General features: G+C 38.3%; 1 protein-coding gene across 3 annotated transcripts; it reads right to left on the bottom strand.

The window, feature by feature from the left end:
- Positions 1-4,933: 4,933 nt before the first annotated feature.
- HSF2 (heat shock transcription factor 2) lies at positions 4,934-44,732 on the bottom strand. Of its 3 annotated transcripts, none has more exons than XM_061427438.1 (13): positions 44,534-44,732; positions 25,346-25,454; positions 25,054-25,181; positions 24,085-24,209; positions 21,804-21,879; positions 18,358-18,419; positions 17,345-17,432; positions 15,464-15,612; positions 14,799-15,038; positions 14,042-14,147; positions 9,874-9,927; positions 6,387-6,468; positions 4,934-5,960 (listed from the first exon to the last, which is right to left on the bottom strand). In XM_061427438.1, exons 1-13 carry the CDS (start codon positions 44,624-44,626, stop codon positions 5,668-5,670), a joined length of 1,605 nt encoding a protein of 534 aa, XP_061283422.1. In that variant the 5' UTR covers positions 44,627-44,732; the 3' UTR covers positions 4,934-5,667. The 3 variants fall into 3 exon arrangements, with proteins under 3 accessions (XP_061283422.1, XP_061283424.1, XP_061283423.1); XM_061427440.1 differs by lacking the exon at positions 44,534-44,732 and adding an exon at positions 43,977-44,309; XM_061427439.1 differs by lacking the exon at positions 9,874-9,927 and having other exon boundaries at positions 44,534-44,731.
- Positions 44,733-72,089: the final 27,357 nt, after the last annotated feature.

Here is a 72,089-nt window from a genome sequence, read left to right on the forward strand (position 1 = left end):
TGTGACCTAATTAAAGTTTTTGCACAGCAAAGCAAACAATAAGCAAAAGACAAACTACAAAATGGGAGAAGATACTTGTAAATGATGCTACCGATGAGATTAATTTCCAAGTAATACAGCTCATGCAGCTTAATATTTTTAAAAAAAGACATTTTGTCACCATTTGGCCAGTGTCGCACCCTTTTTAGTTCTGTCCTGTGACAGTAATAATTGTTCAGTCAGTCATGTCTAACTGCAATCCCATGGACTATATATATATATATATATATATATATATATATATATACACATATACATATATAGCATGCCACACTTCCCTGTCCTTCCCCATCTTCCGGAACTTGTTCACACTCATGTCTGTTGAATCAGTGATGCCATCCAACCATCTTGTCCTTCGTCATCCCCTTCTCCTACCCTCAGTCTTCCCTAGCATCAGGGTCTTTTCCATTGAATATTCAGGGTTGATTTCCTTTAGGATTGACTGGTTCGATCTTGTAGTCCAAGGGACTATCGAGAGTCTTCTCCAGCTAAGCCTTCTTTATGGTCCAACTCTCAAATCCATACATGACTACTGCAAAAACCATAGCTTTTTGACATGTGGACATTTATCAGCAAAGTGATGTCTCTGCTTTTTAATACTGTCTAGGTTTGTCATTGCTTTTCTTCCAAGGAGCATCTTAATTCCATAGCTGCAGTCACTATCAGCAGTGATTTTGCAGCCCAAGAAAATAGTCTGTCAGTTTCCATTGTTTCCCCATCTATTTGCCATGAAGTGATGGGACCAGATGCCATGATCTTAGTTTTTTGAATGTTGAGTTTTAAGCCAGCTTCATTCTCTTTTACCTTCACCAAGAGGCTCTTTAGTGCCTCTTCGCTTGCCATAAGGGTGGTGTGTCATCTGCATATCTGATGTTATTGATATTTCTCCCAGCAATCTTTGATTCCAGTTTGTGTTTCATCCAGCCCAGCCTTTCTCATGATGTGTACTCTGCATATAAGTTATATAAGCAGGGTGGCAATATACAGCCATAACGTTCCTTTTTCCAATTTTGAACCAGTCTGTTGGTCCATGTCCAGTTTTAACTGTTGCTTCCTGACCTGCGTACAGGTTTCTCAGGAGGCAGGTAAATTGATCTGGTAGTCCCATCTTCTAAGAATTTTCCAGTTTGTTGTAATCCACACAGCCAAAGGCTTTAGTTTTTCTGGAATTCTCTAGCTTTTTCTGTGATCCAATGAATGCTGGCAATTTCATCTCTGGTTCCTCTGACTTTTCGAAATCTAGCTTGTACATATGGAAATGTGTGTCTATTTATAATACACATTTATGTGGAATTGGCTCACCAATTACAGAGGCTGACGAATCCAAAATTGGGCTGCTTGGGTTGGTTTTGAGACTGTGGTAGATATTCCAGAAGTTTGGGGCTCAGTCTAAGTCATAGTATCAACAATCAGGTTGATAGCATGCACCTTTCATATACTGAAAATGGCACTTAACCTGATCTTCTCATAATCCCATCTAATTATGGGAAGAAACAAAGTGACCCCAAATTGAGGGACACTGCAAAGTATCAAGCCAGTACTCCTCAAAATTGTCAAGGTCTAGCTTATGTGTAGTTTGCCTGAAACCAATTTCTTGAAATTTACTTTATGACCTAATCTGCAATTGATTCTCAAAGTATTTTTACCTTTGCTTGTTATTTCATGTAGGTGCTAACTCTCAATTGTAGCATTTTATGTATGTTTATTTTGAGTGTCATCTGGTCATCTTCCCAGCCTGTGGATCTGTGTTCTCACACTTCAGCTTCTAAACTGAGTATACCAAACCCTATGAAGCACATAGTGAAAGTCACTCAGTCGTGTTTGACTCTTTCTGACCCCATGGACTATGTAGTCCATGGAATTCTCCAGGCCAGAATACTGGAGTCCATGGAATTCTCCAGGCCAGAATACTGGAGTGGGTAGCTGTTCCCTTCTCCAGGGGATCTTCCCAACCCAGGGATCGAAGCCAGCATTGCAGGGGGATTCTTTACCAACTGAGCTATCAGGGGAGCCGGAAGCACATAGTGAAACACCCTAAAAGAACATTTATCTCTAAGTCACTAGCTCCCTTATGGGCTTACTTGTATCCCAACTCAGGCAAAAGAAACTGGGAGGTGGTATGAAGATGAGGGGTACATACCTGTAAACCATACTGTGCTGTTTTCCACATAACACACAGAGACTTTTTGCAATAAACACAAGTTTGTTATTTTTAAAGGAAGCGGTTTCCAGGTCTTCAATTTCCATGTGTACATTTTCCTAAAGTGATGTACTTGAAAAGATGTCTCAGGACAAGGCATCATCCCTTTTAACAATTACTCTCTTCACACTTGAAACAAATCAAATAATTACTCCTCGTAATTCATCCTGAATCTTAATACCAAGGCACTTCGGATAAACTTGCTAAATACCCACAAGTAGAGACAATTTTAAATACTGGTAAGAGAATGACACGTTTAAAAAATCCTTTGCAATTCAGCTGATTTATATTTCTTTTCTTTCACTGAAATAATCAGGATGATCTAATTAAATTACCAGCTAATAAAATTTTTTAAATACTTGAGTGAAATCTGAAGGATTTCATATTTGGTGACATTGCTGTAACAAAATTCCTTCTATGTTCATCTCTTTTTTTGTGTTAAAGTTTCTTAGGACTTGATAAAAACAAATTGACGCTCTTAATATATTGATATTATAAACTTACCCCCAGATAATAAAACATTTGGGGGAAAAAATCCCTGAGATCTGTTCACCCCACAAAAAGATGTATTTCTGATAAAATTTTACTTTTTATGTTACAGTTCAAAATTTAAACTATCTTAGTGAACAGTGAAATCTCTTAACAGATCAATCCCCCAAAATTCAGAGGCAGAACATAATAAAGGTTTGCTCCCCCCTCACCTGCAATCTAAAGGAATATCCAGGATTGATGGGTGGCTCTCCTCTAAGCGGTGATCCAGGAAGCCAAGTTTCCTCCTCCTTGTGTATATACTCAGAAGCCACATACTCCTCTGCATCAAGCTAGCAGATGAGTAAAAGGTGAGCAGGGTTGCATGGGGTAAATTTTCAGACCAGACCTGTAAGTTCTGAACATTGCTTTTCCTGATTTATTAGAATTCAGTTCCATAGCTACCCTGTTTACAAAGATGGATGTAATGTAACTGCATGATATGAAATGGTTCAGCAATTAACAGTCTCTGCCACATACCTTTATACTGTTTTGATCAACTGTGTATTTATAATTGGAGACAAACTTTAATGCCTGGAATTTTAAAGTTACAGAAAGTAATTTCAAATTTAGTTGCAGAGAAGTGCAACAGTTACCGTCAATGTATGACTATCATGCATAATAAAAGTAGTATAAAATTCTTTGGAGAAAGTGGAATGGATAATGATGAACACCAAATCACTATGGTATTTAGATATACATTTTAGATATACATTTAAAAGCATGTTAGAGAAGGCAATGGCACCCCACTCCAGTACTCTTGCCTGGAAAATCCCATGGACGGAGGAGCCTGGAAGGCTGCAGTCCATGGGGTTGCTAAGAGTCGGGCACGACACAGCGGCTTCACTTTCACTTTTCACTTTCATGCATTGGAGAAAGAAATAGCAACCCACTCCAGTGTTCTTGCCTGGAGAATCCCAGAGACGGGGAGCCTGGTGGGCTGCCGTCTATGGGGTTGCACAGAGTTGGATGCGACTGAAGTGACTTAGCAGCAGCAGCAGCAACTTTTTAAAAATGGCAGTATTAATAGTATTCTAAATTCCCCCTGGCTACTTAAGATGAAAGTGAAAAAATGAAGGTGAAGTCGCTCAGTCGTATCCGACTCTTTGTGACCCCATGGACTGTAACCTACCACGCTCCTCCATTCATGGGATTTTCCAGGCAAGAATACTGGACTGGGTTGCCATTTCCTTCTCCAGGGGATGTTCCCAACCCAGGGATCAAACCCAGGTCTCCCGCACTGTAGGCAGACGCTTTACCATACTTAGGATGAAAAAGTTTAAATGTCACCTTAAAAAATACTAGGAGATACAAGGTTTTCAAAATTATTTTTAAAATACTTCTAGAGTTATCCTTAAAGGAGAAGAAACTTAATCATATCCCCCAGTGAAGAAAGGAAGGGAAAAAGAAAAAGTCTCTGAAGCTATCTCTCCTCTCTAACTCTTGGCACTTCTATGCAGAACACTGTTTTGAGTTCTTGAATTTGTTCACCAAGATCCCACTGTCAGAGCCAAGTATTTTAGGATCTGCTAAGGAAGGGTTTCTTACCCTTCTGTGCTAGGCTTTATTTGAATTTTCATATCATAGTAAGAGAAATTCCAAGATACTAAGAGAGAGTCTATAGCCAATAAGGAAAGCCATCTCTGTAATTTCTCATCAAACAGCCCTATTTTAAAAAGCATTCAGATACTAGCTCACTGCTTCCAGTTCTCTGCTCGAAGGTAGAATTCTTCAGGTGATGGTTCTCTGTCCTTGCATTAAGTCTCTCTAATCCTTCTGAGCAAATGTTTCAAAGTGATTTAACTGGTTCTCTTTTCTCTCAAGGTGAAAATTAAAGGCACTTTGCATCCAGTGATAATGTTCATACCTAATTTGGACAACTGGAAGCATTCTTTTCTCAATTCTTTATTAGAAACATAGAAAGTAAGCCAGTATAATTTTTAAACAAAGAACTTAAAACACATTAAATTTGGAGTCATTATATTTTCCTCCTTGTTGCAATACAACCTATCCTCTGAGATGAGGCACAAAGAGCTTGGTATGATTCATGTTTAGAATAATGGACAACAGACAAAGTTCACAGTTTACATCTACCTACTTCATATGAAAAGGAAAGACTGTCACATGTGGATGTCACTCCAAAGAAGACACATAACAGACACTAGATACGCAACATTCATTATATTTATTTTACTAAATAGTATGCTTCAAAAAAACACAAAACAAGCCAGAAAACTTTTACTTAAAACTAGTCCAGTGAGCTGGATGGGTTGACACCATCCCATCCCCTTCTGTCTATAATATATGCAGCTGAAACTGTATCAGACAGCAAGCACTCAAGTATATGTTGCCTTCCTTTTGAACATGAATGAACTTCTCTGAACCAAGAGAGACAAATGAAGTTTTACAAGATACAGGCACTTTATGTTCCCAGTTTTATAAAGAAGTCATGTGAAAATACTCAATAAAAGCAACTGGAACAGAGAAAGCTTTAGGAGTTCTACCATTAGTTATAGTGACTTACACTCAAGGCAAACAAGACAGCATCAAACAAGTAAAACAAACAAACGAAAAGTTTAACTGGGGTTAATGAACATATATGTAAAAAAGAAATCCAATTTAGTGTAACTGGAGAAAACGGCCATTTGAATCCAACTTAAAGATATGCCAATAATGTGATTTAACACATCAAATCTTTATGTACCTACGTAATTGAGTAACACCTGAAAGCTTTGCAAGAGTGGGTGGTTAGTGAGAAAAGCAAAAGGTGCTTTTGATTCCACAGTTATCTGATAAAATGAAACAAAGAAATTTACAAAAAAAAGTACCAAATGATACTTTAAAATAAATAGTTCATCATTTTGATGAATATATACACGTAGCGTCCACTTCTTGGGGATTTAGCTATCTAAAAGTGGCATGTCACTATCCAGAGGTGCAGGAGCGAGTTCACATAAATAAAACAGTGTGGCTTCACTAGCTTCAGCTTCAGTCAATGGCTCCAGGCGAACAAGCTTACTTTGGGTTGGTTCTGGGTCCAAGCTGCTATCCAGAAGCTCATCAACTTCTATGGGTTTATCTACAGAGGACATAACTTCTGACGATGTGGTACTCCCCTGTTCAACAGAAGAAGCAGGGTTCCCATCGAGGAATGCAAGAAGTGGAAAAGCAGTGTACTGGATAAGCTGCTTATCTATAATGAAGATAAGAAAAATGCTCTTTTACCATCAGCTTATACAGAATTCAAGCTGAAAGTGGAAAAAACAGAAGTAGATGTGCGTATGCGCAATCATTACCCTTATATACAGTCAAACATGATACTTTGTGTCAGTAAATTTAAAAATATGTAAGTCAGAAAATGTAGTCTTATATTCACTAATTAAGAAATGAGGGTTCTTTCGGTTCTTCTGAAGTTAAATAGGGCGGGAAATTACAAACTTTAAGAACTATCACTACACCAATTTCCTTTATATGCTGGAACCTTGATATGTTATGAATACAATGAAGACTAATACATATCCATGTTCAATCATTAAGCATGGCAAAACCTTCCTTTGCTCACATTAGTTTCTACATAGAAACCTTAATTTTAAAAAATGAATACTACATTTATACCTACCTGTTTTGGGCTTAGATTTTCTTCCCTCTTCTGAAACTGGCTGAACTACATTGTTCTTGGTTTCTAATCCTTTATTCTCAGACTAAAAGAGAAAAAATAGTATAAAAATCCTTGTCTCATATTTTTTATGTTCCTGAAAAACAGCAAAACATTTAAAATTGGTACAGTATATGAATACTGGTATGTTCTCTGAAATACATGGGAAAGGGGAGCTTCAGGAGAGATGAACTAGAGAGAGAGAGAGAGAGAGAGAGAGAGAGAGAGATTTGAGTAGATGTAATCAAATTGGCTAAGAAAACTACTGCTGTCACCAAGTGGATGAAACAAAGAACTTGAACTAGGATGCCAGTAAGTACAAAAAAGGAGGGGCATTTCAACAGCAGAATAGACAGAATCTGTCAAGAGTAGAAGATGGTAATGTATCAAAGATGGCTAGTTTCAAATTGCTAATGAGCTAATTCTTTAAACAATTTTAAACAGTTTTGGCTTAAAATGTATTACACATTTTGCTCACAAACAGAATATTTAGCGTAAATAAACATATTTACAGTAGCCCAGGATGACATGATGACATCCTTAAAACTATTTATATTTGGAAGCCTCAAATGTGAGGTGGTATTTCTTCATTTCCTTTTTGTGGCTCTTTCAGTTCTTTTCTGTCATTTAAATTACTTCTTTTGACACTGTCTTCTCTCCTTACACCTGACTGTAAGGGAATTAAATCTTTAACATTAAGTTCTTCAGTGCTTTTTTCAATGATGTTCAAACTGAAGTGCTGAGGTTCAAAATTTTTCCTGAATAGCTGTTAAGTCCCAGATATCTGCATGCTTGTAAATTATATATGGTGTTAACATACTAATTCCTATAATTTCCCTGATATCAACACAAAATTAAACAGTACAAATTTCCAGAATTCACAGATAATACTGACTTCATGACATAATAAAAACTAAACTTCCCCCCAAATTATTTCTCATTTAGCATTCACAATTAAAAAAAGCATTAATGCAGTAATATTTTCTTTGTGTTTCTACTTCCTGTGCTAACTTGCCTCAGTTGTGTCTGACTCTTTGCAACCCTATGGACTGCAGCCCGCCAAGCTCCTCTGTCAATGGGATTCTTCGGCAAGAATACTGGAGTGGGTTGCCATTTCCTCCTCCAGGGGATCTTCCTGACCCAGGGATCAAACCCAGGTCTCTTATGTCTCCTGCACTGGCAGGTGGGTTCTTTACCACTAGCGCCACCTGGGAAGCCCTAAATATGTATTTTTCAAGGATGCCACTGTTGTTATTCTAATATGAGAACCAGGAAAACAAGCGGGTTTCATCTCCCAAGCAAATTTTTGCTTATTCCTAGCAGCCACTGAGACTGCTATACTGCATACTGATTCATTAGGAAAAAGTGCTTTAATACACATCGTACAATACTTGTCACCGGCAACGGAATGAAAGCTGATGTGCCAATTATTTAAAATTAATCGAAATTCTAAAACATGATAAAAAATCACTCTCAATTTTAATTTTTCTGTAGTATTGTAGAATACTATAGAATTTGGGCTTCCCAAGTGGCTCAATGGTAAAGAATCTACCTGCCAATGCAGGAGACATGGTTCGATCCCTGGGTCAGGAAGATCCCTGGAGAAGGAAATGGCAACCCTCTCCAGTATTCTTGCCTGGAAAACCACATGGACAGAAGAGTCTGGTGGGCTATGGTCCATAGGGTTTCAAAAAGAGTCATACATGACTCAGCAACTAAACAAACAGTATTGTAGAGAATATGCAAACTTGCCATTTAACTGTTATTTCTGAAAGCTTTTGGGAACAAGAAGATGATCCAAGAACAGAGAATGCCTTCATGTCTAACAATAAACAAACAGTGCAGCACATTCACTATATATATGCATGATCCTTGTTCACTCAACCTAAGGTCTGCTGCTGCTGCTAAGTAGCTTCCGTCATGTCCGACTCTATGTGACCCCATAGACAGCAGCCCACCAGGCTCCCCTGTCCCTGGGATTCTCCAAGCAAGAACACTGGAGTGGGTTGCCATTTCCTTCTCCAATGCAGGAAAGTGAAAAGTGAAAGTGAAGTCGCTCAGTCGTGTCCAACTCTTCGAGACCCCATGGACTGCAGCCTACCAGGCTCCTCTGTCCATGGGATTTTCCAGGCAAGAGTACTGGAGTGGGGTGCCATTGCCTTCTCCAACCTAAAGTCTAACATTCAGTAATACTGTATTACTAAAACACAATCGGACTGTGGTCCATAAATTCTTATAATGTAAACCTAGGCAAACTATAATCCACATGCCAAATTCAGCGTTCTACCTGTTTCTTAAAAAGTTTTACAGAAGCACAACCACACTTATTCTCTTATGTATTATCTATGGTTGATTTTGCAGACCTGAGTAGTTGTGAAAGAGAATATCTGGCTTCCTGCAAAGCCCAAAATATTTAGTCTTCAGAGAAAAAGTATGCCAACCCCTGATATAAACCATCCAAATACCAAATATATAACCAACTTCCTAGTTCAAAAATTCACAAGTACCTTCAACTTTTAAGTTACCCAAGCTATAACTTTGAAAATGTGGTGAGGCTATCCTCACTGAACATGACAATAGTTAGAAAAATTCCACCTCCTCACTCTAATACCTCATATTTATTAGATATATGTTCATTTTTTATTAAAAAATATAAATTAAATTTTGATTCTACTGAAGAATTTGTACAAATTTCAGGGGAAATGATTTACCTTTTTATTCAATGAAAAACAGGAATTATGAAATGATTTGGTATAAATACAAGATAAATGAAGTATACACCTACTCAAGACAATAAGCCATACAATGTAACAGACTGATTTCTAAATGTCCGCTCTAATAACTTGATATCCTTATTACTCACTGAAAACCAGTTCTAAAGAATCTGTTAACTCATGCTAATCCCAACTATAGTTACTATGTTTAAGAAAATAAAAACTCCCCTTAAAAAAGTCCCAAATCCATACTTCACTGATTGAACTCACCTTCCCTACAAATAATACAAATTCCTGTGCTTTTACTATATGCTAATAAAATGAAGGAACTCATTTTCAATATGAATACCCTCAAATTTCAACAAAAATGCTGAGGTGTTATTTATAGATGGAGTAAGAATGTAAAATGAAGACATCAGAACATGAAGAAATAATATTTTAATAATTTCTTTCAGCGACATACCTAAGTATGCCTAATTTAGTCAGTTTATCTTCCAGCACGTTGAATGCTAATTCCACATTCACATTTAACAGCACAAGGCACAGAAGAATTGGGCAATGATCACCCCATAACCAAAAGCTAATTTTTCATTTAGAATTTTATTATCTTGATTACATGTATTAGGTAAGGGTATAAAATGCTTTTTGTAACTGGGAGTGATACTGCTCTCTACTTGGACTTTTTTTTTTCAAATTCTTACAGCTATGGGTCCTGAGCAACATGAATTAAAACTTACTTTTGTATTATTGATGTAATCTGTGGGATTCATCTGCACAGAACTAGTGAAAAGCTGAAAGACCAAACAAGAAAGATGATAAGTTTAAAAAATATTTTAAAAAATTTAACTGTGTGTTCAAAATTTTATACAGCTATGTAGGGTGAAGAGATGTAGTTCCTGCACTACAAATTTTCCATATAGTAAAACAAGTTTGGAAGAGAAAAGCAAGAAAGCAGAAAGAAAAGCAAACAAAAGCAGAGCAAGCTAGCCCATGCATTAGATGTTTTAAGAATTTCTACCCTATAATAATAGTAGGGTAAATCACTTGAAACAAATGGTGGTTTTCCCATCTCCCCTCTCCTTCATTTAGTTTTTCCTCCCTAAATGCCTTCAGCCTTAAATGGCAACCAGGGCTGAATTCCTTGCCCTTACAATGATCCTTCACTGACTGACTACCTGCTAATTATGCGATAATTGTACAGAATCTGCTCTATGAGAATGGTTCCTAAATTACACCTCAGGTGGAGTCCTCTGATCAAATGGTATAACTCCACATTGATTATTTCACATAGCAAGGGAAGCCACATAGCAAGGGAAGCCACAGATGCTAAGACCACTGCTTACTGCACTCCTGAGACCAGCCACTTTACAAACATAATTTTTGTTTATGTCATAAGCTTCAAAGTCATCCCTTCCACAGGGATTTACTGAGCATCTAAGAAATAATTGACATCATGAAGAATACAAGATGACACTATACCTGCTCTCCAGGAGCTTACAATCTAAAAGGCAAGATAAGAACAAAATCAAATAGCAACATATGATCAGATACAATCCAGTATAATAATAATTAATGGATGGTGGGGCTCAAAAGTACTAAGGAGCTAAGAGAAAGAGAAAGGAAAACACAGACACACAGGATGAGACAAAATAAACTATGTGACATGTATCCGTTCCTGGAAAATGGTTAGGACCTAAAAAGGAGAGGATGTCATAGCATTAGCAACAATAGAGAGGAAATGGTTGTGAAGTAAGTTCTACAAATGAAATGACTGGTCCAAAGGACACAGAAGTTCTGACCTGAATAGTTAAGTTGTATATGTGAGGTTTTTAAAAATAAGGCAAGGCCAATGAATGGACAGGACATTCTGTCCACAATGAGCATCTTGGGAGTGGCCTGAGTAATGAAATATACTGACTAAAGCATTTTAAGAGAATGAGCACACCAAATGGTTTGCAGGACAGAATGAAATGCAGAGGCTCCTTCACCCTCTAGACACTCATTTCTCTCCTTTAAAGTTCCACATTCACCGTAGCCCTAAAAATATCCTCAGCTCTTCCTTTCCTTTTCCTACTTTTATACCACCTACTGTTCCAGGAAAAAGAAGAAACTCGGTTTCTTAACTATAGGTAGGTAACTATACACATCACTGCCAATCTCTACCAGTTCAGCTTACACGTGCCTTGGAGGCCTGACCAGATTTTGTCCCTACTGAGAGTAGCATCTGAGGAGGACCTGCAGTATAAACTGCTCTCTCCTCCTTTGCCCCAACCCCCCATACGCTGACTAGGGACACCTTCATGTATTCCTAGCAGACGCATGGTCTCAAGTAGGAAAAAGTAGATCATGTATGAGGAACTGACACGGTTCAATTCCAAGGTCAAGTCTCTCCTACTGATTCCACATTGTGTCACTTAGTACTGAACTCTGCAGCAAGAACCCATGAACTTCTCAGCATACTTATTCACACATATACTTATTTTTTCCATTCAGAAAACAATGCAGCTTATGAGTAATTTTTCATTTATAACAATACTGCATAATTCAAGAATGAAACAATGAAGGTCTTAGATGAGAAAGGCAACAGTGGAAACAGAAAGGAGGCGCGATTTGTGAATGCTATTTTGGAAAATACACAGCACTTGGTAAATGGGGAGATAAAGAAACCAAGATGACGATGATTAGTATCCTGTGTCAGTAAAGAGAAGTCTGATACCACTACAGAAAATAAAACTAAAAGGTAGCTACTTTAGAGAATAAACAAAAGTTTGGTGTTAAACACAAATAATTTAAGGCAAGATCTAACTGATGATCCCAAAGGCATGGAATTGGAATTCAAGCCAAGTTTACTTTAAAAAATATTAAGAGCTGGAGATACACTTTTGAGAGCAATCCTACAAGCCAAAATCCCTTGAGAGGCAAGACAGGAAAAAGAAGAGGCAGGAAAAAAATAGGATAAAAGACTGGGTACTTTGGGGAGTAACCACAAGTGTAAGACAGCAAGACAAAGAAAAGCTCTTAGAAGAAACAGAATGGTTAGGGACACAGGAAGAGAACAAAGAGGTCCAGTGCCTTTAAAATCAACATAAAAAGTTCTATGGAAGAAAATCATTAGTGTTAATAATAGTGTCAATTATTTATAATCTTTACAAAAGCCCTTCATGTCAGGCATTAGCCATATTTAATAGATGGGGAAACTGAGCAAGGGAGGTTAATTTTTCCAATATTAATAACATAGCTAGTAATTAACATGAGCCAAAAATGGAACCCAAATCTGTCTGATTCAAAACAAACCTTCTTCCACTAGCCCAGTGGCCTAATTTAGGGAGAAAAAAGTTGCAGTCTATTTACAATAGGTAAACCAAGGCAGCATAGGATTTGAGTAAATAAAGGTATTTACTGTCAGATTTACTTGACAGATACATATCTGTCAAGATAATCCAGAACTTCAAAAGAAAATATGGAATAAAAAAAATAACAAACACAGCCACTCATTTCTACAGTTTTGGAGTATAAGGATTAGAGAAGCAGAATGGTAAACAAGCAGAGCAATACATCAAAATGTTTTATAAGATGGAGATTACCTGTACCTACTGAAGGCAGCTGGGAAAGATCAAGGCTAGAGATAGAAAAATAAGAGCGGCAGAGGGCAGGTGTACAAACTGTCTTGAAAGAGCAAACAGGTACTTACTTTCTAAGAAGAAAGTATATGAGACTGTACAACTGATGAGAGGACCGATGGTGAATTATGGTGAATTATGCTCTGTGAATAGGGAAGAATTGGCTAGATAAGGTCGTGAGGACAAAAGAATGTGCTAACTGTTCCAAAGTTAAATGACCTAGTTGAAGACAGAGGATTTGTAGACAGTAAGAATTACAGGATTTTATTTCCTTCTATGTGATGTAAGGGACAGATACTCTAAAAGGTCTCTAAATTCAGACTGGGAACAAAGACTGCAGAATCAAGAAGGGCTGTCAAGTTATTGTTAACAAGTCGAAGTAGGTCATTAGTATGGATGTTAAATTTACTAGAGAGCAACATGGAAAGGGAATCTTCTAAGAAGGTGAAATCCATCCTGTGAGGCACTAATGATTTAGGAAGAATAATAGCCATCTAACACTGACAAGGCTTTCCAGGTAGCTCAGAGGTACAGAATCTTCTGATGTGAAAGAAGCTGCATTTTAAGGGGAAAACATACCAAAAAAAAAAAAAAAAGGAACAAAAGTTTTCAAGAAAAAAACACAACAGAAAATGGAAATAGAGGAAAGAACAAGATTCTTCTGAATAAGACCAGGCCACATAGGAAGCTTTAGCTAAGGGAGACAGGAATGGTAGGAACAAGAGAAAAGAAAGCAAGGAAGGTGGTTAGTGCCAAAAATGATAGACAAGGATTCAAAGTCCAGACAACACTGGAATCAAGTTCATACAGGTGCTGGTGAGGACTGGAATAGGGGAATCTTGGGACTCAAAATATAAAAAATGTTTAAAAACAGCAAATATGACAACATATAGTACATGTGACTGAAAAATTAATTCCCAAATATTGAGAAGTGTCTCCATGATCTTTTTTACAAACTTCTACTAATTTCTATTCAATGACAATTTATTCCAGAGCAAAATGTAACACAGCAACAAGTCCAGACAAGACCTGGATTTAACAGTACTTTTGAAAAGAGTTGATATGTTGTTGCAGAGGGATTAACTGAACTTCTACTCAGAGACAAATAGTGATCACCCTCCTTCACTGTCCTGAAACCATCTGTCCATTCTAACAAAACCATTTCATTTAAAATAAATGAAATGCAAAAACAGTGTAGAATTCAATAAAATGATGCACTGATTTATAAACAATATTCACATATACACAAACTGGTAGTACAACAAAGAATATTCAAAGTACCTACATCAACCAGGAGATCTGGGTCTATGCTAAACTGTCTTCCTGACAGCATGGCTTGGAAGTCCTCTAAACTGCAATCAATACTGTCAAGATAATCCAACAGCTCAACCCTAAGGAAAAAAGATATTAAAAAAAAAATCAAATATAGGTTTCCTGGCTTTTATGTTTATAATCACACTGCAAACTTGCTAGGCAAAATATTCCTAGCAACTGCTGAATCCTTACCAATTTTTAACCTTAAGAGATCCTATTTAGAACTTAGGATTCAAAAATTCAGTTACTTGAGAACCTACAGCCTTTATATAAAACTTTAGTTTTTAAAGAAAAAAATTCTGCAATAACACAGTCTGACTTTATCTTTTTCCTCTGTATTATAAATTATAAATGTTTCACCTCTTATTACTGGTCTTTGCTACTAACTTCATGTTTTCTTATACTATAAATAAGCTCCTTAATAGAGATTGTGTTATTCTGTAGTCCTGACAAAAACATAAATACACAAACACACACACACTTTGAAGACATTCAAAAACAAGTATTTCATTAAATAAATCTAAGGAAATGACAAGAAAATCCCAAGACTGCTCTTGGAATAATCAAAGCTTTCTCAAAATAACATTTGCAGAGTTCAGTCCGGACCAAAATAGAAGGTTGACTACCTGGGTTCATAACCTGAAAGTAAAATCATTCACAGAGAAAAAGAACATGTGAAGTAAAAAAGAATGCAAATAAATTTAAACAGCATCCAGATGAGTACTCACTTTCCTAAAAGATTGATGTTATCATTTAAAATGGAATCCATCATGGTCACGGGATCTTCTGTGGTCAGACTAGATGAGCCATTCAGCTGGACGGCACTAGACATGAGAGGGCTGGAGCCGTCACTGCCTGAACTCAGGGATTCTCTGGCTGGTTCACTCTGATCTCCACTTTGGATGACAGGTGCATATTCATCTTCATTGTCATCTTCAACAATGACAATATCAGGGTACTGGCTACAGCTAGATTAGCAATGTGAGAAATAACCAATTACATTTTCAGACTAAGTTAATAAATTCACCCTATCCAGTCATTCTCCAGGGAAACTGTCCCCCTGTCCCCCGCAAAGCACCTGACAAAACGTTTAATTTTCTTGTGTGAGGTTTAATGACAAATATGATACTTCATACAATGTAAGAGAACAAAGACCCAATTAAAGGTCTTAAACTCCAAACCTTAAAAATGAGAATTAATTCTCATTGCTTTTTGCTGAGAGTCTTTTCACTGGAAGGAGGGAGGTATTTGGTTGAATAATTTGGCTTAATTTTTCAGTTCAACAATTAAAATATGGGTGAGATATTAGTTCATCAATGAATAAAGTAGCTTTAAATTTAGATCTGTTAAGAAAAGCATTATTTTCATAAATGTTACTTCATAATCTCCTTACTTGGAGGGATCAGATATAACATCCTCATTAGTTTCTGGAATAACTGGGATATTTTCTTCATCTGCATTATCATCAGTAACATCATAAATAATGATGTCATCTGAAATCCGCTCCCTTGACTTTAAACCTTCAGTCCTACTGTGTGGAACCTAAAAAAATCAGGTAGAAAATGTTATCAGAAAACAAATTATTTTGACTACCAAACAACATAGCATTTAAAAAATGGTAACTGGGCTTTGAGATACAATGGTAAGCAAAACATATTTTCTCTGCCCTTATGGGACTTATACACTAAACTGGTATTAGAAGTACCAATTCACAAAGGTATAAGGTGTATTATCTGCATGCTACTTAACTATTTCTTTCACTGTAAGGGACCGTAAAGATGACATACCTCAGAATGTTTTAAAGTATTTCTTATACCCAAAGAGTTAAAAAGCTTAGGACTTCAGAAATCTCAAGCATAACCAGACGGCCACTAGGCTGGTGGAGATTATTTCAACTTCAGCTACTCTTGTTAGACACGTTTTATTCTGACTCATTAGATGGTTTCTTTAACAGGGGGGAAAAAAAAAACACTTCAACTATTCTACACTAGATGTCAGTTTGGCTTTTTAGCAATGATTTTTTTGTTTTAAATTCAGCTATAAATATATTCAGACCATAGGTACATTAATAAAAAAGCATTCTTCAGAGCAAACTTCAGTAATTATTACAATGCAAAATTATATCAATTTCAACACTAGATAATATAGAAGCATAAGACAGAAATCAAATTAAATTATGAAATCTTCACCATTTACATGAATCTTCAATCCTAAAAACAGATATCATTGACTGTTTAGAAACGCTGGGAAAAGAAACCAGATGTTTGGGTGACTCTAACTTGCCTGAGAACAAAAATCTCAACACCCTAATAATAAATCTAAAACAGTATTCAGAATTCTAGGACTTTAAAGTTACTTTTTAAAGTAACTTTACTTTACTTTAAAGTTATGATAATCAGATATTAATAAGTCTGGATTCAACTAATCTTCAACTGGGTATAAGTTTGACAATTTATCCAGAGAGCTTGTAATAAAAATTAAAGTAAACAAAAATATTTTTTGCAGTTGCTATACTACAGGAGTCTAGTCTGTGTACATTTATAGTAAAAGCTGGAAAAAACTTAATCAATGGACAAGTACATAATTGCATTATCATAATATTCAATTAACCCCACAGAGTAGTTAAGATGAACTAAATCTCTATGTTTAATAAATCACAAAAGACCAAGTGAAAAAAGCCACACTGCAAATGGATATGTACAAAATAATATTTGTATAAAGTTTAGACATATACAGGCTTTCCTTGGTGGCTCAGATGGTAAAGAATATGCCTGCAACTACAATGTAGGAGACTCAGGTTTGGTCCCCGGGTCAGGAAGATCCCCTGGAGAAGGAAATGGCAACGTATGCCAGTATTCTTGTCTGGGACAGAGGAGCCTAGAGAACTACAGTCCACTGGGTCATGAGAGTTGGACACGACTGAGCAGACTTTCACAACAGAGGTATACAAAGTAATACCAAATACTGTTCATGGATTCACACATCAAATAGTCATGGGAATAAATACTAATTCAAGATAGTGATTTATCTCTGGATGAGAGGTGAGAGTGAGAGGGAAAGAAAAACGAACTTGGAAACAGCCAACTGAGACAACTGTATGTGTAATAGTTTATTTCTTAAAATAATCTAAATTAAATAATAAAAAAGTCACGATTTTTAAAAGCAGGAGGATGAGCAGTTAAGATTATTCAGTAAACTTTTTTAAATGCATGAGAGACAGCTGTATAAAATTTAGTTTGAGATAATAAATAGAAAACACAATTTGAAAAATTACTTTATGATGGTGATTATCAGCTGGTTCTTTTACTATGTGCTGAAACAAATTCTTCTTTTGGGCTCCATTAGTGTTCAGAAGTAGAGGCCTGAAAATCAGAGGATATATATGAAGTTTGGTGAAGCAAACATACAAGGAGTTTAGGTTGCTTCTAATAATTTACCCACATATAAACACACTCACTTTAACAATGAATAAAACATGTCAGTAAGGGTCAAAGAAACTCTTAAAAAAGATTACATCTTAGGAATAGAAACTGGGGGATGAGTGTGTCTAAGACTTTTATTTCTCCATTCTTCTGTACTATCTGTTCTAATAAACATAATAAATTATTCTCCCCAAATACAGTTTATTGTGATTGAACTATATAACTCTTTATGGTACTTACATAGTTTAAAAAAAAAAAAATGTAGTATCACAAAGAATTAGTAGAAGCAGAGTTATTTTCACAGCATAAGCTGTAAGGATAAACAAGGTCTGCTAAAATCCTCAGCCTTACAAGATAATCTTTTTAATCTTTTTCTCCTTCTCCTATTCCTTTGTCACTGTTTTTCTTGTTTTAATTGTGACAAACGTAGTTATTCACATTTATGGGTATTACAACCCATCGTCAATACACAGGTTTTTAAAGAACCTTATGAATGGATTAAATATGAGATAAAAATTTAAACAAGTAAAAATTTTTTGTTTTCTTCAGCATGTATCCTCTTTTAACAGTTTCTCTCATAAGGTCTTCTAATACCACAATAATTTGCTAATGTAAATGAAAAATGAATTCTTTATCAACCATATGTATGTAAAATGACCATTCAGGCTATACTGATCTCTCAAAAACAGCAAGATGACAACGGTAGAAACAATACCACTCTTGAAATGTTGGAAGATAATAAACAAGGGAGGACCGTTCATCTGGGACAACAGGCATATTAAGCAAATGAAGGCCATTCATGATTAAACTCTAACATGTTTGGTTGTCTACAGATAGGTGAAAATGAATTATCATAAAAACTTACCTTTTACGTTTTAAACTCACAAGTTGGTTATTCTGAACCAATGTAACAATAAACTGGACAATCTAAAAGGAAAATACAGGAAATATCCCATCATAGATTCCTAATTCTTCCGTCTACAAGTCTTATAAAATTAATTCAGGTACTATATGTCCTCTATTCTTAGTCACATAAGCTTTCACATTTAATAACACTTTAAATTTGGATGCATCTTATAATATTTAAAAAAACATACCAGCTTCCAGGCAGAATAACCTGTGATAAAGTTGCTGCTACTTAAAATATAGAGGTACCCCTGGTGGCTCAGATGGTAAAGCATCTGCCTACAATGCGGGAGACCAGGGTTCAGTCTCTGGGTCGGGAAGATCTCCTGGAGAAGGAAATGGCAACCCACTCCAGTATTCTTGCCTGGAAAATCCCATGGACGGAAGGGCCTGGTAGGATACAGTCCATGGGGTCACTAAGAGTCGGACACGACTGAGCGAGTTCACTATCACTTTTAGGACATCCATCTTCCCATATATCTATATCTAGCTTCCTCCCCTGCCATCCACCTATTTATCTCTCCAATATTCAATTCAATTATTTGTCTTGGTGTGATAAATATATCACCTGGATATAGATCCTTGGCCTGGATATAGATCCTTACTTTTAAAATTATTTCAAGAAGATTATGATGCAAAAAAGAAAACTGATGTTTGACAAATATTTTTTTTATACCAGGAACATAATTAGAAACAAAAGAGATTGCCAACTCTCTCAGATCATAATGTTTTCAAATTATAAAAGTTATTGGCTAATTCTAGAAAATTATTGAGACACTGAACATCTGTCAAAGCTTCCAGATGACAATCACAGGAAGCTGATTTTCAATCTCATTAAATTTAGAAAAAACTATTAAACAGATCCAGATATGCAATCAATTCTTTATATTTTATGACAGTGTTTCTTAAAATATGGTCCATGGACCAGCAGTATTGGCCTAAGAGCTTTTTAGACATTCAAATTATCTACCCCACTCCAGAAATGCTCTAACATTCTGAGGATAGGGTCCAGCAAAGTGTGCTGTTCACTAGCAAGAGCTCCAGGTGATACTGATGTGAATGTGAGAATCACTGGTTCAGGGTATGCCTTGAAATTGTACTGCCTAAAGGAGTTAAAGAAGTAAACTATGAAAATCAGTATATCACTGAGATGCTATGAACAAAGGCCAAGTGACTGACAACTATCTAGAATCTTTGCAGAAGAGTTCCTTGCACAAGCTTATAAAATATAATTACATAAATAAAGAGAATTGACAACTGAAAATACATAATGTATAGCTTTACTATTGAACACTCTCCCCCAAATGAGGCTACTAAATGGCTTGCCTTACAATCAATATTAACTTTTCCACAGAGAAAATAAAAATATTTTAATTGAAGAGTTAGACAGCATTAGTGTATGATGCTTTTGAACCGTGGTGTCTACAGATAAGTCAAAATGAGTATTTATTGGAAGGACCGATGCTGAAGCTAAAGCTCCAATACTCTAGCCACCTGATGTGAAGAGCAGTCTCAATGGAAAGGCTCTGACACTGGGAAAGATTGAAGGCAGGAAGAGAAGGGGGCGACAGAGGATGAGACGGTTGGACAGCATCACCAATTCAATGGACACGAACCTGGGTAAATTCCGGGAGACAGTGAGGCACAGGGGGGCCTGGCATGATGTCCCCCTGGCATGGGGGTCACGAAGAATGGGACACGACTTAGTAGCGAAACAAGAGTCTATGCAAAGGAGGTTAGCCACTAAATTTACTTGTTTAAAAGGAAATGCTGACAGCTGATGAAAAGACAACATTTAACCTTAAAGATATGTATGAAACAGTTTAATTATTTTTGTTAATTTATAAAAAACTGTTAGGGAAAATTCTAAAAACATTAGTTAGCAGAATTTATAAGAACATGAAATGCTGGTTAAATTTCTCCTGAAATCTGTTGCAAGCTTCAGCTCTCTTTTGACACTTTGGCACTATGTTGTACAGAGTCTGTTTCCTGAAGATGAGGCATTTAACATTTATATCACTGGACTTCTGTACCTGAAAAGTTCTCTAACAGATACCTCCAATATATTATTCCAGTTAATCCAAGGCCAAAGAGGAAATGGCAGAGTTAGAAACAAATTCCAGGAATAGGGAAAAAATTATCAGCAATCTATCATGCATTATGGAAACTTCCTAACTCTACTAAAACACATAGGTTCAAACTCAAATTTGAGGAGACAGAACGTTCGCTTTCATGAAAAAAATGAAATATTAAGTATTTTACCAACTATCCTTGCTTTCAAGGAAAAGACAACAACAAATTATGAAGTATTATGAGTTAACATTTAACCAAAACATTGTTTTGCATTGTGTATCTGAAAAAGATACACAAATTTTTTAAAAATAAAGCACAGGTTAAGATACATCTATCATTTAAAATTAGGTATTCCTAAACAGGACTTCAGGTTGGAATCAACTATGGAAATTTAAAAAATACATATACTTGGACTAAACAATAAAAACTGAATCTTACATTCAACCTTCCCCTGAAACTTATTTTTAAAAAAATCAGTGTATCTGTTTTGACTATAGGCCAAAGGGTACAGCTACCATTCATCTCTGTATTCTAAACCTCTCCACTACATCCAGATCCTTTCAGTCATACTCCTATTTTTAGCTAATGGCCTCTGAATAGGAACAAACTGAAGCTCTCCCACCCTCCCTCCCCCTATAAAACCTGTTGCTTAAACTTAAGAGTACAGTTTACTCATGAGCAAAAAATAGCTGCCTTAATTACTTTTATGTTTCACCTCTTATTAACATATGAAAGCTGATATGAGAAGATTAAATCACAAGGACACAATGCAGCAAGGAGATTTTCAGTTCCCCCAGTAATTTTCAGCTCAGATACTAATTTAGGATTTATAGTACACCACTTCCTTAACTGCCTTTCTGCACAGGCTAATAATGACACACTTTGATAACTAATTTTTTTGTTTAGTTGCTTTCAAAATATTAGTCATTTATCTTTCATGACCATATCTTTGCCTTTTAGAGTAAAAAACAGTAAAACAAAATCAAAAAATTTGACTCAGTATAAATGTCTTTTACATGTTAAAAAATTAGTAGTGTATTAACTATGTTCCTAAGAATGAAGCATATTAAAGCTGTTATATCAGGCAAAAGATCTTACTAAAAGCTAAAGAAACATTAGCTGGAAGTATAGTATGATGATATTTAGCTAATGAGAAATTTTTTTTATTCAAAAGAATATGTAACACTTGGCTTGATTTCACATTTTTACTTCTGTGTACCCAATATATATAAGAAACTAAGATCAATCACTGACTATTCAACAGAGGTTTTTTTGAGGGTCACAAATGATACTCATTAAATTCAGATTACAGTCATAGAGAAAAAAACTCACCTTTCGAATCACTTGTTGCTGTTGTGCATGTTTTGCTCGTAATTCAGACACCTCCTTCCAAAGGGACTCATTCTCACTGTTATTTATCAAAAATAAAAATTTTAAAAATTCAGTCAGAAAAGCCAGATCTCAATATCTTTAATTAAGAACACCAGAGAAATAAACTAGTTTTTACTATATATCTTCATGAGAATAGAAAATTTTGGTTCAATTACACAGAAGGGCAACTAACCTTGACACAACGCAGAATCTTTACTTCGTTAACTGTAGTACCCTGTACTCATGGCAATACATATATTCAAAAACTAAGACACACACCTACATCCATAAAATAGTAGGCCATTTACTCCTCTGACAATCTGGTTCATTATTTCTTGTTTAAAAAATTAACTTTTCAAATATGGTTACCATGTGAATTCTGGACTTGTGCTTAGAAAACAATTCTTAAAACAAAGTGACATTTACTCAACACTTGTTATGCCAGGCACTATTCTAAACATTTTATGTGTATTACTTAAACTTTTCTAAAATCTGTCAAGAAAAGAATCATCTCTTTTTTTTTATAGATGAGAAGATTGAGACTCAGATAATTGAGAAGACTTACTCAAGATCATACAGACAATTTGGTAAGTGGTGATGCAGAACTAAAGACTATCAAGACTATAAAACAGTCTAAAGATCTGTCTCAAATACAATCATATAAATGTCTGGGTTTTTTTAAAGCATATTAAAAATGTGTTCTGTTTTGTTTTAAGGCATACCCGAATACATGACAGGGACTTTTCAGGTGGCGCTGTGGTAAAGCATCTGCCTGCAATCCAGGAGACGCAAGAGACAGAGGTTCAATCCCTGGGTCAGGAAGATCCCCAGGAGAAGGAAATGGCAACCCACTCCAGTATTCTTGCTTGGAAAATTCCATGGACAGAGGAGCCTGGTGGGCTACTCCCAGGGGGTTGCAAAGTGTCAGATACAATCAAGCACACACACAAACACACAAATACATGACAAACCAATTACATGTCCAGTAGCAATAGCTTTATTTTTCCCCTCACTCATCATCTTCTATGGAAACTGCAGTTATTAAATGTTAATAGCAACGATAATTTTGAGTAAGACATGAAAGAATTCATCTATTAAATGCTTTAATTTTTGTTCTTTTGTTAATTAACTTCCACAAAAGCTATCTTCCTCAATCCAAACTACTGAATTTAAATACAGAAGTATAGAAAATAAGATTTTAATACTTACTGAATAATAACTGTACTTTCTCTCAAAAATATAAATATACTGTCATTTGCCTACTAAAGATAAGTAGGAGAATGGTTACCATGAAGATTTACAGGATAAATTTGGGATCCCAAGCCTTAAAAGCTAAACCTGAGATTCAAGGAACTGGGTCAAAGGACACTTCAGTAGACACAAGATACACACAGTAAACCAACATAAGAGTTTAAATAAAACATGCAGAATGAGTAAGCTTAAAATTAATGCTTATTCACAAAGGGACTCAAAGTTCAAGGTTACTCTCAATGAAAATACTTAAGAATAACTAAACTAATGACCTATGTTACAAATGGGAGAGACAATACATAAAATAACTGCCCTTTAAGACCTTGGTGCCTATTTACATTGAGAAGAATTCTAGCTACTTACTAAGAACAGAAATATAGGTCTACTTTATATACAAGTTAATGTGGCATTAGAATAATGGTGCCAAAAATTCCAGTTTAAAAAAAACACATTTTTCTGTAGATAAGAAGTATGACTATGACCTTCTCAAGTCTTTGTAAAGTACCAAGTAGGGCAAGTCTCTTGTGACCTTTTTCCCCTATTTTTTGTGTCCTACTTTTTCCTAAAAGATAGGCCACATAGAAAATGTCTTAAGAAATTTCTATAGAAGAAAAGGACAGGTGACATATGTAGTTTTTATGGCTTGTGGTCCTCACATGTGTGTGAACAAATCAAAGTCAACCTAAACAGAGTCATAATTTCCGACACCAACTTAATGATCTATCATCAGTAAGACTGTGCATCAAATTGTTTTGATTGCCCAAGTTTACATATATTCTTTTCACCACCATCATGAAAACATAATATTGGGGTAAAGTCTATGGCTACCAATAAAAATAGAGGGAATTAATACTTTAAAAAAATGGTTTTTGATCTTGGCTCCAACATAATCTAGTTACCTAAAGCACCAACCTCCAAACCTCAACACAGACACACACACACACTCAAACACCAACCCCTGTTATGATGATTATATTTGGAAATACTTTACCTTTTTAATTCAGAAAGCCTGGACTCAATTGTTTCTTGTTTTATTTGAACCTTTTGAGCACTACTTATAATTTTTGTTAAATCTTCCTGACGAATTTTATTTTCTTCTGGTTTTGAAGATGAAACCTTTCAAAAAGTAAATGTAGGAAATTAAACAAATACTAAACACCGTAGTTATAACTCAAAGTTTTCTTGTTATAAATGGTTTTGTAGCCTGTCAAGAAGGTAAGATCCAGTTCCAAAAGCCCAGGAAAATAACAGCATTCATGGCTCAAAGAGAGGATGAGGAATAATCTATTTATTTATTTTCACTGTGGAAAAGTTTCCACGAACAGAAGCAACTTAAGGGCTTTTTTAAATTTCCTTCTGCCAAATTTCCTGTAATTCCCCCAAGCCTCTTTATTATCACATTCCACTTTTAATTAAATTTATACAGAATAGCTGCACACTAAGGCCATGTTCTGTCATGGTTCACTACCCTTTTATCCCCACCTCCCTTTGTGGACTTAGTCAAAATAGCTCATTTCAGCAAAAGATATCATACGTTCAAAAATGTTATTATTAAATACCTACTATATATATGGGACTTAACCTTGGGCACAGGATATTCAGCAGTGAATTACAGAAACAGGCCCTCTAAGCAGCTGACTTTCTAGTAGGAGCGTATGTTTTTTAAGCTAAGTTATAAGGAGTGAGCCATCATAATACAGTTGACTCCTTATCCTAAGTCAGAATGTAAATATTTCCTTCCCTCTAAAAAAGTATTTAAAGACTGAGCCCTGTACAGCTGAACACAGAGGAAAAATCAGAAAATCCATAGAGGGCAATACTTAAAGCATTATTAGTCTAAATTGTCCCCAGCAAAATCTGTCTATTTCAGTACATTTTTACTTTCAACAAATGAAATATGTCTTGACCCAAGTATACTACATGTTAATGCCCTAATTAAATCATGTTAACAATAACTCACCTTCCTTTTAATGTTCTCAAGTAAATCATCCTGGCCTTGTTTGAAGTAAGGATGTTGAAATTCAACAGGACCATCTCGTTCCTGCTTCACAATTCCAGAATCAATATGTACTACTTTACGAAAACCATCTGAAACACATTCAAAATTCAAGTAAGTTAAATAGACAAAGTAAAAAACTTAAAAATTAATGGTGCTTCTATGAATATATTTTCCTTTATCATCCTAATGGGAGGAAAATGGTTTAATCAGTGACTGATGACAGTACTCCAATTAAACTGTTGTTCTTACTTACACATATTCAATTGCCTCACAAAGCTTGCCATGTTATTGTGCTTGAAGTATTTGGGAAGAATTTCTTTTGCAAATCTTTGTTCATCCAAAACCAGAAAACTCTGGCCATTCTGAAAAAAATGGAAAATATCAGTGTTAAGATCCTCCAACAGCAGGTGACACATATGAACCTCAAAACTTGGCAGTCCTTCCGTAATACCTCAGACCATTTTGTTCCTGTTAATAGCAAGAGAAACAAAATGAAATTAAGTTCTAAATTTCAATTAAGCTCCAAACTGCAATCAAGCATTTTGATGTCAATCTCAAAAGTTAGAAGTATATCTCAAAACAAAAAATGCATCAGACTCTATGGCTAAATATTAAAAAGACTTCCCATTAAAAGTTAAAATTTGGTGTTTTTGATGCATAAAGTTAACGAAGAATTAAAATCTGCATTTTTAAAGAAGTCACAAATACAATTTCTAAAGAGAAGAAATTACCATAGAATAATGAGTAAAACATATGAGCAGGCGATTTAGAGAAGAGAAAATACAGTTAACAGATACAAGAAGGGAGTTGCCTGGCAATCCAGGGGTTAGGACTCCAGCTTTCACTGCTGTGGGCCTGGGTTCAGTTCGGGTCAGGGAACTAAGATTCCACAAGCTGTGTGGTGTGGCCATAAATAAATAAATTTGTTTTATACAGAAGAAGAATACTTAAACTCACCAGTAACAAAGGAATTAAAACTAAACAATAGTGAATAGTTATTTCACAGTTATCATATCGCAAAAGTTTGCAAATAAGTGTCAGCAATAAAAGGGAGCAAAGGGAGCTATCACATATGGTAGTTAATTACTGCTGCTGCTGCTAAGTTGCTTCAGTCATGTCCGACTGTGTGTGACCCCATAGATGGCAGCCCAACAGGCTCCCCTGTCCCTGGGATTCTCCAGGCAAGAACACTGGAGTGGGTTGCTATTTCCTTCTCCAATGCATGAAAGTGAAAAGTGAAGTCACTCAGTCGTGTCCGACTCTTAGCGACCCCATGGACCGCAGCCTACCAGGCTCCTCCATCCATGGGATTTTCCAGGCAAGAGTACTGGAATACCAAATTTTAACTTTTAATGGGGTCAAATTTATCAACATTTTCCTTATTATTATTATTTTTTTTTTTTTGGTGTGTGGGAAATCATAAAGATTTCTTGTGTTGCCTTCTAAAAGCTTAACCTCTTTGATTTTACACATTTAGAATTGATTGTTTTGTGTGGAGAATAAAGTGTATCTATTTTCCAAATGATATCACCTTTTGTTAGGTCTTCATTCAGGTGGCCTAATGCCACCTCCAGGTCTTTATTTGTTAGGTGGCCTAATGCCACCTCCATTGTATATTGAGTTTCCTAGGTTGTATGAGTCTGTTTTTGGACTCTCTAAACGGACAACTATCTGTGTGTATACACTTGTGAGTGTGTGTAATCCTAAGGCAATATTTCTTTTAATTACTATAGATTTGTATTTATTTATTTGTGATCCTCTGTTCATTATATAAACTTAACATCTGCTTATCAAATTCACAAAAAATTGTATTAGAATATTGACTGAAATTATATTCAATTTATAGATTTGGGTAGAATTAACATCTTGATAATATTGTCTTTTGTCCATGAACTTGGCATTTATTTCTTAGTGTTTATTATATCCTTTCTTAATGTTTCATGATTTTCCAATAAATGTGTCTTATACAAAAAAAAAAAAAAAGACTTCCTCCATCTACACAAAAACAAAAAGAAATACATTATGTAGCCAGTATAATTACTTAACACTGTTTTAAAGTCAATGGAATTAAGACAAAAATGAGATAAATTTGAAAAGAAGCCATATTTTATTGATTAAACATAATTATATCTTTGTACAATCAAATGAAAAACCAAAGGAGAATTCAGCAGGATATCTGGCTACTAATTAATACATTAACAAAAAAAAGGGTCAGATGAGAAATTATAGAAACAATCTCATTCACCTTTGTATCAAAAAGAATTAAACATCAAGGAATGAATTTATCTAAGGAAACAAAAAGCCTGCACTCCAAAAGCTGTAAGACAATGATGAAAGAAATTGAAGATGGCACAGATGAGAAGATATACCACGTTCTTGGATTCAAAGAATCAATACTGTCAAAATGACCATAGGATTCAAGGCAATCTACAGAGTCAATGCAATCCCTATCTAATCACCAATGGTGTCAGTCACAGAATCAAAACAAAATCTTAAATTATATGGAGACACTGAAGACCCTGAAAGCCAAAGCAATACTGAGAAAGAAAAACAGAGCTAGAGGACATCAGGCTCTCTGATTTCAGGCCATATTACAAAGCTATAGTCATCAAAACAGCATGGTACTGGCACAAAACAGAAATATAGATCAATGGACAAAATAAAAACCCCAGAAATAAACCCATGAACCTACAGTCAATTAATCTACAACACAGGAAGCAAGATTATACAGTAGAGAAAAGACGGTTTCTTCAATGATGCTGGAAAAACTGGACAGCTACATGTAAAAAAATCAAACATTCTTTAATATCATACACAGAATAAATTCAAAATGGATTATAGACATAAATATAAGGCTGGATACTATACAACTCTTTGACATAAATCACAACAATATATTTTTTGAGCCCTCTCCTAGAGTAATGGAAATATTAAGTTGATGAAAAAGCTAACTGCAGTTTCAGACTATGAATTTTAAATCATTATAACGAGACTCAAACATATCTTTAATCAAAATATTAACCATTACAACATTAAAATCAACACATTTTTGCCAACAAGAAATAAGTTTATTCCTGTAGCATAAAAAAATCATGCTTCACAACTGGCATTTTTTGCCTCCTGCTGGCTGTGGAAGCGTTTTCCCAGCAAAAAGTTGTTGAGATGCTTGAAGAAGTAATAGTCAGTTGGCAAGAGGTCAGGTAAATATGGAGGATGAGGCAAAACTTCGTAACCCAATTTGTCAACTCTGAAGTGCTGGTTGTGCGACGTGTGGTCAGGTGTGGTCCTGGAGAAGAACTGGGCCCATTCTGTTGACCAATGCCAGCTGCAGGCATTGCAGTGTTCCATGATTGCATCAATTTTCTGAGCACACTTCTCAGATGTAATGGTTTCGCCAGGATCCAAAAAGCTGTAGTGGATTAGATGGGCAGTAGACCACCAAACAGTAACCATGACCTTTTTTAGGGGCAAGTTTGGCTTTGGGAAAGACTTTGGAGCTTCTTCTCAGTCCAACCACTGAGCTGGTCATCACTGGTTGTTGTATAAAAACCACTTTTTGTTGCACCTCATAATCTGATCAAGAAATGGTTCACTGCTGTTGCTTAGGATAAAAGAAAACAATACTTTAAAATGATGATTTTTTTGATTTGTGGTCAGCTCATGAAGCACCCACTTATCAAGCTTTCTCACTGTTCCAATTTGCTTCAAATGCCGAACGACCACACAGATGATCCTGTGTGGAGTCCTTTGACAATTTCTTGTGTGGCTGTAAGAGGATCAACTTTGATGATGTTTCTCAATTGGTCACTGTCAACTTCGAATGGCCAGCCACTACGCTCCTCACCTTCAAAGCTCTCGTCTCCTTTACAAAAGTTCTTGAACCACCACTGCACTGTATGTTCGTGTGTGTTAGCTGCTTAGCCATGTCCGATTCTGCAACCCCACAGACCACAGCCCATCAGGCCCCTCAGTCCATGGGATTCTCCAGGCAAGAACACTGGAGTGGGCTGCCATTTCCTTCTCCAAAAGAACTATATAAAGAAAGTGAAGTCGCTCAGTCATGTCCGACTCTTTGCAACCCCATCGACTGTAGCCTACCAGGTTCCCCCTTCCATGGAATTTTCCAGGCAAGAGTACTGGAGTGGGATGCCATTTCCTTTGTTAGCAGTGCCCAGGCCAAATGTGTTGTTGAGTTGCAAGCTGTCTCTGCTGCTTTATGACCCATTCTGAACTTGAATAAAAAAATAGCTCATATTTGCTTTTTGTCTAACAGCATTTCTAGAGTCTAAAATAAACATAAAATAAACAGCAAGTAATATTCACTGCAGCACTATTTACAATAGCTAAGATATGGAAACAACCTAAATGTCCATAACAAATGAATGGATAAAGATGTGGTACCTATATAAAATGGCTGTTACTTAGCCATTGAAACAATGAGATAAGACCATTTGCGGCAACCTGGATGGACCTGGAGATTACTATACTAAGTCAGACAAGGAAAGACAAATACTATATGATACCACTTATATGAGGAATCTAAAAAAAAAATGGTACAATGAACTTACTTTTAAAACAGAAGCAAACTCACAGACTTAAGAGAATGAATTTACGGTTAAGGGGTAAGGGGGGCGCAGATTGGGATTTGGTGATTGACATGTACACACTACTATATTTAAAATAGATAACCAACAAGAACTTACTGTATAGTGCAGGGAACTATACTCAATATTACATTACAACCTAAATGGGAAAAGAATCTGAAGAAGAATGCATGTGTGTGCTTAGTTGATCAGTTGTGTCCAACTTTTTGAAACCCCATAGACTGTAGCCCACCAGGCTCCCCTGTCCATGGCATTCTCCAGGCAAGAATCCTGGAGTGGGTTGCCATTCCCTTCTCCAAAGGATCTTCCCCACCCAGGGATCAAATGCGGGTCTTTATGCACTGCAGGCAGATCTTTACCATCTGAGTCAATGCAACAATCTAAATGGGAAAAAAATCTGAACAATAAATACGTGTATGACTGAATCACTTTCTGTACACCTGAAACTAACAGGACATTGTTAATCAACTATGTTCTAATTTAAAATAAAAATTAAAAAAATAAAATCACTAGTATTTTTCTATACAAAAATAAACAATTTGAAGCTTGCTCCTCAATAACCAAAAACAGTATGGTACTGGCATAAAGAGAGACTGACCAATGAAAGAGAATAAAGAGCCTAGAAATAAACCCTCATATATACAGCCCAAGAATTTCTGACAAGGGTGCCAAGATAATTCAACAGAGAAAGAACAGCCTTTTCAACAAACAACATCAGTAAAACTAGATCCTCACATGCAAAACAATGAAGCTGACACCTTATACCACATATAGAAATCAACTCAAAACAGATCAAAGGCTTAAACACGACAGCTAAAACTACAAAAATCTTAAGAAAAAACACAAGAGAACACAAGAGGGAAAAGCTTCATGACAATGTATCTGGCAATAATTTCTTAGGTAACACCAAAAGCACAGGGACCAAAAGCAAAAACAGACAGATGGGGCTATTTCAAACATACAAACTTCTACGTAAAGAACACTATTGAGAGAGTGAAAGGACAACCCACAAAATCAGAAAAATGATTTGCAGATCATATATCTGACAAGGGTTTAATATCCGTAACAATTACTTTTTTAAAACTCCTATAACTCAACAACAAAAAATAAACTACCTGATTAGGAATGGGCAAGGACTTGAATGGGCTTCCCTGGTGGCTCAGTGGTAAAGAAGCCATCTGCCAATGCAAGAGACTTGGGTTTGATCCTTGAGTCAGGAAGACCCCCTGGAGAAGGAAATGCAATCCACTCCAATATTTCTGCCTGGGAAATCCCATGAACCAGAAGAGCCTGGTGGGCTATAGTCCATAGACACGACGAGTTGGACATGACTTAGCCACTAAACAACAACAAATGACTTGAATATACACTGTTCCCCAAAAATATATACAAATGGCCAATAAACACAGAAAAGATGCCTCGTATCACTAATCATCAGGGAAATACAAACCAAAGCCACAATGAAATACCATTTCACTCATCAGAATGGCTCTTAAAAAAAAAAAAAAAATACAAAAACCTAGAAAATAATTGTTGGTAAGGATGTGGAGAAACTGGAACCCTTGTGTACTTCTAGTGGGAATATAAAATAGTACACCCACTGTGGAAAACAGTATGGTGGTTCCTCAAAAAAATTAAACATTTTTTGTTGGTATTGGTAATGACCAATATATCCAAAAGAACTGAAAGCAGGGACTCAAAAAAGGTACACATATGTTTATAGTAGCATTATTCACAATGGTCAAAAGGTGGAAGAAACTCAAATGTCCACTGAGAGACGAACAGATTAACAAAATGTGGTACACACATACATTGTACAATTGACTATTATTCATCTTTAAAAAGGAAGGACACATGCCACAGTATGAATGAACCTTGAAGACATTATGCTGAGTTAAACTGGTCACAAGAGGACAAATACTGTATCATTCCATTTACCTTAGGTATCTGGAGTACTCAATTTCATAGAGACAGAAAGAAGAATGGTTACCAGGGGCTAAGAAGGAGGGTATTGGAAATTATTATCCAATGAGTACAAAGTTTCATTCTGGGAAAACGAAAAACATTCTGGAAATGGATAGTAGTGATGATCACATAACCAGTGAATGTACTTAATGTCATTGAACTGTACATTTAAAAATGGTTAAAATGGTAAAAATGGTTAATTTTAAACTAAAATGGAATAAAGATTCCAATAGTATAAAAATTCAAGAATTTAAAAATAAATTATAAAAATACACAAGATTGGGACTTCTGCGGTGGTCCAGTGATTAGGAATTCACCTTGCGATTCAGGGGATGGATCCCAAGACAGGGACCTAAGATCCCACATGCCAAGGAGCAACTAAGCCCGCATGTGTCAACTACTGGGCCCTCATGCCACAACTACAGAATCTGTACCACAAAGAGAGATCCCAAGGCTGCAACTAAGACCCAACACAGCCAAATAAATAAATACTTCAAAAAAAAAAAAAAAAGGACCTTTAAGAAAAAATTACAGAGGTTCAAATAGTGTTATAAAGATGTCAAGTCTCCTTAAGTTAACCAATATATTAAATTCTGTCTCAATTTAAAAAAAAGTTTTGGAGACAAGATGAAGAGGTGCTACCATGACCAAATACTAGGCACTAAAGTTCATTTCATAAAGACAATTATGTAACAAATAGGCAAGAAAATACTGAAAACAATGGAGAGAGAGATGTTAATCCTATCCTTTACAGGTAATAGAATTATAGTGTTTACAAAATTTGATACTAAAGATGGATACTAAAGTTGGAATAGCTGAATGGACAGACTAGAGAGAACAGAAGCAGCAACAAATCTATCTGAGAATTTGATAAGTAATAATTAAGGGTAGCATTCAAACCATGAGGAAAAGGATTAGTTAATAAACTTTCCATTTGGAAGGAAAAAACAGAAGCTCACTGATAACTGAAAGCCACCTCACTTTTTATAACCAAGCTTCTGAAAGCACCATAAAAAAAAAAAAGAAAAAGAAGTCATAAAGGTAAAAATTAAAAAATTTATTCACGGGGACTGCTAGCTGCCTACCCTATCTTCAGATTTCTCTACTTTCTTATTTTTAAAACTAAAATTGTATATATTTAAGGTGTACATCAGTGGGCTTCCCTGGTGGCTCAATGGAAAAGAATCCACCTGCCAATGCAGGAGACATGGGTTAAATCCCTGGGTTAGGAACATCCCCTGAAGTAGGAAATGGCAACCAACTCCAGTACTCTTGCCTGGAGAATCCCATGGATAGAGAAGCCTGGCAGGCTATACTCCACGGGATCGCAAAAGAGTCAGGCATGATTTAGCAACTAAACAACAAGGTGTATATGATGATTTGACATATATTCTCACACACTGTGAAATAACTATTACAGCCAAGCTAATTCACCAACCTAAAAAGCTTCTGCACAGCAAAGAATAATCAACAGAATATGATGGCAACTTAATGGAATGAGTGGAAATATTTACAAGTACCGCTACTTCAGTTGTGTCCGACTCTGTGCGACCCCAGAGATGGCAGCCTACCAGGCTCCCCCGTCCCTGGGATTCTCCAAGCAAGAACACTGGAGTGGGTTGCCATTTCCTTCTCCAATGCATCAAAGTGAAAAGTGAAAGTCAAGTCACTCAGTCATGTCTGACTCTTATCGACCCCATGGACTGCAGCCCACCAGGCTCCTCCGTCCATGGGATTTTCCAGGCAAGAGTACTGGAGTGGGGTGCCATTGTACAAATATTTACAAATACAAATACATTGATAAAAGGATAATATATAAAACATAAAAAAGAACTCTCGCAACGCTAAAAAGACACACCCAATTAAAAAACAGGCAAAGATTTTGATCATACATTTTCCTAAAGAAGACATACAAAAGAGCAGCAAGTATGTGGGATACTCAAAATCACTGATGAGCAGGCTCCCCAGGTTAGTGGTAAAGAACCCACCTGCCAATGCAGGAGATATAAGTAACATGGGTTTGATCCCTGGGACAGGGAAATCCCCTGGAGGAGGGTATGACAACCCACTCCAGTATTCTTGCCTAGAGAATCCCATGGACAGAGAAGCCTGATGGGTTACAGTCCACAGACTCACAAAGAGTCGGACATGACCGAAGCGACTTAGCATGCACTGATTATCAGGGAAATGCAAATCAAAACCACAATGAGGTATTATCCTATACTTCTCAGGATTGTTGTTGTTGATGTTGTTCAGTCGCTCAGTCACGTCCAACTCTTTGCAACCCCATGGACTGCAGCATGCCAGGCCTCCCTGTACATCACCATCTCCCAGAGCTTGCTCAAACTCATGTCCAATGAGTCAGTGACACCATCCAACCACCTCATCTTCTGTCACCCCCTTATCCTCCCGCCCTCAATCTTTCTCAGCAGCAGCGTCTTTTCCAGTGAGTTGGCCCTTCTCATCAGACAGTCAAACTAGCGGAGCTTCAGCATCAGTCCTTCCAGTGAATATTCAGGGTTGATTTCCTTTAGGACTAACTGGTTTGATCTCCTTGCAGTCCAAGGGACTCTCCAGAGTCTTCTCCAGAACCACAGTCTGAAGGCATCAATTCTTCAGCGCTCAGCCTTTTTCACTGTCGAGCACTCACACCCATACATGACTACCGGAAAAACCATAGCTTTCACTATACAGACCTTTGAAAGCAAAGTAATACCTCTGCTTTTAAATATGCTGTCTAGGTTTGTCATTGTTTTTCTTCCATGGAGCAAGCGTCTTTTAATTTCAAGGCTGCAGTCACCATCCACAGTAATTTTGGAGTCCAAGAAAATAAAGTTTGTCACTGTTTCCATTGTTTCCCCATCTATTTGCCATGAAGCGATGGGACCAGATGTCATGATCTTCGTCTTTTGAATACTGAGTTTTAAGCCAGTTTTTTCACTCTCTTCTTTCACCTTCATCAACAGGCTCTTTAATTCCTCTTTGCTTTCTGCCATAAAGGTGGTATTTGCATATCTGAGGTTATTGATATTTCTCTCCACAATCTTGATTCTAGCTTGTGCTTCATCCACCCCACCATCATGTGAAATATGTACAGCATTTCACATGATGTACTCTGCATATATGTTAATTAAGCAAGGTGACAACATACATACAGCCTTGATGTATTCCTTTCTCAATTTGGAACCAGTCCATTGTTTCGTGTCTGGTTTAACTGTTCCTTCTTGACCTGCATACAGGTTTTCAGGAGGCAGGTCAGGTGGTCTGGTAGCCCCATCTCTAAGAATTTTCCACAGTCTGTTGTGATGTACACTTGTCAGGATGGCTACTACTAAAAAAAATTTTTTTTAGAAAATAGTAAGTGTTGGCGAGAAATGCAGTGAAAAGAGAGCCCTTGTGCACTGTTGGTGGGAATGTAAATTGGTAATGTCATTATGGAAAATGGTACTATATATTTCATAGTACCAGAACTACTATATGATCCAGGGGCCCTTCTGAGTATACACCCAAAGGAAATGAAATCAGTACATTTAAGAGGTATGTGTGCTCCTGTGTTCACTGCAGCATTATTCACAATAACCTCACAAAAACAACCTAAGTGTCCATCAAAGGAAGAATGGATAAAGAAACTGTGATATATATATGTGTGTATATATATATATATGTACACACACACATATACGTATTTATCCACAATGAAACTGCTCAGCCTTAAAAAATGAAAGTGGTCCTGCCACCTGCAACAACATGGATGATGCTCTAATTTCATACTAACAACACAGTTTTGTTTGATGCTACAATTCTCAGTCCTTCTTACATACAGAGGTGGCCAAATAACATATCTGGCAAATACAATATAAGCAAGGGAAGAAGGTAGAGTCTCATACATGATGGAATGTACAACAAAACAAATAATGATTTTCACTTATTAGACTGGCAAAATTTTAAGTTTAGCAATAACCACTGTTATTAGGAAGTGGTTATTAAAATTTAAAAGTGCATACATCTCTATCTTAAAAGGACTTTCTCTCTACCTTTGACTTCTTCTTACACACCCTATCTGTCTTTTTATTCATTACATAAAACTTCCTTCTCCAATTCAGGCCCAGCTACTTACTCTCACTAAAAACTGCTTTCAGTTTTTCTCAGTTTACTCAAACTTTTTTCTAAAACGTCAAACATCAAGTTCAATACCTTCTTTTCAGTTCGCAACTTCCTACACCTCTCTGTAGCATTTCATTTGGGACTACAGACACTCCCCTCCTTAAATGCTCTGCTCTTATGGCTTTGAAACTATACATTGGGTCTCCTATCTCTCGTATTTCATTTGTCTTCCACCTATCAAGAGGAAGTTTGTTTTTTAGGTTTCTATCCTTTATCATGATACCTTTATACTCTTTCCTTAGGCAATCTCAGCCACACCAGTGTATCTAATTACTAACCTTATTACATATAATAATTATCACATCTATGCCTCTGCCCCTGAACCATATCAAATTTCCCCCTTGAATTATCAATCGTTAACATTTATACACCATGTTCTTTAATTTACTGAGTTACAGAACTTGATGTTCTTTAAAATTGAGACAATCTTCTCAACCTATTGTCTATTTCAAACCTATCATCCTACTCCCCCAACATCAACTTTTTCCTGTAGTTTCCATCCTGGCATGCCCTGTGCCCTCTAAATTACCCAATTAATTTTGTTATCAATACCAATATGGTAAATTAAAACCCCTCAATTCTAGCAGCTAATAATTTAAAGAGCAAAACTGTCATATCCAGATGCCTACGGATGTACACTTACAGAATCCAAAATCATAAAACGATTAGCTCACTGGTTTATTATCAATATACAAATGTTACCTGTATTTCTAATTACCAGCAATTGTTCAATTTATTTTAAATAAATTGAATATAAAATACCTATATTTTATTTTAGCTTTATTTATATTATAAATGATATTATAAGATATCTATTATATATTACCTATGTTATATATTATCTATACCTAGTAGTATATATAATTATATATTATAAAATATCTATATTTTATTGAGTATAAAACATCTATAAAGTCTAACAAAGATGTACAAGACCTAACTGCAAAAAAACATAAAACTTTATTAAGCAATAAATGAATTTAGAAATACGCCCTGTTCGTGGGAATACTCAATATCATAAATATATCTATTTTCCCTAATCTGATCTATACTTCTCAGTATAATTTCAATTAAAACTCCTAATAGATTTTTTTCAATAGAACATGATTTTAAAACATATATGGAAGAGCAAGAGTAGTCAAGACACTCCTAAGACTAGGCTGCCCTCCCAAAAGCAAGACTTTTTACAGAGCTACAGTAAATAAGACATATGACATGGGAAAAAGGATAAATTGGAACATTCCAATGGAACAAAATAGAGAACCTAGACCCCAAAAACACAATTTATCTACATACAATTTTGCTTGTAAGACAGGTAGCAACACAAATCACTAGAGGAAGAAGAAACTATTCAATAAGGGGGTTAAAACTACTAAATATTTATGTGGAGAGCAATGAAATGGATCAAACAAAAATCAATTCCAGGTAAATTAAAGATTTAGGTACAAAATGCAAACCTTTAAAACTTTCAGAAGGAAAAAAAAGAGAGATGGAAAAGTATCTCTCTCTCTTCGGGGTAAGTAAGCAAAAACATCTTGAAAAAATGAAAACTGTGAACCACAAAAAGGCAGATATATCATACTAAAATTAAGAACTTATATTCATCAAAATAAAGGGAAAAAAAAAAAAAAGACAAGCCACAACCAGGAGAAGGCATAGGCAACACATACATTCAAAAAACACACAGAATTATAAGAAATTTCTATACATAATAATAGATAAACCACCCAACAGAAAAATAGTCAAACATTTCATACAATAGGACACACAGATGGCCAATAAATATGAAAAGATGTTTGAACACATTAATTATCAGGGAAATATAACCTCACTGAAATAGTATTTTATACTCACTAGACAGATAAAAATTCAGAAAAATGAGAATATCAAGTTTTGAAGGGACAAATTAATGGAAAATCTCATGCATGGCTCATAGGAGTACAAGATGATTTGACTTTGGAAAATAATTTGATCTTGAAGTTGAACATTTCATATCTTATTTTCCATAAATTCCACTCTTCAAACTACCTTAGAGAAATGTTTGCTTATATATACCAGAAGAGATACATAAGACTATTCATAACAGCATTTGAAATCGTTGATCACCTCTTTCTTGAAACTATTTTCTTCCATTAACTGATATGACCTCACTCCCTTGTGTTTCCTCCTTTCTTACCATTCCTTCTCAATCTCTTTTGCTGTTTTTTTTTTTTTCTTTTGTCTTTTATACTCTCTAAATATTGGAATACCCTATCTTTCAGGTCCTTCGATCTTCATCTATCTTGCTGAATGATCTCATCCAGTCCCATGGCTTTACCACCCGCTTCCTCCAAACTCCACCTGGAATTGCCAGAGTTTTATATTATCGAAATAACCTATTCAACACTGCCACTCAAAGGTCCTGGAGTATAGACGTCATTCATGTTGTTCTCCTTTCCAACACTGCAGTTCCCTACCTACTTTGAAATAAGGTGTGACCATATGACTGAGTATGGTCAGTAAAATGCAAGCAAAACAGAACTCTCTTAAAGTAATACTAGTAATCTATTTGTAATCTCAAAGTTACTGTGACCAAAGAGAATCCCACCTGTACTTCTCTGAATCTCCACATCTCAGCAAATGGTACCATCATCTATCCTTTGCTCATATATATGACCATATATATAACTCATTTTAATTCTTTTTTACCCCTCAACTCCAGACAAATTTATCAGTAAGTTCTGTGACTTTGCTTTCAACATAAATATTATATCCAAAAGTTTCTCACCACCTCCACTGCTATTATCCTAGTCTCAGCCACACTATTTTTGATACCTTAGAGGAAACCTATGTTTTCTATCTAGTTCCTTCATTTCCAATCTCCTTACCATGCCCTAAGGCCCTATAACATCTGCTTCTACCTACCTCTCTCTCCATGATATCTAAAGATAATCCAACCACATGTGCCTTCTGCAACTGTACGAACACGCCATGCCCAAGGTCTTTACATTTGCCATTCCCTTTTGTCTATCTGGCCTATCCTTTCTAATCATTCAGATCTCTGCTCAAATGTCACCTCCCCAAAGAGGCTTTCCTCATCACTCTATTTAAAATATAATAAATTCCAGTCATTTTACAGGTTAGTCATGAATTTACTGCTCCAAATTCATTCTTTAGTGTCTGCTCTGCAAACATGGAGCTGAGTCTTAAGTATCTTTATTTTTTGTCAAGATGTTAAGCTTTGTCATAGAAGATACTATACAGATATTATAAGAGGAAGGGGCTTCCCCTCCTGGTTCCAGTGTGAACTTATGTTCCTGCTGTGTAGGTTCTCCAGCACATAGCTCTCGCAGTGCATGGGCGGCAGAAGCACCCTAAGGCCAGCTTCCCCCAACACTCCCTTTCCTTCAGGAGGCTTCAAACTGGAGTAGCTCTGGCCAGACATCTCCCCATGAACACCTTTCCTTGGTACTCTAGAGCACAGACAGATAAACGTATTCCTAAAGGTTCAAGTAATAAATATTTTAGGCTTGCAGGTCATAAAGTCAGAACTCTGCCCCTGTAACAAGAAAGCAACTATGGTCAATAAGTAAATCCAGGGAGCTTGGCTGTATTCCAAATAAACTTTACTTATAAAACAGATGGTTGGCTCACAGACCATAATCTGCCAACCCCTGCCCTAAAAGGCATATTTCCCACAAGTTCTGAAGGATGGATTTCTAGTAAGTTCCATGAGTGTGGTATCAGTGACTTCTCTGCCATTTAGTGAGACATTGTATGGAGATAGTCTCTCTCCAACAAGGTCTCAGAACACGGGGGGAAGGGCTCTTACTTGGGCACTGGATCTTAAGCCTACCAGTGATGGCTGCTTCTTAAAACTACTATTCTTATATTCTTTAGAGTTTTCTTTAGTCTAATTCTCCTGATATAGTTAGTTAATCCTATTAAACTTTCCTCTGTTCAAAATACTTGTGTCTTCTGTCTCCTAATTAAACTGATACATTCTCCTTACGCTGCTTTATTTTGTTACTTATCACTAACTGAAATTATATTATTATTTGTGTTTGCTTACTTTTTAATTACTAGTGTCCTTCATTAAAATGTAAGCTCCATAAAGACTGCTAGTTTTTTCACTACTGAATGAATTCCTATTACCTAGGCACACTGTCTTGTCATAACAGATTCACAACTACTACTTGGGAGTGACTGAATGATGAGCCTTTGGTCACAGTGGACTAAATTATATTTTTATAATTTCAACTCTTGGATTATATATAACAAATGAAAAAATGAATGCCTCTTGTTTATATCTGCTCTCTCTCTCAAACACACACAACCCTAACTCACTCATATTGTTCTGTGTCTCTGTTTATGGTATTCCTTCAGTCTCTGCTTCAAAATTAGTAAATAAGCTCTTTGTACACAAAAATTCCACCTTACTGCTGTTTAAACTTGTGAAGTTTAAGTACTGTAACACAGAACTCTCCTGATACATTTTACCTTGTATCTCAGAAGGGTGGGAAGGATGGTAGCCTCTCTTCAGGTCTTACCTAAAGTTTCCAAAGAGTAGTAATAATGGTTTCTGCTAAGATTGGTACTCTTGGTTTAAAATGTCCAAAATAATTTTAATAATAATACTTCAGCTCCATTATTTTAAAATGGTTTTCAAAACAGAAATTGGTATTATTTTTTAAACAACCAGTCTATAACTTCTTAATGTTTACCAATCATTCCTTGTGAGCCTCTAGCTCATTCTCTCTTGTGTGCGTGCATGCTAAGTTGCTTCAGTTGTGTCCGACTCTGTGATCATATGGGCTGCAGCCTGCCAGGCTCCTCTGACAATGGGATTCTCTAGGCAAGAATACTGGAGTGGGTTGCCATGCCCTTCTCCAGGGGATCTCCCCGAACCCCAGCGATTGAACCCATGTCTTTTTTGTCTCCTGCATTGGCAGGCAGGTTCTGCACCACTAGCATCACCTGGGAAGTCCCATTCTGTCTTACTTACACAATAAAAAAGTACTTGCCAATGAATCGGTCAACTTTTCTGTAGGCTCATCGAAAGTGGATTTAATCTCTATTTTGCCATATTTGTGGCCTTTCTTGTTTTCACTGGAGAATACTGTAATAATACAATGTTTGCTGGGAAGGTCAAAACAATACCATAACATTGGTAAATCTAGGGATCTATTGTTCAAATTCATCCGAAACAAGTAGGAGACACTGGACAAATTTTAGTTTTGTTTCATTTCCCTCCTATTTCCTTGATTTGTTTCTGCTGACTTGAGATGGATAGGGAAATAGAAACTGCCATAGGGCACAAAAAGGGGAAACAAATGAGTAAGAAGTCTTTGGTGGAAATCACTTCTTGGTATTCTCAAGCAACCTGAAGAACTGAGACAAAGCTAACAACTCTGGTAAAACAATGACCTCCAGTTCTGTCCTTTTCTAATACTGCTTCACTTCAACACACACTGAGTATCATGTATCAGTAACAGTAAAGGCTGTTCCTCACTATCAATGGCAAGAACTTCCATTCAGCTTCCACAACCTCTTGTCCCTGAATATCAAGTTTCCCCAGTTGCTACCAAGCTAAACCTGTGCTTTCTGTTTAGGGCTCTGTTACATTTAAAACAGTTTTAATTTGTCCAACAGTACTATCTCTGTCCTTGATTCTGATAACAGACTTCCTATCAGAGCCAAAACAGCTACATAAAACTTTGAAGTTATAGGAAATGTAAGAACAAAAAAGAAAGGAAAAAGAAGTATCAATGAGGAACTTTGGGGGATGTACAACTTCTACTGAGTCTGTAACAGTATAAAATTTTCATTGGTGAGAATATTATATTTTTTAATTAATGACATGAATGGGGATATTTCATTTTTGTTATATTACAAACTTCAAGGAAAATTAAAGCTATGTAAGTCTTCAGGAATATTAAGCCAAACTTTTCAAACTGCAGTTGGTAAGAGTTTTCTCCCCTTGCCTTATACTCAAGCTACAGGAGTAAATTATTTTCCACAAGTGAAAACAATTACATAAAAGACTGCCTGGTTTCCAAAACATCTGCTATTTCTAAAAAGTCTTAATATGATTTTCACTCAGATAGTACAAATGCTAAATTACCTCAACAGAAGTCCAGCAAAACAAGTTTGAAGGAAACCAGAAACAACCATAAATAGCAACTTTTAAAAGATGAGAGTAAATTATTTTGGTTTTTCCATCTAGCATCATTGTTCAATTAAAGTTTTACCTTTCATTGTTAACAGTGTTTTTAAAAAATCTGTGGGAGCGTAAGACAGCTTTCCTAAGCTTAGCCCTAGACAGCATTAATCCAGAATTGTCCACTGACTTGTGGAAGTAACACTTTGATATAAGACTAACTATTCTAACAACTTGTATTACCTGCAGTGCTATTGATGGAAAATGATCTGGGAGATCAGAAATTTATATTAGAACCCTACCTCCAATAATGGTTGGCCTTGTATTTACAGATAATCTAACCTGCCTAAGTCTCAATCCTCATCTATATAATGATGAGACTAAACCAGATGATCTTTTAAGATTCTTTTCAAGCATCATTCTACCTTATTCTTTCCTACCACTTCCACTACATAGTCCATGGATTTCACTGCTTCATCAAACATTAAGTACCTACTGTGTCCCTTGGCACAGATACTGTTCCCTTCCCTCACTGAATTTGTTTTAACTGTCCCACCATGTATTAAAAAATGAGTAGCTAAAAAAGAAGCTTTGACTTAAAGGAAAAACTAAGAATGATTTCTAAGTGGCTTGTTTATCTGGCTTAGAATTCATAAAATGATGCTTTCATGGATTAGTATGAAACTCTACGGGGGCTTCCCAGGTGGAGTAGTGGTAAAGAATCTGCCTGCCAATGTAGGAGACGTGGATTTGATCTCTGGGTCGAATCAGGAAGATCCGCTGGAGTAGGAAATGGCAACCCGATTCAGTATTCTTGCCTGGAAAATTCCAGTGGACAGAGGAGCCTGAAGGGCTGCAGTCCATGGGGTCACAAACAGTCGGACATGACTGAGCGACTGAGTACCAGCAGCATTAAACTCTACATATTTGATACTGCCCCCAAAAAACATTATTAAAATATTCTGACTAATGAAAATCTATTAGACCTGCCACTGACGTACGCCTTAATTAAGACCAATTACCAATATATTTAGGTACTATTTCTTGGCAATAAAAACAAAGCACATCCAAGACAAATAGGTGTGATAAAGTCAGCAGGGAGTGGGCAGACTCTCAGTTCAGTCTTCCATGCACAAGGCTGAGTAACAGCAGTCCGTGCTGATCCATCCTTGTCAACTTTTAATCCTTATGACTGATGAAAAGCATGAGACATACGTTTATTTTTAAGTGTATACTGGTGGCTGGCTTCCTGTTTTCACCCCTTCTTTGTACAATTGCACAGAATTCATCAAATGTTTTAAATACAACATCCAGTTCATGATACTGACCTTGAGGAAAATTAAGTCATAGAGAGAGAGAAAGAAAATGAACAAATGACAGCATGAATACGGTATATTGAGTAGCCAAAACTCAATATACTGCCCTCTGTCAATATGAAAGTAACTAATAAAACTGAAAATAGAGGAAAGAAATAAAGAAGGGAGCAAGAGGTAAGACAACATTTATTCAGCACCTAACAGGTGTCAGGCACTGTGCAGGCAGTTTTCACTTACTCTTTTCCAGACCTCTAAAACAAGATAATATCCAAAACAGATGAGTATCTACGATAAGAGAACTCCACCCCCCTTCACAAAATGATTCCATAGCTTAATATTCTAACGCAAACGCTCTGTTTATATAAAAATCATTCTAATCAGAATCAGTATATGGAACTACAGGGGGGTCTTGAAGTAACTACGTAAACCATCAGACACTTGGGCCAAATGAGATAAGAAGCCTGTTTAGCGGCAGAACTGGGATCAAACCACTTATCAAGGCATCTATATACTACCCTGCCGGCAACAGTTTAGTGAAATTTAGTGATTCGTTTTTGCTCTTCACTATGTTATTCAGCACCTGTCCACTCGCACTTTTATTAAAAGACTCATTTAAAAAATCCGTTTACACAAATGGCTCAGAATTGTCAAAGAATAACGTGTCATTTTCTATAACACGGTATTTTTAAAACCTACGGATAAGCAATGCCGTCCTCACAATGATCTCAGATGCGAGGCGGGCTGTGTGTCTGTATTCAGGGACGAGAATCAGGTCGCGGAGGTGAAGACTGCCTTGCAGAAACCCCGCGTCGAAGATCCCGGCCGGGCTGCCCGGCCCCCAGCGAGCCGCAGCCCGCGAGCCGGGCGGGAGGACGAAGGATGAGTGTGCAGTAACGTGGCTCCCGCGCCCTGGGCTCGTCGGCCGCCCTGGCTTCGCCGGGCCGGTTCCGAACGCCGCCCCTGTCGGACCGTTACGGGGTCTCCCGGGCCGCGGAGCCCCGCGCGGGCCGCCCCTCCCCCACCGCGGCCTGAGCCCTCTGCGCCGGCCGGGACCCCCGCGGCTCCCCGCGCGAACAATACCGGGGTCCCCCGCGAGGCCGCACGCCGAGGCCCGCGCCACCCCGCCGCCCCCGCGCCGCGGGCCCTCGCAGAGGGCGTCGAGCCGCAGGCCGCGAGAGACAGCCCCGCGGGAGAGAGCGTGAGCGGAGGACGTTAGTCAGGGGGTTCGGAGGCCGCGGTGCCCTCACCCTTACCTGACTCCAGGTGATAAACTCGTTGGTGTGCGTTTCCTCCACAAGCGTCCACAGCTTGCTGAGGAAAGCCGGCACATTCGAACTCTGCTTCATTGTTAACGAGGCGCAGGAATTCCAGATTCTACACCCAAACGCGGCGGCGGCGGCGGCGGCGGCAGCTGCTGCCCGAGAACGCCCACAACGCAGGCGCAGCAGCTCCCGGGCCCCGCCCCCTCCCCGGCCCAGCCAGGCGCGCTGTGAGGCGGGGTGGCCGGGCAGCCGCACGTGACGGACAAGTCTCCAGTTCGGCCCGTGCGCACTGGTCCCGCGCGGGTCCCGTTCTCGGCCAATGCCAGGAGCCGACCGCGCAACAGAGAAAAGCGATTGGATGCTGCAGACGGGGAGGGGTGGGAGCAAAGCGGGGGCGCTGCCCTCTCATTCGCCCTTTATATGGGAGCTCTCGCCTTAGCGGACCTTGGGCTTGGGAGCTTGTGTTTGGTGGTTTCACGTGGGAGAACCTTTGGGTGTTTGGGCTATGGCTGGAAGGCTACAGAAAGTCCTCTGGGGCCTTTGAGTCGTAAGTTTGGTAGGCAAGGTTGTAGGCTGCGCTAGTCAGGCAGGAGGAAGTGTAATAATTCACGTGGGGAAAAAAACAGCTTTCAAGCATGACTTGCTAGGCCCCAAATTGAAACTGTCTTAAAAATAATGACCCTTTTCCTTAAATTCTCATCGGGAAAAAAAACATTCCTTTAAAATAAGTTTATCAAAAATAGGAATTTAAATAACACACTCTTTACTGAGCATGTACTGCAGTGATCCAAGAACTGTAATAGGCAACTTACGTGTTTAATTCAGCAGAAATAGAATGCCCAGTATATGCCCAACGTAAAAAGAAATAGTATCATTTATTCTCTTTTAATCATTTAAAATAATTGTTCCTGTATGTCCTTTACAGATTTGGTATGATGGAAAAAATATTAGGCAAAGAGTCAGCATATGAGTTTAGACCCAGTTTCAAGGACACATTAGTGGATATTTAATTACACTGGTAGTGTGTGTAATTTAGGCAATCTCTTACTCTGTCTGTTCCAATCTTTCCCTTATTCTCATTGGAAATAAAACTCTTTTCACCCCTGTAGGAGAAGGCAATGGCACCCCACTCGAGTACTCTTGCCTGGAAAATCCCATGGATGGAGGAGCCTGGTAGGCTGCAGTCCATAGGGTCGCACAGAGTCAGACTCGACTGAGCGACTTCACTTTCACTTTTTCACTTTCATGCATTGGAGAAGGAAATGGCAACCCACTCCAATGTTCTTGCCTGGAGAATCCCAGGGGCAGGAGAGCCTGGTGGGCTGATGTCTATGGGGTCACACAGAGTCAGACACGACTGAAGTGACTTAGCAGTAGCAGTTCAACCCTGTAAGTTAATATCAATAACATAATCAGTTCAGTTCAGTTCAGTCGCTCAGTCGTGTCCTACTCTTTGCCACCCCATGAATCGCAGCAAGCCAGGCCTCCCTGTCCATCACCAACTCTCAGAGTTCATAATAGGTGTGAAAATACTTTGAAAATATAAAGGATTGTACAGAGTTTTAAAAATTTTTTATAAAAGTCAAAATTTGAATATAAGAATGTACAAACAAGTTGGAGATAATGAACATTTTATAAGTAATTCAATGTAAAATTGTTTTTCTTCCTGGGTACATGTAATTTAATACAAGAAAAAAATACATATACTTTCCAACAAGCATATATTTATTGAAATTTGTTTTTGTGTTTAGCAACTGTTTGCTAAAACAAAATCAGATGTGTGGAGGGAGATATCCAATAAATGAAATAATATTTTATGAGCATTTATATAAGAGAACTTTCTAGGTGGCACCAAGGTAAAGAACCTGCCTGCCAATGCAGGAGACATAACTGATTCGGATTCCATCCCTAGGTTGTTAGGATCCCTCAAGGAGGGAATGGCAACCCACTCCAGTATCCTTGCCAGGAGAATCCCATGGACAGAAGAGCCTGGCAGGCTCGTGTCCATAGGTTGCAAAGAGTCACACATGACTGAAGCAACTTAGCACAGCACATATATGCCCAGGGATTTACATATATCATTTAGTCCTCACAACAACCCAGTGCAGTAGGTCTTATTATCCCATTTTTCCAATGAAGATTCTGAGACTCAAAAGCAAATTTACCGGTATCACAGCTAGTGAACAAGAGAGGGTATTTACACCCAGGCTTTATAGAGTTTGAAATCCCATGTTCTTTCCATTGTATGATGATGACACCATCTCACAACTCAAGATGTTTATATTCTGATATAAGAAACAAGAGGAACACAATGATCATCATTAACATTTTAAAAAGAGCTACATTTGTAATCAAACCATTAAAGACAAGTTTAGAAAGACAGAGTTGAGTGAGTTAAGGTCATAAGGGAAGACTTCTCAGAGGATGGGGACCTTAAATTGGGTCTTGAAGTACAAATGCATTGGGCCTGCTAAAAAGAAGACAACACTGAGAGAAGATGGGAAGCCACAGTATGGTCTGTCTGTGGAGATTGACAGCACAGGAGGTAATGTCTGAGTAGGAAATGTGGCCCTCTTTCATAGCACTGTACACTTCCATTCGAAAATAAAATGGTATGGTTAGACACAAGCAAAGACTCCTCTTTGGGTGTTCCACCTGTGTAGTTGTAGGCCTGTGTTTAATAGGACTTCATACTTGATGTAAGGCTCCTCCTGTCACCATCTTGAAATTCTTATATTTTGAACAAGGACCCTGCATTTTCAAGCTGCATCGGGCCTCTCAAATTACGTTAACTGGTCTGCCTCCAATATATTACACTTATAGACCAGTGGTTCTCAAACTTAAGCATGTATCCAAATCACTTGGAGGTGGGAGATTGTCAATAGAGCAAATAATCAAGCGTCACATAATGTTCATGAGGCCAGCTATGGGATTAAGTTATTAACCAGATAATGTGATGAGAGCACCAGGAAATAGATAATGTGTCTTAAAATCAAATGTCTGGAGTTTGAATGGAAACCATGTATTTTATAGTCTGAGACATACATGCTTTTTTTCTTTTATACCAATGTACCTCATACTTCAGCCTACGTCAAAATCACTGAGGGCATCTGAAAAAAAATGACTGCCTCTTCTCTCGTTCCCCTGCTCTACTCCACACCTTGCTCAGCTCAGTAGATCTGGGGTTCAGGGTAAGAATCTGTATTTCTAACAAGTTCCTAGGTAATGCACGTGGCGTTGGCCATGGGATCACAGTTTGAGAACCAGTGTTACAGAGGAAAAATAAGGAAACTGACTTTCCCTTGCCAATATTACAGATTTATTGCTATTCACCCTTCACCCCAATGAAATCCAGACTTCCCAGGAATAGTTTTAACTAATATGTTTTCTTTTTCTATGAACATAATCCTTAATATTTATTGTAATTAATAAACTCTGAAAACTTTAGAGATACTTGGGGGAAAAGAAAATCATTAGTGGCTTAATTTCACTTAAATATAAAACTGAGAAGAGAAGAAAACCAAACCACAATTATTTGACACCTACAACATCCCACAGATAGCAGAAGAAACATATTTGAACCAGTGTCAACAGTTTTGAGATGTTTACAATATTAGAGGATAAAAATGTCACTTTCTTAAAGTGAATTGCCTCCTGTTGACTAAAAATTAGAGAAGTTGGAAATTTCCCGTGGTTCATTTGCAACCTGGAGTGTAAGATTTAGAAGATATAGGATAACATTAGAAAATATGAGTGACCCAGGCCTTTGCCTAGGAAATAGAAAAACATATTGTGTCATATTTGAAGCTTCAAAGTGTCTGATTCAAATTGTAAAAATTCTATCTAATTCATTACAGAAAACCAGTTGGAGTCAGCAGTGCAACCAGAACTAGCTTGCAATTATTATTTTCAAGAAAAGCAAGATAGAAGCCAAAGGTAAACTACATAGAGGTTTCCATCTACAATCCTGTCTGAAATTGTTTATTTTTTATCAATTTTGAAATGGCCTATGGGCCCTAAACAAATTACTCGACACCTCTAAGTCTTAGATTCTTATATATAAAATGTGAGTAAAAATACCTGTTATACTCACTTCACAGGGTAGTTTTGTGAATCAGATAAACTACTTCTTCCTCTAGTCCACCCTCATCTTTCTAAGACACAAATCTAAAAAGGTCACTTTCTGACTTAAAACTGTTCCATGGTTTCTTATAATTTTCAGAATAAATCCAAATCCCTTGAGAAGGCATAAAATGACCTTCTGTGATCTGGTGCCACCTACTATTCCAGGCATTATCTACCAGTCTTCACAAACATCTTACCCTTAACCACACCCGGTTCTTGTAGTTACCTTACTGATCATGTGCTTTCACACCTCCGCGTATTGGGTTGGTCAAGAAGTTCATCCGAATTTTTCTGTAACATCTTATGGTAAAACCCGAATGAATTTCTTAGCCAACCCAATATTTCCATGAGCTGTTGCCTCTGTGTGCAGAGTCTTCTTCTTCCCTCTTATTCCTAACCTTCAAGGTCAAGTACAATTCCACAGAGAAGTTGCCTTTCTCAGTCAAACTCTCCCTGATTACAGCATATTGTAGTTATTTAGTTACATGTACTTTTGTCATACTAAACTAGGAAACATTTCCAACATAAAGACTAAAAGATTACATTCATTCTCATCTACAATGGCTATCACAGTGCTGGTACACATAAAACTCTCAGCAAGTATTTGTTGGATTAATCAATGAATGCATCAACAGATGAGTGCTAACCCTCCTTTTAATCTTCCATGACCCCCAGATTTGGATGACTTGTTCCTCTGCTGTGCCCGCATAGCATGAGGAGCTTGACCTTCATGGTATATATTTCCCAGCAACCCTTGCTAGGTTGATAGATTGTGCTTACATTGTTCAGTCTTATATCTTTAGTAGTAAACACAGTGCTACAGTACAGGAACAGCTCAATAAATATTTGTTAATGAATAATTTTAGTTTCTGATACCTTTTGCATAAAATATACTCTACCCAATAATAAAGAAACACCCTACAACTTAGTAGGGCTCAGTCTATACAAAATTTTAGTTTTTAGGAGAAGAGAATGAAGAGAAGAAGAACTTAAGGATAGCTAAGCTGAAAGACATGTGATTGAGGAGCAATTAGTGGAGTAAATATCAGAATCTTGGAAATGTCAGAATGAAATGGAATGTCATAGAGTCCCAGGCTTCAGGTCATCTGTCTTTGAAACAAGCAAACCTTTGGTGATAGTGGCAAAGTGCTTAAAGACCCTTTAGTAGGTTTTCGAATAAGTATAGAGCCGGCACACTATGAAAGTTAATTTCTTAAAATTTTCAAGAAGGTCAAAGAAGAGGCTTCTTCTTTTTTTTTTTTTTTTCTAGGACTGCAGCTTGAATGTAAACGGGACTGTCTGGAGGAATTTTTTAAGTCGGAGATGTGTAGGTACCAGCCTTGTGCTGGCGCCGCTCCACATGAAACTTCCACTGTATGCCACCTATGATAGAATCTAACCAGTCACCCAACAACAGTGACAAACTGGCCCAGATTTGCCCAGGACTTGACCATTTAAGTACTGCAAATCCTATGCCCCAGGTACTACTTCACCCCGAGGCAAACCTGGATGGTGGATCACCCTAACTCCAGCCTCTTCAAGCTACTGATGTTATACAGGAAGCAGGGACTCATCAAACGAAACCAGGTGACTTGTATAGCAGCTGGTGTGTGCTGTGTGCTAAGTCACTTCAGTTGGGTCTGACTCTGTGTGATCCTATGGACCGTAGCCTGCCAGGCTCCTCTGTCCTTGGGATTCTCCAGGCACGAGTATAGGAATGGGTTGCCAGGCCCTCCTCGAGGGATCTTCCCCACCCAAGGATTGAACCTGCATCTCTGACATCTCCTGAATTGCCAGGCAGGTTCTTTACCAGTAGTGCTACCTGGGAAGCCCATATAGCAGCTAGAACAAATGAAAGATCTGCAACTTTAATGCATTTCTTAGCCTTTCTGGATGCAAGTTGCTTTTCCCCAGAAACCCAATAGGCAGCTGATAAATAGAAGGAATATATGAACCCCACAAGCCAATATCCTGGTGGAGGCCCAAACCCATGCTGAAAGATGATGATAAGAAAGAGAATATAAAAGGAGTGCAAGCAGTAGAAAAAATACAGAGAAAAAAAAATATAGTAGCCTGGGTCATGACCTGTGACTCAGGTCTTCCACTAACGTTCTAGTTTCCGTTCACCTGGGACTGATTTTGCTCCCAGTGTAAGTGGTAGCTAGGATAGAAGGTGTTTTGACTTCATCTTTCTAGATCCTTTTAGACAGTGGGGTTTTATTCATTTTATTCAAATTATTTGCTGGTGGGGATCTGAGCCCCTTCAATGATTAAATGAGTTGGGTTTTATGGCTTGTGGGGGCTTCCCTAGTAGCTCATCTCGTAAAGAATCTGCCTGCAATGCAGGAGACCCTGGTTCAATTCCTGGGTTGGAAAAATCCCCTGGAGAAGGGATAAGCTACCCATTTAAGTATCCTTGGGCTTCCCTGGTGGTTCAGATGGTAAAGAATCCGCCTGCAATGCGGGAGATCTGGCTTGAATCCCTGGGTTGGGAAGATCCCCTGGAGGAAGGCATGGCAACCCACTCCAGTATTCTTGGCTGGAGAATTCCCATGGACAGAGGAGCCTGGCAAGCTACAACAGTCTATAGGGTCACAAAGAGTTGGACACGACTGAGCGACTAAGCACACACATATGGCTTGTGTACAGAAATGTACCCATACCTTGAACATAAGACTGAATGGGAGAAATCTGTTTCAGTGAGGAGGTAGCCACTGTCAGAGATGTGTGTGGTGATCTGAAGGGTGTGTAGGAAGAGGTAGCAAATGTTTGTTATCTGCTTAATTTGAAGCTGAGTACAATGAACAGCATCGAGGGACCAAGTGGAAAGGGAAATGTCCTTTCTAGTCTCTGGGCTCCCAGTGCAGGTTCCGAACAGCAGAGATCAAATTGAGGCCTATTAGGATAGAGTTGAATCAAACTGGAATCAAGATTGCCAGGAGAAATATCAAGAACCTCAGATATGTAGATGACACCACCCTTATGGCAGAAAGCAAAGAACTAAAGAGCCTCTTGATGAAAGTGAAAGAGGAGAGTGAAAAAGTTGGCTTAAAGCTCAACATTCAGAAAACGAAGATCATGACATCTGGTCCCATCACTTCATGGCAAATAGATGGGGAAACCGTGGAAACAGTGGCTGACTTTATTTGGGGGGGCTCCAAAATCACTGCAGATGGTGACTGCAGCCATGAAATTAAAAGACGCTTACTCCTTGGAAGAAAAGTTATGACCAACCTAGACAGCATATTAAAAAGCAGAGATATTACTTTGTCAACAAAGGTCCGTCTAGTCAAAGCTATGGTTTTTCCAGTAGTCAGGTATGGATGTGAGAGTTGGACTGTGAAGAAAGCTGAGCGCTGAAGAATTGATGCTTTTAAACTGTGGTGTTGGAGAAGACTCTTGAGAGTCCCTTGGACTACAAGGAGATCCAACCAGTCCATTCTAAAAGAGATCAGTCCTGAATATTCATTGGAAGGACTATGCTGAAGCTGAAACTCCAGTACTTTGGCCACCTGATGCGAAGAACTGACTCATTTGAAAAGACCCTGATGCTGGGAAAGATTGAAGGCAGGAGGAGAAGGGGATGACAGAGGATGAGATGGTTGGATGGCATCACTGACTCAATGGACAAGAGTTTGAATAGGCTCCTGGAGTTGGTGATGGACAGGGAGGCCTGGCGTGCTGCAGTCCATGGAGTTGTAAAGAGTTGGACACGACTGACCGACTGAACTGAACCAAACTGAGGATAGAGTTGAATGACTTCTGACCTTTCAGAGAAAAGTTTTGTAATGTTTGTACGCAGGATCACGTTAATTAGTGGCAGAATTCATAACTAGAAAGCCCTTATATATGGTTATTGTTAGACTTGGCTATGCTGCTGCTAAGTCGCTTCAGTCGTGTCTGACTCTGTGCAACCCCAGAGACGAAAGCCCACCAGGCTCCACCATCCCTGGGATTCTCCAGGCAAGAACACTGGAGTGTGTTGCCATTTCCTCTCCAATGCATGAAAGTGAAAAGTGAAAGTGAAGTAGCTCAGTCGTGTCTGACTCTTTGTGACCCCACGGACTGCAGCCCACCAGGGTCCTCCATCCATGGGATTTTCCAAGCAAGAATACTGGAGTGGGGTGCCATAATTTACTTTAAAATACTGCTGTTTGAACAATGATATATAGTATGATAGTTTGGTGTAATTTACAACCTAAGGGCAGTTTGAACTGTGGTGTTGGAGAAGACTCTTGAGAGTCCCTTGGACTGCAAGGAGACCCAACCAGTCTAAAGGAGATCAGTCTTGGGTGTTCATTGGAAGGACTGATACTAAAGCTGAATCTCCAGTACTTTGGCCACCTCATGCGAAGAGTTGACTCATTGGGAAAGACTCTGATGCTGGGAGGGATTGGGGGCAGGAGGAGAAGGGGACGACAGAGGATGAGATGGCTGGATGGCATCACTGACTCGATGGACGTGAGTCTGAGCGAACTCCGGGAGTTGGTGATGGACAGGGAGGCCTGGCGTGCTTCATGGGGTCACAAAGAGTCAGATACCACTGAGTGACTGAAGTGAACTGAAGGGCAGTTAGTTAACATTTGAATTACCCTAATTAGGTATGCAGACATCAGGGGTGGTTAGTTAGCACTTGAAAGATTAAGCAAAGCTCACTCTCCAAAGGCTGTATCCTAATTTTATTAAAAAAAAAAAAAAAAATTAACCAACACCGAAAGTTTTGTTAATTAGAAAAATGGATGTGGAAATGATTTTTCCTTGATGAAATGACTGAACTTCAGGTGTCAACTAGAAACAGAAAGCCAGTAGGCTCTCTGCTTTGAACTATACTGGGCAACAAGGTATAGTGAGCCAGCAGCCTCTGCCCTTGGGTAGGGGCTCTAACCTTAGGACTCTCCTAAATCATGTATTCGGGGTACTTTTCAGACTTGTTCAGAATATTCCTGTAGCCTAGATCAAAAGGAAGAGAGGCCCACATAAATATTTTAAAACCTTTGAAGATCACAAATCAAATTAACAAACTATAAAACCAAGGTAGAATTCTTCCTACCCTGACAAATATAGCTTCATAATGACATTTGAAAGATAATTGTAAAACTATAGTTTTATAAAGTCACTAAGTTGGCAAAATATCCAAAAGACCAAATTTAATTATTATTGTCTGGTGACTGTTGAATAGGAAGTGTTTTAGATGACTAATAAAATAAAAGTATATATAATTCATGAATCATTATGTGTTTATTCTACGAACTTTCTTTCTTGCCTTTATTTCAGAAAAATCATTAGGTTGTTATCAAGATTTTTACATAATCTGTGTTCTAATGATAATGGTGAAAGAATTTAAAAAAGTAATTGTATTCCAAGCATGATTGCATTTAAAATCCAAATTTGAACATATTTTATAAAATGTATTCTTAAGTAAATGTAAAAGATTTAAAATTAAGATTATGTTAATGTTTTTAAGTTACAAAATATTACGAGTTATGTAATTGAATTTTAAATGCTTCTACCTTTTGGCTATTGTGAATAATGTTGCTATGAACATTGCTATAGAAACATAGTTTTATGCATTTTGCTTTTCTCGCTTGACAACACAGGGTGGAAATTCTTTTGTCATCTGGCATAGTTGTAATGTACTTCTTTTAATGACTCCGTGGTATCTGTGATATGTGTGCAGCACAGTATATTCAGCCATTCTGTTACTGGTGGGCATCTGCTTTGTTTCAAGGCTTTTATCTATTTATTCACTCTGGAAGCTTCTGCTGCCTCTGCAAAAAAAAAAAAAAAGAAAAAAACCCTAAACATAAGTTATTAAATACTCGTGCTTTTATTTCTCTGGATTAGTGAGTTCAGATATCCATGTAAAATTTGCATGGCAAATCTATACGTCCTATTATTGTACTGGCATAGAAAAAGAAAGTCCTGCTGATTAAAAAGCCCCACATCTAAGCTGACAGAATGCTATTGTATACGTACGCAATGCTATGACGCTCCTAGCAACCAGAAATATCAACACCACGTTTCTATGGCAATAAGCAAATGTTTAAGCTTGACAGAGAATACTCTAATATGTGGTGTTCAGGGAAGTTTTGACTATTAGATAGAAATTAAAGGAGATACCTTTGTTCTTAGATATTTGCATAATATATTAATGCAAAGCCAGGAAAATGTAGATTTATTACATGTGATTTTGTGAGCACGGGTGGCTGAAGATACATTCCATGTTGCTACTGGCCCTGTTTAATTCTGGTTTATTTTTCACTAGATTAAATTTACAATTGGTAATTATCTCCTCCAGTCCAACTCAGCTATGCAAAAAGAGTAAAGAGAAAGAATTAATGTTTACAGAGATGTTTACTGAATTTGAGGGCTTTCCTGGTGGTTCAGATGGTAAAGAATCTGCCTGCAATGCAGGAAACCCGGGTTTGATCCCTGGATGGGGAGGAGCCCCTGGAGGAGGGCATGACAACCCACTCCAATATTCTTGCCTGGAAAACCCCATGGACAAAGGAGCCTGGCAGGCTACAGTCCATGGGGTCACAAATGGTTGAACACCACTGAATGACTAATGCTTTCACTTTTTTCACTTACTGAATCTGAGACCCAAAGAGGTGTGATCATATTCTGACAGTTTCACAGTCAGTATGACACCTATTTAGTGTTTTGATTCAGAACTTTTTCACTTTAAAGCTGATGTGTTTCCACCACTTTGCTTAGGATCTACCATTCGAGAACTCTACAGGAATGCAAACCAAGCCTGGTGTCCCAGGTCTCCTATCTGTTGTACCAGGAGTGAGTGTGTGGTTTTCCCTGTCCACAGTGGTAATCTTCTCTTTCAACTCTCTTTACTCATCTGGACCCTATAACTGAAATTCACTGATAGTCTTATGACTTGTGTTCTAATTCCCATGTTAGGCCAGAGCCCTGCCTTGGCTACCCACCCACTTATCTGGGCTGCTCCCTTAGTCCTTAGCCAGGATGACGTCAGACTGGTTTAGACCCTCAGAGGATAATTAATGGGACTAGTATAATAAATAAAAGAAATTTCTGCTTTTTCCGTGATGACTGCTTTGATGCTTTCTGAAAATATCAAAATATGCAAAAACAAACAAACCCCAAACACAAACAAAATCATGTTTTGATTCTCCTGTTTTGCATAGTGCTCAGTTAGGTAACTGGATGCTGCATTTTGAGTTTTGCTTCAACCAGATAGATGATTCAGATCTTGCTACTAGGTGTTAGGGGCTGGATTGTGTCCCCTGCCTCCCCAGATTTCTCTGTTGAAATTCTAATTATTAGGACATCAGAAAGTGACTGTTAAGAGGCAGGGCACTTAAAGAGCTAATTAATGAGGTCAGATGGATGGACCCTGATCCAGTATAACTGGTATCCTTATAAGAAGAGGAGATTAGGACACAGACAACACACTGACCAAGGCACGAGCATGAGAGGACATAATGAGAAAGTGACCATCTGCAACCCAAGGAGAGAGGCCTTGGAAGAAACCAAAACAGCCAACACATTGATCTTGGACTTCTAGCTTCCAGAAGAATGAGATAAAAAAGTTCTGTTGTTGAAGATAACTATTTTGTGATAGTTGGGTTATTATTAAACCTTTATTAATCTTATTATTAATAAATATTTCGTTATTGCAGTTTTAGCAGGCTATACCTTAAGTGAGCATTACAGCAGCCCAACTACTTGCTGGGTTCCCTTTCTTGGGCAACAGTACTGGCCCCTGTAAGGAAGAAGTTCACTCCACCCACTGAACACTGCAATGGATCTACTGGCCATCCACTCCCATCAGGTCTGCAGCCAGCTCCCTCTCCTCCTTTGGTTCTTTCTATTCACTCTTCTTCCCCTGCGTACTGTTATTGCTGGAAGCCCTGCTTCTGAGAGTGCTAATCTATTTTCTGCAGCAAGTCTGTGACCTTCAACTACACCAAAACCTGAGCTCTCCCCAAAAGTCCAACAACTTATATCAAAGCAACTTTAATCAAAATATTTACTAACCTAGTTGATTTATAATGATTGGACAAACTGATAAATGCATTATCAGTTCAGTTCAGTCGCTCAGTTGTGTTCAACTCTTTGAGACCCCATGGACTGCAGCATGCCAGGCTTCCCTGTCCATCACCAACTCCAGGAGTTTATTCAAACTCATGTCCATTGAGTCAGTGATGCCATCCGACCGTCTCATCCTCTGTCATCCCCTTCTCCTGCCTTCAATCTTTCCCAGCATCAGGGTCTTTTCAAATGAGTCAGTTCTCATCAGGTGGCCAAAGTATTGGAGATTCAGCTTCAGCATCAGTCTTTCCAATGAACATTCAGGACTGATTTCCTTTAGGATGGACTGGTTGAATCTCCTTGCTGTCCAAGGGACTCTCAAGAGTCTTCTCCAACACCACAGTTCAAAAGCATCAATTCTTTGGCACTCAGCCTTCTTTGTAGTCCAACTCTCACATTCATACGTGACTACTGGAAAAACCATAGCTTTGACTAGACAGACCTTTGTTGGCGAAGTAATGTGTCTGCTTTTTAATATGCTGTCTAGGTTGGTCATAACTTTTCTTCCAAAGAGCAAGTGTCTTTTAATTTCATGGCTGCAGTCACGATCTGCAGTGATTTTGGAGCCCCCCAAAATAAAGTCTGTCACTGTTTCCCCATCTATTTGCCATGAAGTGATGGGACCAGATGCCATGATCTTCGTTTTTTGAATGTTGAGTTTTAAGCCAACTTTTTCACTCTCCACTTTCACTTTCATCAAGAGGCTCTTTAGTTCTTCGCTTTCTGCCATAAGGGTGGTGTCATCTGCATATCTGAGGTTATTGATATTTCTACTGGCAATCTTGATTCCAGCTTGTGCTTCATCCAGCCCAGCGTTTCTCATGATGTACTCTGCATAGAAGTTAAATAAGCAGGGTGACAATATACAGCCTTGATGTACTCCTTTCCCAATTTGGAACCAGTCTGTTGTTCCATGTCCAGTTCTAACTGTTGCTTCCTGACCTGCATACAGATTTCGCAGGAGGCAGATCAGGTGTTCTGGTCAATGGCTGTTAATATTTTCATTTCAGTAGCCAAAGGCTTATGGTGACATATTATGGCATTGTTGTAAGCCTAGGTGAATAGAAAATTATTTCTTGATATCAAAATTAAAATTTACTCTGTGATATTTGTCATCAGCTTGGAAAGGTTTAATGAATAAGCAGTACTTGGTATGTAAAAAGAAAACATTTTATTAACCCTACTCCAAGTTATCAAAGAAATGATCCACTAATGAGTCAATAAAAAGTTTAGGTGGACCTTTAAAAATCAAAGAACTTTATTGTTAATATTTGTTCCCTCAATAAACATGTGTCTAAGATTTTCCACACCACCCATTAAAAAAAATCATTAATTTCACATTTGAAAAATTTCAGTGTAATGATTTGAGACTTTATAATAAACCTACAGAGTTCTAATATTTTATATTAGTTAATTTTTGACATTTGATAATTCTTGCTAAATTTCGTTGGATAACTCTAGATATATGCATTTTGATTTTTATTTCCCCTTTATTTGTATTTCCATAATCATTTTGCCTGTGTAATATAAATGTTTAGTCCAAAAAATTATTTCTTCAATTCATCTTACTTCTATTAATGGAAGATTCTATAGAAGAGCATATATTAGAAGTTTGGTAGACACGGATTTGAACCCCAGCTTTGTCATTATTAATGACAGAGTGACTGTCTGAGCCTCACTCACAAAATCTCATAAGGTTGTTGTGAAAATTTCAATTAAATAATGAATTCATTGTGGATAGATATGTAACAGTAAATATCTGACAAATGTTCCCAGATACTGTCAAATAACCCTGAGATAGCTATTTATTTATTTGAGCAGTTCTCAGATTTCTTCAGTTGGAGAAGGAAATGGCAACCCACTCCAGTGTTCTTGCCTGGAGAATCCCAGGGATGGGGGAGCCTGGTCGGCTGCTGTCTATGGGGTCGCACAGAGTCGGACGAGACTGAAGTGACTTAGCAGCAGCAGCAGCAGCAGATTTCTTCAGAGCTTATTTATAATTTTCAGTTTCCACTAATAAGTGTGCAGACTTACATGTCATACTAGTCATTTACTCATTTCTAAGATGTGGAATACATTGATCAGATCAGATCAGTCACTCAGTCGTGTCTGACTCTTTTCGACCCCATGAATCGCAGCATGCCAGGCCTCCCTGTCCATCACCAACTCCCGGAGTTCACTGAGACTCACGTCCATTGATCAGTTTAGCTGATGTTTCTTCCAGTGTTTCTCAAGTGTCCTCAATTATATTAGTTTCATGGACAAATCAGGCAAGTATACAATACTTTGTGGGATGTGCCAAAAGGAATATGTGATCCAATGAAGATACAAAATGAAAATATATAATTAAGAGAATAAATATTAACTAGGTATCACTGTCTAGCAGCACAGTGAAATTAAAAGTCAGAATGGGTGGGATTAGAAAAAAACTTCATGGAAAGAGTGTAGAGCACTATTTGAATTGGCCTCAATTAACCCTTAATATAACAAAAACACCAGCAATAAGAAATAGTATTATAGCTCTTAATATGTTCTGGGGACAGTTGTTGCTTAGTTGCTAAGTTGTGTCTGATTTCTTTGTGACCCCATGGACTGTAGCTCACCAGATTCTTCTAGTCAGAGGAATTTTCTAGGCAAGAATACTGGAGTGGGTTGCCATTTTCTTCTCCACGGGATCTTCCTGACCCAGGGATCGTACCTGAGTCTTCTGCATTGGCAGGAGTATTCTTTACCCCTGAGCCACAAGGGAAACCCTCTGGGAACAGCACTTTTATTAACTCACTTAATTCTCAAAGAACCCTTATGAATTAAGTACTATTTATTCCATTTTCCAAAGAGGTAAAGAGGCAAAGGAAGGATGAGAATTAGTGGTTGTGATACTCAGTCTTTCCTACCAAATCTACAGAAGTGGAAGAGATTAACTGAAAGGCAGAGTCTATTGTAAGTATTGCAGATGGCCCATCCCAGGGACGGGGGAGCCTGGTGGGCTGCCATCTATGGGGTCACACAGAGTCGGACACGACTGAAGCGACTTAGCAGCAGCAGCAGCAGCAGCATCCTCATTGTTTGACAAAACATACAACTTCCCCTGGTATTCTTCCACCTGAACCCCATACTTTAACATGATTACATTTTCCCCTCTTTTACTTCATGATATTGTTCACAGCCATGGGGTTGCAAAGAGTCAGACGTGACTGAGCAATTTCACTTTCACTTTTCATTTTCACGCACTTGTTCTTTGGAGAATCAGTTATGGGGGATCCTGGTGGGCTGCCGTCTATTCAGACTTGAAGCAACTTCACAGAGAAGGATTGTTCACTTTGCTTTCTATTTACACTCATCCATATTCCTCCATCCCTCAAGATTCTTCACAAAGGTTGTGTCTTTAGAAAGAGTTTTCATGTTAATCCTCAATATCCCACAGAAAGATATTATATTTTTCTGATAGTACTGATATTAAACCACCTTGATATTTATTTGCATGTTTTTTGCCTTATTTATGTCTATTTTTTTTTATCACATCATGGCATGTGGAACTTCCCCAACCAAGCATCGAACCCATGCCCTCAGCAGTGGAAAAGGAGAGTATTTAACCTCTGAACCACACCAGGAAAGCCCTGCTGCTGCTGCTACTGCTGCTAAGTTGCTTCAGTCGTGTCTGATTCTGTGTGACCCCATAGATGGCAGCCCACCAGGCTCCCCTGTCCCTGGGATTCTCCAGGTAAGAATTCTGGAGTGGGTTGCCATTGTCTTCTCCAATGCATGAAAGTGAAAAGTGAAAGTGAAGTCGCTCAGTCGTGTCCGAATTGTAGCAACCCCATGGACTGCAGCCTACCAGCCTCCTCCATCTCTGGGATTTTCCAGGCAAGAGTACTGGAGTGGGGTGCCATTGCTTTCTCTATTTGTGTCTATTTCTTACTATATTATAAACAACAGAGGAAATGAATACTGTCTTTTTATTTTTTCTTTTCTTCATTCATCCCTTGTTGCTACCCCCAACCCTGTTGCCTGGTACCTATTTTTTGTACTGTAGACATGCCTTAAGCATTTATAAAAATAAGTAAATTAGTGATTATAGCAGCTGATTTTGTTATTTCCACTTCACAAAAGTGGAAAAGAGGTAGCATTTCAAATAAACGTGAAAAGAGAAAAGAGGGAAAAAATCTGAACAATTGCTAATTATTAAAAAAAATCACTAATTATAAAAGAAGAAACTTACAGATGGAAGAATATGATGAATGAAAAAAGGAATAAATTATGAAAAATAAATTAAAGAGCAATAAAAAACAAAGGTTGAAATAAAATGTGACTGGAAGAAAAGATAGAAATAGAAAAGAGCACGTAGGCATCATTTGGAGAAAAAGTTGTGGAAATGAAAGAAAAATTAAAAGTAAAATACAAAGGAAAAGAAATACATAAAAAGAATGTGAGAAAAACATGAGACAATAGAGAAAAGAGAAGTGAACAGGAATTTTAAAATGTCTCAATTGTGGGAATAAGTTTGTACCCTCACAAGTCTTTCTTAATAGAAGTCCTGAGTTAGATAATTTGATTTGGCTTAACTTCCCACCAGCAAGATGGTAGGAGGGGCAAATAACATTTAGAATCAAACCCCATACCTGCCAGAGATGTTCAGAGGGCTCAAACAAAGCTTGTGCACACCAGGACCCAGAGACCCCACAGAGACTGAGCCAGAACTGTGTTTGAGCATCTCCTGCAGAGGTACAGGTCAGCAGTGGACTGCTGCAGGGGCAGGGGCTTTGGGTGCAGCAGACCTGGGTATGGCATAAGCCCTCTTGGAGGAGGTCGCCATTAACCCACCTTAGAGCTGCCAGAACTTACACAGGACTGGGGAAACAGACTCTTGGAGGGCACAAACAGAACCTTGTGCACACCAGGACCCAGGAGAAAGGAGCAATGGCCCCACAAGAGTCAGGGAGACTTGCCCGTGAGTGCCAGGAGTCTCTGGCAGAGGCCTGGGTCAGCGGTGGCCTGCTGCAGGGTTGGGGACACTGAATGTAGCAGTGTGTGCGTGGGACCTTTCGAAGGAGGTCCCCATTGTCTTCATTACCTCCACCATAGTTTGGCCTGAGGTCAAATAACAGGGAAGGAACACAGCCCCACCCTTCAACAAAAAGTTGGATTAAAGATTTACTGAGCATGGCCCCGCTCATCAGAACAAGACTATTTCTCCCTCAGTCAGTCTCTTCCATTAGGAAGCTTCCATAATCCTCTTATCCTTCTCCATTAGAGGGCTGCTGCTGCTGCTGCTAAGTTGCTTCAACTGTGTCTGACTCTATTCGACCGCATAGACGGCAGCCAACCAGGCTCCCCCATCCCTGGGATTCTCCAGGCAAGAACAGTGGAGTGGGTTGCCATTTCTTTCTCCAATTCATGAAAGTGAAAAGTGAAAGTGAAGTCGCTCAGTCGTGTCCAACTCTTAGTGACCCCATGGACTGCAGCCTACCAGGCTCCTCGGCCCATGGGATTTTGCAGGCAAGAGTACTGGAGTGGGGTGCCGTTGCCTTCTCCAACATCAGAGGGCAGAGAGACTGAAAACCACAACCACAGAAAACAATCTAATCACATGGACTACAGGAAAAGGAAAGTGAAGTCGCTCAGTCGCGTCCGACTTTTTGCAACCCCATGGACTGTAGCCTACCAGGCTCCTCTGTTCATGGGATTTTCCAAGCAATAGTACTGGAGTGGATTGCCATTTCCTTCTCCAGGGGATCTTCCCGACACAGGGATCAAACCCAGGTCTCCTGCATTGTAGACAGACGCTTTACTGTCTAAGCCACCAGGGAAGTAGCCCACATGACTATAGCCTTGTTTAACTCAGTGAAACTATGAGCCATGACATGTAGGGCCACCCAAGACAGACGGGTCATGGTGGAGAGTTCTGACAAAATGTGGTCCACTGGAGAAGGGAATGGCAAACCACTTCAGTATTCTTACCTTGAGAACCCCATGCACAGGATGAAAAGGCAAAATGATAGGACACTGAAAGATTAACTCCCCAGGTTGGTAGGTGCCTAATATGCTACTGGAGATCAGTGGAGAAATAACTCCAGAAGAGAAAGGAGTCGAGCGCCTAGAGAGGCCAGCGAGACAGTGAGCACAGGAGCACAGCCAGCGCCTGGTCCTGCTGAGGGGCAGGCCCTGCACCCAGATCCCCCACCGGGGCCCAACTAAAAAAAAAGAAAGAAAGAAAGAAAGAACTCCAGAATGAAGAGAAGGAGCCAAAGCAACAACACCACCCAGTTGTGGATGTGACTGGTGATGGAAGTAAAGTCTGAGGTTGTAAAGAGCGATATTGCATAGGAACCTGGAATGTAGGTCCCATGAATCAAGGCAAATTGGAAGTGGTCAAACAGGAGATGGCAAGAGTGAATATCAACACTTTAGGAATCAGTAAACTAAAATGGACTGAAATGGGTGAATTTAACCCAGATGACCATTATATCTACTACTATGGGCAAGAATCCCTTAGAAGAAATGAAGTAGCCCTCATAGTCAACAGAAGTCCAAAAGGCAGTACTTGGATGCAATCTCAAAAATGACAGAATGATCTCTGTTTATTTCCAAGGCAAACCATTCAATATCACGGTAATCCAAGTCTGTGCCCCGACCTGCAATGCTGAAGAAACTGAAGTTGAACGGTTCTATGAAGACCTACAAGACCTTCTAGAACTAACACCTCCAAAAGATGTCTTTTTCATTATAGGGGACTGGAATGCAAAAGTAGGAAGTCAAGAAATACCTGGAGTAACAGGCAAATTTGGCCTGGAGTACAGAATGAAACCACAAAGGCTAATAGAGTTTTGCCAAGAGAACACACCGATCATAGCAAACACCCTCTTCCAACAACACAAGAGAAGACTCTACACATGGACATCACCAGAAGGTCAATACTGAAATCAGATTGATTATATTCTTTGCAGCCAAAGATGGAGAAGCTGTACACAGAGAGCAAAAACAAGACCAGGAGCATGAACTCCTTATTGCCAAATTCAGACTTAAATTGAAGAAAGTAGGCCAAAACCACTAGACCATTCAGGTGTGACCTAAATCAAATCCCTTATGATTATACAGTGGAAGTGAGAAATAGATTCAAGGGATTAGATCCTATAGACAGAGTGCCTGATGAACTATGGATGGAGGTTCGTGACATTGTATAGTAGGCAGGGATCAAGACCATCCCCAAGAAAAAGAAATGCAAAAAGACAAAATGGTTGTCTGAGGAGGCCTGACAAATAGCTGTGAAAAGAAGAGAAGTGAAAGGCAAAGGAGAATAGGAAAGCTATACCCATTTGAATGCAGAGTTCCAAAGAATAGCAAGGAGAGATAAGAAAGACTTCCTCAGTGATCAATGCAAAAAAAATAGAGGAAAACAATAGAATGGGAAAGACTAGAGATTTCCTCAAGAAAATCAGAGATACCAAGGGACCATTTCATGCAAAGATGGGCTCAATAAAGGACAGAAGTGGTATGGACCTAACAGAAGCAAAAGATATTAAGAAGAGATGGCAAGAATACATAAAAGAACTATACAAAAAAAGATCTTCACGATCCAGACAATCATGATGGTGTGATCACTCACCTAGAGCCAGATGTCCTGGAATGTGAAGTCAAGTGGGCCTTAGGAAGCATCACTAGGAGCAAAGCTAGTGGAGGTGATGGAATTCCAGTTGAGCTATTTCAAATCCTGAAAGATGATGCTTTGAAAGTGCTACACTCAACATGCCAGCAAATTTGGAAAACTCAGCAGTGGCCACAGGACTGGAAAAGGTCAATTTTCATTCCAATCCCAAAGAAAGGCAATGCCAAAGAATGCTCAAACTACCACGCAATCGCACTCATCTCACACACTAGAAATGTAATGCTCAAAATTCTCCAAGCTAGGCTTCAGCAATATGTGAACCGTGAGCTTACAGATGTTCAAGGTGGTTTTAGAAAAGGCAGAGGAACCAGAGATCAAATTGCCAACATCTATTGGGTCATCGAAAAAGCAAGAGAGTTCCAGAAAAACATCTATTTCTGCTTTGTTGACTATGGCAAAGCCTTTGACTGTGTGGATCACAACAAACTGTGGAAAATTCTGAAAGAGATGGGAATACCAGACTGCCTGACCTGCCTCCTGAGAAATTTGTATGCAGGTCAGGAAGCAACAGTTAGAACTGGACATGGAACAACAGACTGGTTCCAGATTGGGAAAGGAGTACATCAAGGCTGTATATTGTCACCCTGCTTATTTAACTTATATGCAGAGTACATCATGAGAAACTCTGGGCCGGATGAAGCACAAACTGGAATCAAGATTGCCGGGAGAAATATCAATAACCTCAGATATGCAGATGACACCACCCTTCTGGCAGAAAGTGAAGAAGAACTAAAGGGCCTCTTAATGAAAGTGAAAGAGAAGAGTGAAAATGTTGGTTTAAAACTCAACATTCAGAAAACTAAGATCATGGCATCTGATCCCATCAGTTCATGGCAAATAGATGGGGAAACAGTGGAAACAGTGACAGACTTTATTTTTGGGGCTCCGAGATCACTGCAGATGGTGATTGCAGCCATGAAATTAAAAGACACTTGCTTCTTGAAAGAAAAATTATGACCAACCTAGACAGCATATTAAAAAGCAGAGACATTACTTTGCCAACAAAGGTCCATCTAGTCAAAGCTATGGTTTTTCCAGTGGTCATGTATGGATGTGAGAGTTGGACTATAAAGAGAGTTGAGCGCTGAAGAACTGATGCTTTTGAACTGTGGTGTTGGAGAAGACTCTTGAGAGTCCCTTGGACTGCAAGGAGATCCAACCAGTCCATTCTGAAGGAAATCAGTCCTGAATATTCATTGGAAGGACTGATGCTGAAGCTGAATCTCCAGTACTTTGGCCATCTGAGGCGAAGAACTGACTCACTTGAAAAGACCCTGATGCTGGGAAAAATTGAAGGCAGGAGGAGAAAGGACAGGCAGAGGATGAGATGGTTGGATGGCATCACCAACTCAATGGTCATGAGTTTGAATAAACTTCAGGAGTTGGTGATGGACAGGGAGGCCTCAAGTCCTGCAGTCTATGGGTTTGCAAAGAGTCAGACCTGGCTGAGTGACTGAACTGAACTGAACTTCCCACCAAGGGTTGCAAGACTTCATATGAGGATTTCAGACTCTGCACTGGTTGATGACATGATGACTGTCATTGAGGTGGTAAGAAATTTGCAAGTGATGTTTCCAAAACATTTAAAAAAATAAATTGACAAAATATTTTCCTAATTATATTTTACCAAGAAATAATATTTGGCAAAACGCACTTCATTAAAAGTAGTTAGAATTTCTCATACTATTTTTAAGAATAAAGAAATCTCTCGATTATTTCCGTCAGTATACTTTATCCGCCCTCACAGTGAGGAGCTTTGCCTATGCATGCCTGTCAAGAGTTCCAGTGTGGTTCAGCTGTGGTGGTGAGATACTACACTCACCGACCCTCACAGCCTCGCCTGTGCTCTCGGCTCCCTCTGCTGTTCACAATGCGTTACTGCTGAGACCGGGAAATGCACCTGTTCGTTTTTCAGTTAAAAATATACATATAGCATAAAAAAACTACTTGTAAGAAAAATTGTCTATTAAAGAAAGCGGAATCTCATTTTCAAAAGCTCCAAATGGTGTTTAATATGATTAATTTCCTAAATTCCACAATCACAGCACTAGAATTGCCCATTCTTAAAAAAACTACATCTCTGAATATAGTGTTTCAGAGAGTTGTGTTCCTTAGGATCAGATTTTTCTCCCCTTGGTTAGTATCAGTTTTATATTAACTAGTGGTAAAACATGAATACATAGCAAGTGGTTCTATTTGTAGGTATTTTTTTAAAGTGTCTAGATGATGTTAAAGTCACATGCTTTCTCTGAACATTTCAATGACTCACAGAATTTTGTAATACTCTTAAAGTGTGGTTCATATTTATTTAAGCACTTTTTAAAAGCTATTTTCTTAAATTTTAAAAGTGTGGTCATTTCTGAGATGCCAAGAAACCATTCCAGAGTTATAGAATAAATTGCATTTATAATAGGTATTACAATAACTATATTATAGAGATGGATACATTTTAATTTCTGAAATAACTATTTCCATGGTCACCGATACACTGAGTATTAAATAATCCCAAGAGGAATAAGTAAGCACCATAAGACAGGCCATTAACATCCTAAAACTGAGGCAGGGCCACCAGTAGAGACAGAATAAAGACAATGAAAGAGAAAAAGGGGTGGGTAGGTTGCGGGGGTGGAGGGGTTGGGGTGGGGAGGAATGAAAGGAAATGAAGGGGAGAAAGAAAGAAACAATCCATGTGCATAGCAATGAGGAATAGAGCACCTAAACATTTTTACATGGAGATCATACATAGAAGGATGAGAATTTGGGTTAATTGCACTCATGTTGATCCTTTAATTTGATTTGACTTTATAGAGATTTTTACTACTGTTACGGAGCAGGCACTAGCAACCCACTCTGGTACTCTTGCCTGGAAAATCCCATGGACGGAGGAGCCTGGTAGGCTACAGTCCATGGGGTCACTGAGAGTTGGCTACGACTGAGCAACTTCACTTTCACTTTTCACTTGCATGCACTGGAGAAGGAAATGGCAGCCCACTCCAGTGTTCTTGCCTGGAGAATCCCAGGGACGGGGAAGCCTGATGGGCTGCCGTCTATGGGGTCGCACAGAGTCGGACACGACTGAAGTGACTTAGCAGCAGCAGAGTTGAGTTAAAGTGTACATGAGGATGAGGTAGGTTATATGCAAAAATCACATTATTTTACATAAGGGACTTGGGTATCCACAGATTGGGACTTGGGTATCTGAGGAGGCTATAGAACTAATACCTTGAAGACACGAAGGGATGATAAGAGATTTATGTGTATTAACTCATTTAATCTTCACAATAAACACCTCACAATAGTATGTACTATTATTGTTCTTATTTTACAGATGAGGAAATAGGTATTGCGGTTGTTTTAGCTCTCACAAAGTTAATACATCTTCTCTAAAATATGTCTAAAATCTGCTTATATATCTGCTAGATTTATCCATCTTATTCTTTACTGACTTCTTGCTATGATACATTAGGATTTAGCTTGTTTTTAGCAGGCTTTCCAGTATTCCTCTGCTTCTCAATATATTTTTCTCAAAAAAGCCTAATTTACTGTGTTGTATTTAGTTTAGTTTGTGTGCATGCATGCTAAGTCACTTCAGTTGTGTCTGACTCTTTTCGACCCTATGGACTGTATGTAGTCCTCCAGGCTCCTCTGTCCATGGAATTCTCTAAGCAAGAATACTGGAGTGGGTTGCCATGCCCTCCTCCAGGGGATCTTCCCAACCCAGGGATTGAACCTGAATCTCTTACATCTTCTGCACTGGCAGGCAGGTTCTGCCTTGGTGCCACCTGGGAAGGTCTTAGTTTTGTTAGGTAGTATGATTTTTTACTACCTTGATTTCTTGTTTGTCTTACTATATAGAGTATCTACAAGGTATATACCAAGTATCTTCTGACTCCTCTCAGTAAACATGGACAGTAGCCCCGATGTCTTTCAGTTTTTCTACTTTCTCTTCCACCTTCACTTTTTGATACTGAACTTATATTTTTTTTCAAGGTTCACACCCCTTACATTCTACTCTATAACCACAGTATTTTCCTACTTTGTCCATAAGTTGATTCTAAAATAGAAAAGTCAGTCAGATCAGATCAGATCAGTCGCTCAGTCGTGTCTGACTCTTTTCGACCCCACGAATCGCAGCACGCCAGGCCTCCCTGTCCATCACCAACTCCCGGAGTTCACTGAGACTCACGTCCATCGAGTCAGTGATGCCATCCAGCCAGTAGACAATGTTATTAATGATTGTGTAAAATATAAATATTGTTGACTGAAGAGTCAAGAAGTGCCTTGTATTTAGATTGCATTTTACAGTTGTTTCTTTCTTGTAGAGTTTCTAGTTGATTATGTTTTTTTTTTCCCTTGAATCATTTGCCTTTATTACATTTTACATTCTGTTCAGACTGCCCATCATGTTTTCTATGATACTGCGGGCTTTATTCCCCCACCAAATTCTCCTGCTTGGAGATTTCCGGGCCTAGCTAGTATGACTTGCTGTTCTGATCCCCCACTGTTGCCTTGCAGTTTACTGTCATTGCTCTTCTGAGTAGGAGCTGCTCTTGCTGGCATTTTACTTTTTCTTGGCTTATCCCTTCTTTATTTTGATGTACATCCTAAAAAGAATTTCATCAGAAAGCACCATGGTGGCTAACCTTTCTGATTGCATACACGTCTGAAAGTGTTTCTTGTTCCCGCCCTCACATATCATGGGTGATTTAGCTGTACATAAGCTTCTAGGTGGAAAATCATGTTCCGTCAGAATTTTAAACATTCACCTACTGTTTTCTATCATCTAGTATGGCTGATAATATCGATGACAGTCTGTGTTTTGTTCCTTTTTTAAGGAACTTATTTTTATTTCCACACTGGGAGTTTTAAGTATATTCTCTTCTTTTATTGTTCTGAGGTTTTAAAATGAAATGACTCTGAATGTCTTCCTTTTAGTCATTGAGACAGACATATTATGTACTTTGTCGCTCAGTTGTGTCTGACTCTTTGTGACCCCATGGACTGTAGCCCACAGGCTCCTCTGTCCATGGGGATTCAGGCAAGAATACTGAAGTGAATTGCCATGCCCTCCTCCAGGGGATTTTCCCAACCCAATGATCAAATCCAGGTCTTCTGCATTGGAGGAAGAGTCTTTACCATTTGAAGCACCAGGGAAGCCCTATTATGGGGTATTTCTTTCTGCAGACTTCCACTGAAATACTTTAGCTGTAGGAGATTTCTTCTAGGATGATTGTTAGTGTTTATTATTATTATCACATCTCTTCTATGATCTCTGTTCTTTCTTTCTAATGTTGGGCATTTGGGAATAATTATCTGTTTTGTTTTACATCTTTTGATTTTTTGTCTTTTAGTTCTACTACACTGGGAGAGTTTTAGCATTTGTATTTTAATCTGACATATATTGTAACACATTTGCTTTCTGATATTTGAGTTTTAATAGCATCCTGTCCTTGTTTTTTATTTGTTAAAAATGCAATAGATATGATATCTTATTGAATGTTTCTTAGGATGCAATAAGAAGTTGTGTTTTTTTTAATCCACTTGTTGATGAATTGCCTCTGTTTTTCCTAGAATCATTTTTTGCTTATTTTGATCTTTCTCATTCATAGTACAGGGTTTTTTTCCTTCAGATATTTGGTGGTTCTTGCTTGTTCATTTATACCAGCTTAGTGAGTTTTTGTCCAAGGCGGTTACTGCTCTGACAAGCCTTGTTTTAAGGTGTGTGGGTGGGGAGCTCAGGTTATAATCTGGGACTCAAATGACAGAGTTGCAACTCCCACACAAGCTGCCCTACTTCTTCTCAAGCATTGTATTCAATTTTTATGGAGAGGAGTGGTTACTTTACTCCTTCCTTTCTTGTCTGCTCACCCTCCCTCTCTACTCTTTACTTCCTTTTCATTGTTTCTCTTTTCCTCCCTCCCTCCCTCTCTTTACCTTTCTTCCCTCCTTCTTTCTTTTATTCTTTTCTTCCTTTCTTTCTCTCTCTCTCTTTTACCCACCTTTGGGATGAGTGTGAATGCTAGGTCATTGGACCCTTTGAGAAAGATTCTTGATGAGAGAGGAGGGTGTGCGGGGACACAACGTGTTTTCCCTAAAGACTTTCAATGAATCGCTTCATTTTTTGGCCAGGCCTCACTTTTACTTTCCACTGTAGTTGATACAGTGTACTCAGTCGTCTAGATTCCACTGGGCAGATTAGCTTTCTACTGCAGCCCGCTGTGTGTGCATACTTATAGCATCTTCATTTGCTTTATTACTCACTAGCTCATCACCATTTGCTCCCCCCCCCAGAATTCGTTGCAATCATTTGTTGAGTGCACTGCTTTCGACCTTCTTTTTCATTGTTCATGTATATCATTTTTAAGTATCAGATCAGATCAGTCACTCAGTTGTGTCTGACTCTTTGCGACTCCATGAATCACAGCACGCCAGGCCTCCCTGTCCATCACCAACCCCCGGAGTTCACCCAGACTCAAGTCCATCAAGTCAGTGATGCCATCCAGCCATCTCATCCTCTGTCGTCCCCTTCTCCTCCTGCCCCCAATCCCTCCCAGCATCAGAGTCTTTTCCAAGTCAACTCTTCGCATGAGGTGGCCAAAGGACTGGAGTTTCAGCTTTAGCATCATTCCTTCCAAAGAAATCCCAGGGCTGATCTCCTTCAGAATGGACTGGTTGGATCTCCTTGCAGTCCAAGGGACTCTCAAGAGTCTTCTCCAACACCACAGTTCAAAAGCATCAGTTCTTCGGTGCTCAGGCTTCTTCACAGTCCAACTCTCACATCCATACATGACCACAGGAAAAACCATAGCCTTGACTAGACGAACCTTTGTTGGCAAAGTAATGTCTCTGCTTTTGAATATGCTATCTAGTTTGGTCATAACTTTCCTTCCAAGGAGTAAGTGTCTTTTAATTTCATGGCTGCAGTCACCATCTGCAGTGATTTTGGAGCCCCCCAAAATAAAATCTGACACTGTTTCCACCGTTTCCCCATCTATTTGCCATGAAGTGATGGGACCGGATGCCATGATCTTCGTTTTCTGAATGTTGAGCTTTAAGCCACCTTCTTCACTCTCCACTTTCACTTTCATCAAGAGGCTTTTTAGTTCCTCTTCACTTCTGTGTTATTTTTACTGAGTCTTGGGAAAAAGAAGAGATAATTGTAGGTACTCTTATCTTTCATCTTGATTCTTTTTTTGGACTGAAGACAAAAGTGACCTTTGTCATTTGTCTCTTTGTTCATTGAAGAAATATTATTGAGTGCTTACTAACTCTATTCCATGCACTGAAAATATAATGATAAGCAGAACCAGAGTTTTTCTATGCTGGTAAGGATGCCAAAGTGGGCAGATAAGAGCCAGGATGTGGCCTAATCTTAAAGGGCATGTTCCCTGAGAAAGTGAATTTGAGTTAAATTCTGAAGAATAGCTGAGAATGAGGTGATTAGATTAAAATGGAGTAGGAGGAAATATATTCTAGAAGAAGCAAAAGTATTTACAAAGGGAGATAAATTTGGATGTTAGGACAGTCGACCAGTTCAGAAGTGTTGGTTGTTTGAACTAGGACTGCAGAAGTGGAAATGGACAGTTGAGAGTTATTTAGTGATCTGGACAATGGAGTAGACTTGAAGAGCAGGGAAGAGGCAGTTTTAAAGGATGACTTTCAAGTTTCAGGATGTCATAGCCTAAATAAATG

This window comes from Bos javanicus, chromosome 9, assembly GCF_032452875.1.
Source record: "Bos javanicus breed banteng chromosome 9, ARS-OSU_banteng_1.0, whole genome shotgun sequence".
Lineage (NCBI taxonomy): Eukaryota > Metazoa > Chordata > Mammalia > Artiodactyla > Bovidae > Bos > Bos javanicus.

Bases quoted from the DNA above. Each gene is read 5' to 3' on its own strand.
- HSF2 (XM_061427438.1), bottom strand. From the start codon at position 44,626: ATGAAGCAGAGTTCGAATGTGCCGGCTTTCCTCAGCAAGCTGTGGACG. The intron at 21,880-24,084 runs GTAAAGTATTTC...GATAAATAACAG, and splicing joins AGGCTTTCTGAATTAAAAAG to TGAGAATGAGTCCCTTTGGA. The intron at 14,148-14,798 runs GTGAGTACTCAT...TTTTTTCCTTAG, and splicing joins AACATCAATCTTTTAGGAAA to GGTTGAGCTGTTGGATTATC.